Source organism: Apus apus, chromosome 7 (genome assembly GCF_020740795.1).
Source record: "Apus apus isolate bApuApu2 chromosome 7, bApuApu2.pri.cur, whole genome shotgun sequence".
In the NCBI taxonomy this organism is placed as follows: Eukaryota; Metazoa; Chordata; class Aves; order Apodiformes; family Apodidae; genus Apus; species Apus apus.
In genome coordinates, this window is record NC_067288.1 from 11,109,993 (window position 1) to 11,182,081 (window position 72,089).

Genomic DNA, 72,089 nt, shown 5'->3' on the forward strand with positions numbered 1-72,089 from the left:
ACACCATTGATGAGCTGTGAACGTGATGTCTCTCCTGCTTTTGGCAATCAAGGGGTTTTGCGTATATAAGCTAATGTCCATTTGAATACAGTAAAAAAGGACAGTAAGTTCAATGGGCAGCAGATCAGATTCTTAATCATTTACCATGAGAGATATTTTCATCATGGATTCTCATCTGCTTTCCTCAGTCAATAAACTACACACAGCACTATCTATAATATACTTCTTTGCTGAGGTCAAGTGTCTTCCATGTGTCATGAAGTTCATGACATGAATTGCTCAGAAGTGTTTTCTGGAGAAAGGCAGTGATCATTTGGATATAATTTAAAGAACTTTGAGGTTACAAGGGTAACACAAGGGTTTCTTTAGGAATTAATTTTTAAATTGATACTTATTAAATTCAGCAAAGTAAAACCAGACTGAATCACTGATCCATTTGTCTGTGCAGTGTGCATATTTACTTCAATTCTTCCTTTGAAAGCCAGGAAGATGCTATTTCTGTAGAACTGTCTGTAGTCATACACTGGAAAAGACTTGTGCAACTGTTGACATATAACTTGGGGCCTTAATCTATTGGTAGGATGCAGACTGAGTTTTCTAATTATTTGATATTGATGCAGAATTCAACGTATGAACACTGTGGATCACTCACCATGTGCCCAGTGACCTCAGTGGCATCAGTGGGTTTACCTCAACAACACAGAATGGTAAATGTAGCTCTTGACGTATCTTCAAAATGGTATTGCCTTTATGACTTAAGGTCTGCAGTTTTAGTGAGTAAAGAGAGGTTCTGTTGAATAACTGACAAGTTTTTCTGGCCAGGCTTTTGAGAGCCATACCGTGTTGGTCTCTGCTGGATGCCGTATTTTGCATACCTTACAATAGCAGCATTTTCTGTCAATGCCAGAACTGTTGTAGTCAGTCATCATTCATGGAAATGTAAAATCTTTGTAATGCCAAGTGGTAGGAGGACAATAATACCAGACTCTTTGAAATGCATGACACATGCATATCCTAAACATATGGAAATATCTGTGACTGCAGATGGCCACCTCCGGCTCCTTTTAAAGTAAGCATTTGATCATTTGCACATCAGAATGTGATTCACTAGACTGTAATGCTGTAAGGTGGTGCAATACAGTATTCTTTCTGGTTGACTATGAAAGCCCAGTGCTACCAACGAATTAGGAGGCAGAACAGACGCTGCCTTATGAAATGAGTGTTAAAATTGAGCAATATAGTTACCAAAGTAAGTGAGAGGGAATCATTTGCAGGTTAAGTAATATTGCAGTAATTTAGCAGTCACAATTACGTAAGTCACAAATTCAGCTTTTGGAGATATTTAAGTGAAATAACAGTGCAGTATTGCAGATAGCAGTTAAAACATCAATCTTGTTCTTGTGGTTAAGAGGAATATGTACAAAAACTGAAGCAGTAGCGTTATTCATATTTCTGTTTGAAACAGAAGCTTTTTTGTTCCAGGCAGAATATACAAAAAGAGATTACAAACTCAGAGCTGCAACAATCACCCTGGCGTCACTGCAAGATATACTTTATAGTATCAAACAGAACTCACATCTGGCTGCCCTACCAAAGGTCGCTTTGTTGTTTTTTTTTCCTTTGCTACATGAGATACTGGTATTGCTCATCTGTGAGATGGCTCTAACAGTTTTGTAGAGGACAGCGTTTTCATGCATTAGGACAATTTTCTGTTTGCCGGTTGTGAACAGACTTTCTGCTTTGTGATTTTTGGGTAAAGAACTCAAATAATGAAAAAAACTTTCCCAGAGTCTGCCTGTACATTTCTCTCGCAGTAGTTTTTCCTCAGGACTTCAATCTGTACTGACTACTGGTAACACAAAGTCAAATTTTGAAAGGTATTCTGTTGGCTAACACACAGATCGGTAGCCAGAGGGGCCTCCGAGTATGCCTGGGCACAAACTTGCATGGAAGCTTTGTTAGAAATAAGCTTTTGATTGTGATCTATCAAGAATTCCTTCAAAATAAGATATACATCCAGAGAGGGGCTTTAAATAATGTCACAAAGAAAAAAAAAAGATCAGCTGGTTTTCTTGCAGTACAGTGCTGTGAGCCAAACCATCGCTGGCACAGCTATATGTTGTCTCTATTAGCTGCTTTATCCTGGAAGAATGCTTTCATATTGACTGTTCATCTTTTAAACATCTGCTTCTTTCAGTCTTGTCTCATCATCTCTTTTTTTGCTCTCATCATTCCACTGTGAAAGGATTATTGTAGGTGAAAATTTTGAAACACATCCCATTCAGATTCAATTGAAACTCAATATTTCAGAACCCTTTAAGACTTAATGCCTTCAAATTATTATCAGCTCTATACTGATCACTCCTAGAGACCAGGTATATGATAAAAACTATGCACTGTGGTAAAAATTCATAATGCTACAGTGAAGCCAGCAGGGATGGTGCAGATAACAAACCTGTTTCCTTCTGTAAATTTTCAAGCCTTACTTGAACTCAACTTGGCTACTGCTATCAAAGACAAAAAAAAAAAAATCCTTCTATAAAAACTTTAATAATAAAAGGAGGACTAGGGAGAATCACCATCCTTTACTGGATGCAGGGGAAAACAGTGACAAAGGATGAGGTGCTAAATGCCTTCTTTGCCGCAGTCTTTAGCAATGGAACTGGTTGTTTCCTAGACACTCAGTCCCCTGAACTGGAAAACAGGGAGGTGGGGCAGAATGAGACCCTTGTAATCCAAGAGGAAATGGTCAGTGACCTGCTACACCACCTAAACCTCTGTAAATCTAGGGGGCCAGATGGGTTGCACCCAAGAGTACTGAAGGAGTTGGCAGATGCACTTGCCTCTTTCCATCATTTACCAGCAGTCCTGGCTAACTGGGGAGGTCCTAGTGGACCTTGTTTTCCTTCCTAACTGAGTTTAATCTGACTTTGCTAGTTGGGCTGAAAAAGAAAGGATACTAGTGGATCCTGTTTTCTATCATGGAGAGGTGGCAGGTAAAATGGATTGTTGTGTTTGGTTTTTTTTAACGTAGATTTTTGACTTCATAGTCCTCAAAGCCATGTTGTTGAAAACACTGGTCAAAGTAGATCAGTGAGATAATGGTTTTATGCAAAGCCAAACTTAAGCACTTCGTCTACAAAGATGAAGTTCTTCCAAAGGTGTACACCTTCATATGTGCCAGAGCTGTAATAAGGAGTTGTGGGTAGCACAGTCTCTCTGTCTGTAAATCATTATGCTTCGTATGTCCTGAATTTATTTATCTATGTTTTTCTCTGTTTTACAACCTGGTTCCAGATTTCATGAATATTTGAGGAAATCTGGAAAGAATTTTTTTTTTTGTCTTATTAACAATATTTACAGATTATTCAAACATCTTATGCATACTCTTTTTAATAGATATTTTTCTTCAGTAAAATACTTGTCTTTCCCCCGTCAAGAAAAAATGTCTACCCAAGTTCTTTCAGTAGTCAGTTTCTTTTGGAGACATATTTTTATTTGAATGGACTTTTGCATTATTTACTGCATATTAGTATTCTCCACAGATTATTAACAGTGAATCCTAGGCAATTCACTGATACTCATTAGTTCAGAAGTATGCTTCTATTAAAAATTAAGCCAGAAAAACTTTCTTGCTTACTTTCACTGGAAGATCAGGTAGATTAATTGAAATGCTCTTAACAGAACATCTGCCCTGAACAACTGGGCTGCAAAGGGATGCCATCTTCATGCAGAGACTACAGCTGGGTATGCTAATGCCAACTATTCTATGGGCCAGTAACATTTTTTGTAATCTAACGATTTTTCTTGGCAAGAAACTGTGATTGTGTAAAGGCAGACCTATCTAACAAGCTTCAAAAAAGACCCCACCTTCACCATGATTTTTGCTTATGTCATCGAGGCCCCCACCTATTTCTGTTATTCTTTTGGTATTCACACATACTGTGGCAGTGATAGCAGTGTGGAAGTGCTAAATCATGAAGATTTAAAAAGATTTTCTACTAGAAATTGCATCCTGCCCATGGCTGGCAAAAGCAAGGGTAAATCATGTTTGACTAACCTCATAGCCTTCTATGAGGAAATTACTAGGTGGATATATGATGGTAGAGCGGTAGATGTGGTATACCTTGATTTCAGTAAAGCATTTGACACCGTCTCCCACAGCATCCTTGTAGATAAGTTGATCAGGTATGGGTTTGGTGATCAGGTAGTGAGATGGATCAAGAACTGGTTGAAAGGAAGGAGTCAGAGAGTTGTAGTCAATGGGGCAGAATCTGGTTGGAGGTGTGTGACCAGTGGTCACACCCCAGTACCAGGGGTCGGTACTGGGACCGGTGTTGTTCAACATCTTCATCAACGACCTGGATGAGGGTATAGAATGTACCCTCAGCAAGTTTGCTGATGACACCAAGCTGGGAGGAGTGGCTGACACACCAGAAGGCTGTGCTGCCATTCAGAGAGACTTAGACAGGCTGGAGACTTGGGCGGGGAGAAACATGATGAAGTTCAACAAGGGCAAGTGTAGAGTTCTGCATTTGGGGAAGAAAAACACCATGCACCAGTACAAGTTGGGGGCTGACCTGCTGGAGAGCAGTGTAGGAGAAAGGGACCTGGGAATCCTGGTAGACAGGAGGATGACCATGAGCCAGCAATGTGCCCTTGTGGCCAAGAAGGCCAATGGCATCCTGGGGTGCATTAGAAAGGGTGTGGTTAGTAGGTCAAGAGAGGTTCTCCTACCTCTTTATTCTGCATTGGTGAGGCCGCATCTGGAGTATTGTGTCCAGTTCTGGGCCCCTCAGTTCAAGAAGGACAGGGATCTGCTTGAGAGAGTCCAGCGCAGAGCCACAAAGATGATTAAGGGAGTAGAACATCTCCCTTATGAGGAGAGGCTGAGGGAGCTGGGTCTCTTTAGCTTGGAGGAAAGGAGACTGAGGGGTGACCTCATTAATGTTTACAAATACGTAAGGGGTGAGTGTCAGGGAGATGGAGTTAGGCTTTTCTCAGTGATGACCAGTGATAGGACAAGGGGTAATGGGTGGAAATTGGAGCATAGGAGGTTCAAGGTGAATATACGAAAAAATTTTTTTACTGTGAGAGTGACAGAGCACTGGAACAGGCTGCCCAGGGGGGTTGTGGAGTCTCCTTCACTGGTGACATTCAAAACCCACCTGGATGCGTTCTTGTGTGATGTGCTCTAGGTGACCCTGCTCTAGCAGGGGGGGTTGGACTAGATGATCTTTCGAGGTCCCTTCCAACCCCTAGGATTCTATGATTCTATGATTCCTATGCAGTTGCCATAATATTCCAGATTCCACTAATATAATGAAATTAATTAATATTTACTCAACTTGCATAACTTTTTGCCTCTTTCCTTTTGACCTAATATTGAGGTGGAGTGTTTTAATTAAAATGGTTTATTATAAGTGAGTCCAAGCACAGGGACAGAAAGATTATGAAGGAGCAGGCAAGCAAGGAAGAACATAATAACCAGAAAGAGACTCAGGTTTTTAAGAGAAGACAGTACTGTGGCTACAGCCCTGAATTTTCCTATAGCAGCTTTCCACTGAATAGGAAAAGGGAGGTACAGTATAAAAGGCTACACCGGTCAAAATATGAGTTTCCTCTTAATTGGAAGATGGATAGCAGAGACTTTATAATCTTCTGCAAAGATTAAATTGCTTTTTCTGGATTAAAATCTATTATTAAAGGCAAGGAACACAAATCAAAGGGGGTTATCTAAATGGAAAAAATCATGCATCTGGATAAAAAAGGGGCTTTTGTAATTTTGAAAGTGGAATGGGATCATTAAACAAAGAAGATTTATAAATTCAGACATGAATTTAATATTAATTTGTTGTGTGAAACCAAGCTAGATTTTGAAACACAAAATAAGCCACTCCCATCAGCGGAATAAGCATTTTAAAAAGATGAAAGTTTTCATTCTTGCTCATGTTCTCTAAAATCTCTAGTAAATTAAGAGTTTTTCAATAGTCATATTAGTCATTAAATGTCAGTGGTCTTTGCCACAGGCATGTAAGAAAGAATCATAATTGGAAAATGATGGGTTTGCTTTCTTTTCCCCCCTCAGGTCTTATCCAGACACATTAGACAAATTAGACAATTTTTTTTTTAATGCGTCCACCCCCCCCATAATTTCTGGGTATTTGTATCAGAGTATTTGTATACTCTGATCACTCTTTGGAACATGGATAAAATGAATGTGTCTCCTATATATTTGCCAAGGGATATACCCTTGTGGGAGGATGCTGCATAGAGAGGTTATCTGACAGCGATTCTCATCCCTGACTTTGTATTTTCTTCCCAAACTTGCTGAGCTATGAGAGGGGATGAGGAGTGCTGGGAGTCACAACAGTGTGGGTCAGTGGTGCTTTACCTCAGCTTTCTGCTGCCCAAGAGATATGAGGCTGTTTGAGAGAATGTTCTCACTATTTCATCTCCCCTTGAGAAGGATTAGGTTGAACCTGAATCACTTTCTCAAACGCAGATGATGAGTCTGCTAATACACTTGAAACATGTTGCTCTATTACATAAGTGTGTAGAGTGTGACAGTAAAACCTTGATGCTTTTAAACACTCTGGAATGGAAGAGAATCTAAACCTTGCTGATACCTTAGCATTTGTACAAGTATAGACTTAATAAATTAGATTTTGTTGACTTATAATTTCTTGCTTTTCTTATGAATATTAATTCATATCAATTCTGGATTAGGCTGATAGTGAAAGCTGTGCTGACTTTCCTTAAAATAGTATTTTCTGGCATCATCAGGAGGAGTAAAATCACATTATGATGATGAAGAGAGACAAGTGTCAAGCCACTACATATTACTACACTATAAAAACGCTCTCATTTATCCATGCAAACATAGTCATTACAGCACTCCTCTACAGCAGAATTTCACTTTTCCTTTAAATAGCTTCCCAAACTTTTGACAACAATTTATTTTCCACATCAGTCATGTGCAGCAGCACACCTTTTCTCAGGTCTGGTATTACCTACTCAGTGGAAGAGGATACAATTTTCTCATCAATGGGACTACTATGAAGGTTGAGTGGGGCTGTGAATGCAATCACAGAGAAGGTTAATGTTCCACAATTTCACTAGAAGTCCCACTCATTTCTTCCTATTGACTTTTCACACACATTATTTTAAAAGGAGTAAGTGGAAATTATTGCTAACAAAAGCCTTCCTCTGAGAGCTCTCTGAAACATAAGCAAAGCTTGCAGTAGCCCATGATTGTCATAATCTGTGATTAATACAAGTTGTCCTGTAAAACCATGTCCTGTTTTACAACACACACTGATTTTATTTCCTCGATCTTCAAGCTTAGACTGAAACCCAAAATGTAGTTAATAGAATTTACTGGATTTATAAAATTGGTGTAGAGGTGACAACAGCCATAGAGTCTTAGAGAATTGCTGTGTGAAATCTTGAGATTAAAATATATTGATCCAAATGTACACAAAGTAATTCAAACAAATCCTACAGTGCTGGACAAATTACAATATGAAACAGCCAAACCCTTGCATTGGCATGTCAGAAAAGTGATTTATGATCATGTCATTGCACGTGGGGAGGGAGAAAGAAGTATTTTCAGTGTTTCCGTAAGGGACGCTTCAATTAACACACAATGCTGACCACAGTAAGCTGTTTCTTTGAACTGCCTGCAACTCAAAGGCTTTGAAAAACCACTGTGTTTCCACATTAGCCACAATGAAGATCAGTCAACATACAATCTTCATGACATCAGAGCTGCTATTTGATAGAGAAAGCTGAATTCAATTTATTAAAGACCAATTTAGAACTACACTTTTTTCTTAACTGACTGTACATTGATTGATATTTCAGAAATGTAAATATTTTATAAGAATACTATATAGCAAATTGTGTTCACTAGCATATTTAGAAATTTCACTCAATTTGGCAGCTGAGATTAAAGATGTGGTGAAATTCACATCTTAATAAATATCAGTTGTTTATAAATATGCCTGATCTTTGTAGTTCTACCACGAGCCTTCAGGTGTCTCAGTGAAACACTTGAACTCTGTAGAACAGGCAATCTTAAACAGTATTCTGTTTACTTGCTGCAGATAAAATATTTGTATTGACCATATTTCAGCAGAGTTGCTGAGGGTATTTCTGGCTTCTGTGCCTGATCAATTTTGCTGCCCTGCTTTGGCCTGGAAAGAGCCAATAGTTACCATATAGACTACAATCTTGCAAATTCTTGGAGCTAGCAACACTTTATATACTGCTGAAAAGAGTGAAACCCAGTTTCCAGTGCTAATAGCTATTGGTTTCTTTTAATTTCCTGATTCGTGAGGGGCAACTCCCATTCCTGTGTAATTCAGACTGTACTTCTGCCTGCCTACTCTGGCCCATGGTTGTCCAGACTTCTGTCTGGTCTTGCATCAAATGAGAACTCAAGGGGAAATATTTCAAAAGTATTAATGTAGCTTAGATGACTGTGCCATTCCTATCTTTGTTCTTCTCTTTGGACTTAAAACATGCTAGCTAGGATGCCAAATAAGAGGATGTCACGTTATTAAAAAAAAAAAAAAAAAAAAGATTCATTCCCTTACAAGAGTCTTTCATTTTTCGTTGATGTCCAGGCTAAGACCCATGTTATATTCCTATAGAATGCAATCAAATAATTCTATTTCATTAGCTTCTGAGATTAAAATAGCAACATACTAGTATTCTTTTGGCTTCACAGCCAAATATGGGTATTTCTGAAGGCTCATTCTTTATTATTCTTCTAATAGCTGCTTTAAGGTTTGTGAGAAAAAGTAAAACCTACCATAGGGATAATCCCAAAGATGGTGAGCAGCTTTTGCCAAATGGTCTGCAGCAGCCCTGAATTATCTTATTACTTTATTTCTCTGAAGGGAAACATTTGTTTCTCAGGCTTGTGCTGTAAAAATTGTGAAACTCAAAAAAAAAAAAAAAAAAAAAAAATTACTTCAATTTTAAAGGTCTGATTTAACAGGAAAATTATATGCATTGCAAATGTTTCCTTGGCAATTTACTTGTCATAAATTTCTATTGTACTGAAAAACTCTACAGGGAATTGGATGTATTTATTCTGCATGTACTTAGGAATTTGTAAAAAGACACAATGCAATAAAAATAGAAATATTGTGACTTGCTGCAAACCCACAGATAGAGAGATTGGTTTCAACTCATATGAAGCTTTCTGAGAACTGAGCTTAAGCCAGGTTTCCTAGCAGGGATTAGGTTCACGTTATTGTAGTTTTTTTACAATGGAGAGCACCAAACCAAATATAAATGTTGCACAGTATCCAGAGGTGATGCAAATAAAATAATGCAACAAATAACACATGAGGCTCAAAACATGGCTGTCTGTGCCAACATTATTCTGAGTGCAAAGCTCAGCTTTGTTGCTGAAAAAGTAAGCCTGAAAGAGTTGCTATGGCCCAAGATCTGCTCAAATTCAAAGCCTGCAGCCAGTGAGAGGTCCTTGGAAAGGACCATTTTGCAGGGAAATGTGCCCAAGTGGCAGAGGCTGTAGTGGAAATACGAAATAACTTGATTTTCTTATTTTTGCCAAAGTGAGCCTGAATTCAGCCACTCTCATGAGTCAGTATTTGCAGTTGCTCAAGGGAAGCTAAACAGGCTTTGAAGTGGGAGAGTGTGTTTCCAAGTACTAAGAGGACAGAGATATTAATATTTTAATTCATATTGGTGAGAACTATTCCAGTGGAGGTCTTTTAGCAGCAGTCTGTGTTTCAAAGTCTCTTGATCTTTTGTTTTAAAAGTAGCTGATTGATTTTATTTAAATGCAGTTGCTTCTAACAACCTGTACTGCTCTGCAGTCAGATACAGTGTGGGAGATGATTGTGTGTGCACTCACAAGAGGCCCCTGTTTTCCGTTGTGCTTCATTTTCCAAATATTAAAATTTGGCTTTTTGTTCTGTCTCTAATCTTGGGAGCACTCATGGACTCAGGAGAAAACAAAGGCTCACAAATGGAGTTCAGAAGTGGTATTATTGTTGCTTGATTAGAAGCCTTAGGAATTTTTAGAAGAAAATTGCTAGAAACTATCAGTTTTCTAATAATTTTTCTTCAGAAAACAGTCTACTTGGAAGACTATTTTAAGAAATTATTTCTAATGTAAAATGTATCATTCTAATGTTTTCAATACAAAATGTGCTCAGAGGTTTATTTTTAAACTTTTAAGTTACAAAGCATTTTTGAGGTTTTTTTCTCTTCAGACTTTTTGGTGTTGGAGATTTCCTTATCCAACATCAAAATATCTAGGGAGGGAAGACATTTACCCCTCAGCCCCTATTTACTGCATATTGTTGGATGGGAGAATTTAATTCCTTCTCTAATAATTTTATGCCACCCAAACAGTGGAAGAAAGTTGTTATCATTAAAACTCTAGCAATGAGATGATTATGGTATGGCCAAAGTAGTTCAAGAAATCCCTGATAGGGCCAAAAAGTGTCTCCAGGTATTGCTGATATGTCAGAGCTGTCACACCATCTCTGGTGGGTCGTGCTCAGCAGGTGACTCTGGTTGGATCTGAGCTGTGCAGTTTCCCTGTGCTTCAGCATGACTGCTGGTGGGTTTATTGTATTTACAGTGGGGCATGGTCTAAGTAAAAGTAGTAAAATCAACAGACTTGTGCCTGTCTGCAGTGATGTGGGATTATACCTGGATTTTTTTATGTTAGGAGGGAATGCCCAACTGTACCAGGGAGTATGTTATTAACAGATTTACCATGAAAATCCAGCTAACGTAATCATACAGGACAGCTTCACTGAAGCTTCCACAGACTTCAAGAACTGCTGTTTTCCTGTTGAAATTCATGTTGGTGACACCGGTTTGGTCTGTAATGTTAACACTTGGCAGCTGAAGCCACTGCTCAACCCCTTTCTTGCTGAGTTCTAATGCTGTATTCAGAGCCCTGCAACAGAGACACAAAAATACTTGCCCCATTAGACAACGTAAGACTTAGCCCCTGTCCATTTGGCAGCCATGAAAAAACTGAGCTGGCAGTGAGCCTGCTCTGAACTCATCTCTGCAAAAATGAACTTGAGTGAAACAATACATGGATCTAACAAACCATGCAAATGTCACTCCTCCTGTGAAGGCTCTTTCCAGTAAAAAGAAGATGTGCAGTGCCATGTGGTGGGCTTGTGCCAAAGCCTCAGAGAGGAACCCCCGGTTAAATCACATCTCCAGAAATTGCTGTTCTCTAGATACCAATATGAAAAAAATCTATTTCTAAAGACAAATTTTCCCCACATCTCAGAAGTAGAGTACATCAAATGTTGCAAGAAGGAAAAAATAGTAGCTGTAGAGATGGTTTCAGAAATTTCAGTGAGGGCTGTTAGCATATTCTTTGCCATTTATGACAGCAAGTAAATGTTCTGTGGCAGACAGATCTGCAGGCAATAACATTTTATTATATGCTGTAGCCATACTGGTTATATATCTATACACTCCTGGCAGACTACCAAAAGGTGCATGTTTTCAGCATTTCTGAGTGAGTTGAAAGCAGCTTGACTTCTGTAATTGGAAATGCTGACAAGTGTGCTCTGCATAGGTGGACCAGTTGATGTCTCTTTCCGTATTAGCTTGGTAGTTTTGTACAATGGGGCCAGTGAGATCAAAATGAATTGAGAGGCAAAGGGTATTCTTTAGCATGCCTAAATATTGATTACAAACTAGTGGGTCTATAAAAGGAAACAGTCAAGCATAGGACTGTAACTCCTGTTTTCTGTCCTGTTAGGCCACTGTCTGAAATAGCAGTAAGCACTGCTGGCTATTATTTCTTTCCCATTCTACGCATATTAGTAGTCTGCAACCAAATTATCTTATTTATCCTAGGATAATCCTTAATGGAGGGGTACTACTGTATATGAAAGCAATGCTAGCTGATTGCAGATATGTATCTTCTGTGTATGTGTGCACATACTTCTATTTACAAAAGGAATTCTGATCAATCTATACTGTACATGTAAGTTAGATTCTTTCCCTCTCTCCAGGGCAGTACTGCCATACAGAAGTACATATCCGTGTGTAAACATACCTTTCAAAAACACCTCCCTTTTTCAATTGCTGTTCCTAACTACTAGAAATTATTCACATGGTTTCTAGCTCAGTTGAAAATCAGGAGCAATTTGTGATGTTATCCTGTCTTTATGGCAAGGCAGTACATCCAGGTAGAAATTACCATTCGAGTGCATGATAAAAAATCAAAACAAAGTATCCCAACTTAATGAAATCTGGTTGTATTTTTGACCTCTTTTCTTTTACAAAGGCAGTGCATTGATGTTCGTATTCGTAATTACCATACTAAAGAATGTAATTCAAGCAGGTAAAAGTAAATGTAAACACTTTGGCTCTACTGTTGTCCAGGCCTTTATCATTAGTGTCAAATGTCCTTGTTCTGGATGCCATCATCTAGTTTGATGAAAAGCTTTTCTCTTAGTGTCACATGCAAAATTTTCTTTGTATATTAACGCTGTCAGTCATTGATAAAGAGGTGAAAAGCAATACTAAGCTGGAAAATTAGTTACTACACTGAATACGTGATTGCTAATATACTAAGTGCAGGTACAGCAAAATGATATCCCCGAGGAAGAGACACAAAATACAGTAGTATGGGGTAAATTAAAAGAATATACAAAACTACACACAAGTTAATGGAAATAACCAGTCAACTGAAAGATTTGAGAGTAGTCCTTGGCTATGTTATTTTACTCTCAGGAATTTTGACTTTTATTTTTGTGTATGCTCTTTAGTCTGCTTCTAATGTAAAAATGTGTAAAGTATCACTTAACCACTTCTCTAATGGTGGCAAAGCAAGCAAAATTTCTAAGATGAAAGTACAGCTCTTCCTGGGTTGCTGTTGTCTAAATGCTCTCAGCTATAATATACTGCTCATGAACCAAAAAGAGTAATTTCACTAGAAGTGGGGGAAAGATTTGAGAAAATATGCATTTGTTACTTAAAAGTCAGCAAATAATGAATTATATGGAAAATAAGTAAATTTTTAATGCTCTGTTGCTGCTGACTTACAGAGTGCTTTCATGTAACTAGACGTTTAATAGTTTTAAAACTAACAAAAAAGGAGGGTATTTCGAAGGTTAGGAAAGACTAGATCTCATGACAATTTTAGAGAAATCAGAGCTATTAAGGTCAAAAAATAAATTTGCTCCAGAGCTCTTGAGGAACTAGCCAAGGCAGTCTTGAGAGATAAAAGGGGCAAAGTAGAGAAAAGCAAGCCTAACATTTATGTATAAAATAAAGAAACTAAGGTTTGGTAGTGTATAACTGTCATCATCTGACTTGTGTTTTGAAAAAAGAGATGAAAATATTAAATAACAGCATTGTAAGCACCAGCCAAATTACTAAATTACGGGGAAGCACTAGCATGATACTAGAATAAGCTTAGTCTAATTTGCAGGCTAACTGATTTAACGGTGGGAGCCCACAGATGAGATGTACCTTGATACTGCCCCAGATTTATCAGAAATAAACCAATAAAGAAAATACAAAGGAGATGTGTTCAGCTGTCATCTCCAAACAATGGTTCAAAACAATGTTTTCCCTTTTTGTCATTGTGCTGTAGCCCAGGTGTCATATAGTGGTCAGCATGATAAGAAAACAATGTGCTTTTTGAGAGTTTCTTTTCTCATCCCAGCAAGTGGTAATACTCAGAGTGACAGCACTGCAGCTTAGGTTCAGTGCAACACTGACTCCCAGAACACACAACAGCTGTTAACAGGTTTTGTGGGTTCATAATCCATTGACTCAGATTTCACCCCAGCTTCCTGATTCAGGGATCTCAGCTATGTCTGAGGTACTTATTTTGTTTGACATTGTCTTTTCTATCTGCCTGGGAAGTAAACATGTACAAGTCTTGGAATCACTGGGTCAGCCTGCCAGAGGCAGGAAGCTGCCTAACGCTACTCCAGCAGCAAAGTGGCACCCTAAACAACAGGAGGTTTCAGGCAGGAATGTTTTATGTTGCATCTTGATCTCTGAGCTAAAGGATCTGTCACTTTCTCTGTGATACTCCACATAGTGGCATGGGCAGGTTATACAGGCTCCTGTGGCTGTGGGAAGGAAGACTGTCCTGGTGAAAATCTTAATCTCCCTAGTGGGTATCTAGGGAAGGGCTTGTTGGGATCATTACCTGTAATTTCTCTGCTCCCAATACTGAAACCGGCTCAGTGAAATGAATACAATGCTTTTCAGAGAGAAGAATATCGAGCTCACCAAGACATTTAGTGTACCAATTTTCAGCATGCTTTCTGCATAATTAGCATGCTATTAGAGAAAATAACTAGAAGGCACCTTTAGAAATCTCTTTTTGCTCAGGGCTCTCCAGTATACAAAGCTGATAGTACCATGCCAGATTTTAAACAGCAACTGCTTTTTATGCTGATACTAAAAAACTCCTGAAGGTGAACTTTTCTTTAAGCTTCTCAGTTTAAACCTTAACTATACATTGATGCTGTGATCTACTTGTGGATGCCAAGCATTAGCTTGGGTCAGGAATGCTGTCTTTAGCCTTTTCTCAGAGTCAAGTCAAAATCTACTGTTAAAAACTCTGTGCAGTTGAATGCATTAGCATTCCATAGGTGAAGTCAGAATATACCTGTACAATGACCTCTATTTTGAATCAATTTTATAGCCTTAAATTATTAAGACTTGAAATAAATGATTGAATTTGCCTTGTGGGAAAATGTGTGAATAAAAAACATGACAGATACTTCATCTTGTGCTGAGACATGTAACAGATTTATCTTGTTTAAAAAAATTACTAGAGTGATTATGAGGTGATAATCTGAATTTTCATTTTCAATTAACAGAGATATTTGCTAAGACAGGGTTTTCCTGAAATGTTTAAAATCTCTTCTAGCTTAATGCTTCATTTTGAGCCTGCTGTCAGCTCCTTTTTATCTCTATAAAGTTGTACATGTACACTGGAGCTGTTCACTGTTAGCAAAAAGTTACGACAAATGTTTCCTGCTGAGAAAGGACTGCATTGATTTCCCTATGGCCAGCTCTCTTAAACTGTAAAATCATTGCCCTCACTTGACCTGTGATTTGAAAAGAGGACTAGGAAGAGATGTGAAATCCTTAGGAGTGCTATTAGATAATATATATGTTGCAGAAAAGATAGTAGCAACCACTCTAACCCAGCACTGATTTTAAACATGCGTTTCTTGTGAACTCCCAGCAGAGTGTATAATTAATGCATACAGTAATTTATCTTCTAACTCTGTGGGAAATTACACCCTTTAACTGAAAAGAGGAAGATCACCTTTTTAAACCTGAGGAGAGCATTATCTCCTGCCTCCTTTTGGACTGGAAAGTATTTCCACTTTTGTTTGTAACAGTCCTTATTTGTTTGGACTTAAATCATTCATATGATTAAGTATATTGCTGTAAAATCATGGGCCTTATGCTGTACTTGTGCAGAAGAACTTTAAAGTGTCCAATCACTTTATGGTGCCAGTTTGCTGCTGGAAGAGTGTTAGGCAGCTTTCTACCCCTGGCAGGCTGACCCAGTGATTCCAAGACTTGTGTGTGTTTACTTCCCAGGCAGACAGAAAAGGCAATGTCAAACAAAATAAGTAGGCAGAAACTTCTTAAAATAAACTCTTGATTAACAGTAGAACCGTATCACTTTCTGCAAAATTAGTATCCTAGTAAAGAAAACAACCCGAAGGCACCTCTATGAACCTTAGATTACCTTGGGTGTGGGCCTTTCTAAGATTTTTACCCGTTACGGATTCAGACCAGTGTAGTTCATTAAAAAAGGCAGCTGCTGTGGAGGGTGGATCTCCTTGGATTTAGCAGTATGCCAGCAAAAATTATGCTACTTCCACAGGCCTTCGTCACTGGTGCGCTGCTGACCCAGCCCCTGAAGTGCAGACCCTGCTGTGTTGTGCTTCCTACCCTACAGCAGAGTTGGGTCATCAGTAAACTCTGTATTTTTGTCAAAAACATAATATGCACTGGGCATATTCTGAAGGTATGCATCCTCAATTCAAGAGAGATATCAAGGTGCTGGCACGAGTACAGAGGAGGGCAACGAAGCTAGTGATGAAGGGCCTAGAGAATAAATCTTATGAAGAATGCTTGAAGGAGGTGGGAATGTTTAGTTTGAGGAAGAGGAGGCTGAGAGGAGACCTCATCAGTCTCTACAAGTACCTGAAAGGACACTGTAGAGAGAGGTTGGTGCTGGTCTCTTCTCATAGGTAATTGGCAATAGAACAAGAAGGAATGGCTTCAAGCTGCAAGAGGGGGAGGTTTAGACTGGACATTAGGAAATTTTTTTTCACAGAAAAGAGTGGTTAGACACTGGAATAGGCTGCTTAGGGAGGTGGTTGAGTCACCATCCCTGGATGTGTTTAAGGGTTGTTTGGATGTGGTGTTGGTGGATATGGTTTAGGGGAGGACTTTGTAAAGTAGGGTTGATGGTTGGACTCAGTGATCCCAAGGGTCTTTTCCAACCTGAATGGTCCTGATTCTATCCAAGGCCTAAGGAAATGGGGACACCAATGAAAGAAAAAGGTCTGACAAATGGCTCAAGCTGTAATCTTGAATGCAACGTTAAAACTTCCATCTGTAATTGTCCTTAAAAATCACACAGTTAAAGCTCATCCTCTATCCTTTTCTTACTAACATAGATATTTTGTGCAAAGCACAAGTTAGTTCACTCCTCATTAGTAATTTTTAGAAGACTTTGTCTTTTCCTGTAAAAGTAAATTCTATACTTTATCCACTTAAATTGTTATGATACTTACAGTCTTTACCATATGTTGGCAGCTGCTCATTTATCTTGCACAAGTCTTTTTAGCTGACCTGTGGTGACACTTTAGCAGAATATAATGCAAAACAGGAGCTGATAAAAGAGCATTTTTACATCTAAAGGTCTTAAATATTGAACAGATTCCCTGTCATGCTTGTAAAGAAGGGTGTCACATCTCTTTTGGTTTTGCAGTCAGTCTTTGAAAAGCTAAGGCCTAGCAAGGGTACTGAGGTATATATAGAATACTTCTTCACACTTCTAAAGGAGTACAGACTCACTTATAGAAATTTAATAATAAATACAAATAGTCTGAGCTTCAAAATGCTACATTAATGCAGCGCTAGCACTGTAATATCATGCACTCAAAAATCAGAATATTTTAGAAGACTGGGCTGTTCTAAGTGTAATGTGGTGAAGCTGCATATCCCACATTACATATGGCATATTTTAATAGTAAGAATATATTAAACCTCACATTTTAAAAACCACTTTCTTGTCCAGTATGTGATGCTTCTGTTAATAAAGAGTGAGACAGTCAGATTTAAGGGTTATGGGTTCAATGCTAATGGATTTTCAAACTCCGAAGTTTCACATCTACTGTTTTGGCCACTGGGTTTTTAATTTTAAAAAAACACTAAGTGTGTTAGATGAAATAGCCAGTGCTCTCCTCAGAGTTAATCAGTTTGCTATTTAAATAATGTCAGAAACTCTGAACTGCAGTTTTTCATTTTTCCAAATGAGGATTGATATATAGGTCTTACACATTTTTTAAAAAAAAATATAGGGATTTTTGAGAGTATCGGCCAAATTTGAGATGCTCATCCATAGCCTTCCTATTCAAGGTGTACACTGGGAAATAGAAATGGCTGAGGGATATTTCACACTTTTTGTTTGAAAATCGTATATGAGTTTATGAGAGTCATAGGGGTGGATGTTTTCTTGATGTCACACTTTCTTTCCTGGATGTTTCAGGTTTTACCAGTTTGTAGTTTGTTATCTGGAGTTATTAAAATGTGTTAAGATATCTTTTCTTTGTCTAGATAGACATAAAACAGTATTACTGAGTATTTCAATTTAACTCTAGAGCCCCATTTTGAAGAGGTATGCATCAGACATTTCATGAGCTTTCTATGGTCTTTGAAAGAAATAATATGTTATGGTGATTAACCTTGACACTTGATTTTGGGAACCTGTATCAGCTGAAGTCTTCACACTGACTCAGTGTGGGCTGGCATTCTGGCTCCAGTTGGAGGAAGCCAGCTGGGAATATGTAGACATGGGTGAGACCTGACTGAGTACAGACATTTTGTCCCCACGTATCCACTGGGATCCAACAGTCCCAGCCCCCTGGAGAATTCCCTTGAGCCCAGAATGTAAAGACTGCAATAGGGAATGGGACATCTCTGCTGTACATCTCACCCTCAGGTTCTATCTGCCATAACTCACTTAAGCCTTTATTTTAATCTGTAAGTATAACTTGTATCTCTTGGTAAGCTGAATGCAACCTGACTTTAAAAATACAAGCAGTATTAACTGCTATGTACCGTGTCACCTCAATAAGGACAGCACATTTAGATTTTACTCTTTTAGAAGTGCATACTTTATTGTTATGGAAAGAAAAGTGGAAACATTAGGGACTGCTCGCATTCCTCTCTGTTTCATCTGCTAAGGGGTTGTTTGTTTTTTTTAATTAAAATAACAATATCATTAGCAGAGACATTGATTTATATTGTTTCATTTCTTAAAGCATAACAAACTACCATGTAACATGCTGATGTCCAAACAGTTAATAAAAACAGTCTGTGGTCTGACAGGTTAAGTTTTTAAAGAGTTTTAAAAAGTCCTGGACATTAAAAAAAAACTCATCTGTGTTAGAAAGAGTAACATTCTTCCCTATTAGAATGACATTTTCCCCAATGGCAATGATTGAAGACAGGGAGCCTATTCCAGATAGAAAATAATCCCAATCATAACCTGAATCTAAATAAGATACTGAAGTTGTATGTCTTTCCCCACTCTGCTCAGGTGAAACAAAGTGATAGTCCACAGTCATGAAAGCTGGCTTACTATGTTTGTCAGAGCTGTAGCACACTCTGCATCAGTACCTTTTCTGTTCTTCAATTTTCTACAGCTACTTTGCAGTTGGTGTTGCAATTGAGCATCACATCCATTTAACAGCAATTAAAGATATCTCACATCTTTACAAAGGTGTGCTAGGTCTTGGCCTTAGCTTGTTTATCAGTTAGTTCTCTCCTACCGAGCATGTCGTAAGTTACTCTCCCAGAATTACCAACCATCCAGGCAAAACTGGATTTTTTCATTGTTGAAGGCTCCAGAAGAAGGAAGTAATGGAAATATACCTGAACTGTAAAAGTGCATTTTTTTTTCCTATCAAGAGCAAATTCAAGAAGACGAACAGATTATAAATTAAGACATCTTTTGCCAATAAGTGAGAAACATACTTGGATTTATATTTCTGCACAAGCCTGCTTCAGTTAAATTATTTTTTTCTTTTCTTGCACATCCTGTCAAAGGTCATCTAAGCCTCTGGGAGCTAGCTAAAGGTGAGAGCCGTTCACCCTTTATTTGCAGAACAGTATGATACCAACCAAAGCCATGAGCAGTTGTGTCCTCCTAAGACAAATTAAGAGTACTTGAAGCTCCTGAAACAAAAGGAAAATTGGAGCACTAATGATGTGGTTTGTCTTGACGAGTCATGATGACCTGGTGAGAACTCTTAGAGACAGAACTTTAGGAAGGCTCCTCCTCAGCTGGCAAGATAAATAGGGCTTGTCAGCAAGGATATGTCAATATAGCCACAGATTTCTTGTCAGAAACTCCTGAACAGAGCTCTGCACAGTGTCTTCTCGTGTTCTGGGACCATGACTGACCCCTTGAAGGCCTTGCGTCCTGTTGGCTTCAGCAGGTGGAGGAAGATGGTCCTCTAACCTTTTGTGTCTGAGTGCCAGCCATGAAAGGGCAAACACATAACAAGACATTAGGTCCAGCCTGAAAGGTTCATTCAACTGTTGCTGCAAGAACAAAACTGTGCCTTAATATTTTTAAAGGGGGCTAAGAGGGAGGTAAAACTTGATCTTTCAGTAAAGTGAAGCAGCTGAACAGTTTAAGCTGCAACTTGCTAAAACCATTTTCCCCTGGGCTGACACGAAGTAGGAAAGTATCACCAGAGGGGAAATATTTTAAAAAGTTATCTATGTTAAACAAACAGAAGGTTGTATTGATGCTCCTGACATAACCTTAATAAGCAGTGTTATGTGGAGCTCGCTATAATAATGTATCTTATCTGACCCAAATCCAGCAACAAATTGTACTGTTCCTCCATGTTTTGCTGCTGGCTACAGATAAAATTAAGCATGTTTCATTCAAAGAATATGAGTATCTAGACACCAATTACTGATCCGCTCATAGGTACAAAAGGAGTAGTGAAGGGTATTTACTTCAACATAATGACTTCATTAAGCAAATGGGAACACATATAGCTCAGTATTGTAGAAACAAAGAGTTTTCATAAATGAAGAACACAGAAGGGGTGACTGCTCCAATTTCATGGAACAAAACCAGTGAGTCCTTTGATAAGCAGCATCACAAAACCAGGCTGGGTATAATTAAAATGTGTCTTGACTTTGTGTAATTGTGAAGACAGTGTGAATCCTTGGAGCCATTTTGCTTATATCTATCAAAATAAAAGGACTCTTAATTCATAATTTATAAGCATAGCCACTCCAGTGAGTGTTCCTGCAGGCTACTATGACTACCTTTGCAACCACCAGAGAATGCTAAGCAGGAACAGCAGTTACCCTTTTGGACATAAATACTTTTTTATCCGTATCACTTTATAAATATTTTTTAAAAAAACCACCACAAAAAAACCAAACTCCAAACTGTGGATTGTTAAGCCCCTTGCCCTTTGCTACACAGGATATTAGCTGGTCATCTCCACATTGTTGTGCAGATGAAAAGACTGGTAATAAAACCTAGACATCTTCAGTACTCCATGCTGACAGGGCAGAGGCAGCCTGTATTGATCGTCACTTCTAACTAGTAATAAGAATGTAAACTCAGCCTTGTGCTGCTTTCCATCAAAGCAATGCCTGCTTTCCTTTTGCACAAGCTTGCATTCATTTCTCCAGTTGTCAATATGTCCTGATAGAGCTTTTAGACACTTATCAATATTTAATTGCGCTCCTATCGATTTGGCAATTACACAGTAATTGATTTAAGATTGATTATCATCATGTTAACATTTTAATGGTCAAAGACTAATATAATTAACTGAATATAAAATTAGTTTAGGTTTTTATTACCTTTGTGCACGCATATTACTGTCCCTTGCTATAAGATTTTAAATTTTATTGAATGCTGTATTATTCACCAAAAATAGTTGAAGATATTGTTTAGACTTACTCTTTGCCAGAATTAAACCCTGTTTTTATAGCACAAGTTTACTGCAACCAAACATTCAAATGGACCCCTTCAGACTACCTTGTTACTGGTTAAAACATGTGAAAAGGGTGGATACTGGCAAGTAGTTAATTCATTCACTGTGACAAACATAAAAGGCAGTTAGCTAAAGGATAAGACAACAAAGTTATTTTAGCAACTGCAGTGTTGTGTCTAAGAGCTAGGTTTGATGAATGATGCTTTTCATGAATCAGGTTTTATTGATTTCATACATGGAGAGGTCTGAGATGCAGTCAGAGCTATGACATGTTTGCTCTCTGCCAGCTATGGTGGATATAAATATAGCCAAGTAAAATATCCAATCAAACAAGCAAAGAATGTGGAAAGATGGAATCTATTTCCAGTACGACAGTGATTAACTTGGTCCTATTGATTTTATTAACTTTTCAGTGATCTCAGTGTGTGTGGTGGAGTCTGAGGTTGTGTGTGATCTGTTGGGTACCAGAGCAGTGTTACAGTAGATAGAAGCCCAACAGAAACCTGAAAAGAGAAAGGAGCGGATTACAGGTGTTCAGAAAATGCCAGTTTTCACTATTTACTGCCCAGTCTTTTATGCAACAATCAGAGATTAATTTAAAGCCTTACACTATTTTTATTTTTAGCTTTGTCTTTTGTAAATACTTATCTTGTTGGGGCACTTTTCAAGAATCCACTTCTGAAATTTTTCTCAAGATAGAGGTCAATTTTTCTCACAAATAGACCTTGGTAGGCTGAGTGCTAGATCTGGGCATTAATCAAAGGAATATAGTCAAAGAAACTTCAAAGGATTCGTCACTATGCAAACGAAGAGGTCGGTGAGCTGTATTTCACTGCAGAGCTAAGTTTTTCACTGGTTATAACTGGAAAAGGATACTTTCAGCAATAAAGTGCAAAGGCTTGAAAAGTTTTTGGAAGTTTGGGAATGTTGCTTAAAAAAGCTATCAAAACACCGACACTTCCTGGGCTGCTATGGCTAAGATGGCAAATCTTGTTCTTCAGCACTCTCATTGTAGGTTTTAGTCAGATCTGTGACTATTTGAGCCCTTGATGGTGGCGTGACTGGCTGGGAGCAGTGGATGTTGTCTACCTCGACTTCAGCTAGGCTTTTAACAATGTCTCCCATAACATCCTCATGGTAAGCTTAGGAAGTGTGGGTTAGATGAGTGGATAGTGAGGTGGATTGAATTTTGAATCTCCCTGATTGGGCTAGTGGCTCGGGACATACTCTTCAGCAAGTCTGTTGATACAAAACAGCGAAGAGTGCCTGATACACCAGAACGCTGTTCTGCCATTCAGTGTGACCTGAGCAGGCCAGTTGGACAGAGAGGAATCTAATGAAGTTCAACAAAGGGAAGCATAGGGTCCTACACTTAGGGAGAAATGACCCCATGCACCAGGTGAGGTGATGATGACATGCTGGACAATAGCTCTGCAGAACAGGGCCTGGGAGTCCTGGTAGAAAAGAAGTTAACCATGAGCCAGAAATGTTCCCTTGTGGCAAAGAAGGCCAGTGGCATCCTGGGGTGCATTAAGAAAAGTGTGGCCAGCAGATGGAGAGAGGGACATTCTCCTCCCCTGCTATTCTGCCCTGTTGCAGCTGGTGTGAGACATGAAGGTATCATAAAATACAACATTTGGCTAATATGAACGGGATCTGATTCAAATAGAATCTGGTGAATTTTGTGATCTTATCTACCTTAAAGGACAGTAGAACTGCACCTTAACTTGAGCCAAATGATAAAATTACATTGTTATCAAATAATCTGAGATGTTGCATGAGTGAGGGAAACCTTGAAAGGCAACAGAGACTTTTCTCAAATAGTTTTTTACCTAAATATTTGTTGAATCACTCCAGAAAGTGCTTGAAACTAAAGATGTGTTTTATAAAAAAAAATACATTAAAATATATGTCAAGTCTATAAGAAAAGAGGTATTTTAAGTATAAAATTGACTCAAACATCCTTGTTATTACTAATACAATAATTCAGAACAGTTTTCTCCTGTGAAAAACCCAGACATTCCTACAGCACTGAAAAAAGTAGAGCCTCCTCCACCAGTAATAATCTCTTTCAAGAAGCTGTTTTAGAAGTGCATTTCTGTCTTGCATCTGTAACAGGTATTAGGTGTGCTTAAAACATCCAGGAAACACCTTCTGTTCTGACCTTGTACTTTTCAATTACTTTGCACTGTTTGTACATGACTAAACCATGTCTGGAGCCTGGAGTGAACCATTTGAGTCCTCTTGTTCACTGGAACTAATTCAGGACAGTCAGGAAAAGTCAGTCTCCTGAAAAAAAAAATATAAAAAATCCTGCCTAGGAAAGAGTGGGGCCTTTCTGTGTTAGGACATCCTTTGTATTCAGTCAATTTGAATTCGGAATTACACTTTTGGATAGTTATCAGTGCAAAGCTGATAGAGGTTGGACCATTGCTAATTCTTGGGTTTTTTCCAGTTTTTAAATTAAGTTTGCAGTAGGCACAGATCTGTGTATATCAGGTGAAAACGTTGATTCCTACTCAGCCAGATTAATGATGGTAAATAAATATAACATATTAAAATTACCAACCAGTCCATGTGTCTACAGTTAATTCCAGCACTTCGTATTGTATTTAAAACTTTTATCCATAGGTAGAAAACACTTCATGTTGAAGGTTTAATTTTAATTAAAACTCAACAGCAGGGAAAAAATTTAAACAATCCCCCCCCAAGCCCCCCAACACCACAGAATTGTAGCACAATTCTTGGAGCCTCCCTTTCTAGCTGTGCTGGTTGAAACTGTGGTGAACTGAATTTTTAGAGCCATTAAGTGTCAGTTTTATTTGAACGCAGCAGAGGCTGCAGCTGCCTCTTACTTCTCAAAGCTATGTCCAGGGTATCTCAAAACACATCTGGGTTAACTTGTCTCTGAGAAAAAGCGGTACTTAGTTCTGGATTTCTGGATCCTCTGGATCTCGACTGGATCCTCGACTGCTATATGCATCCATAGGCTGTTTTCTTCTCCTTTACCAGGTACAGCAGGCCACGAGCGAGGTGTTCTATTTCTTTGTTTGTTTGTTTCTAAAGAGCTTTGAGTGAAATTTAGATACGGATATGCTCCCCCTGGTTGTTGGCCAGAGCTAGAATGAAAGATGCTGAGCTGCCACAGCTCTTGTTGTCTTCAAGGTGTGTCCTGTGGCATGTCCCTCTGACACTTGCAAAGCCTGGGCAGTGATGCTGTCCAGCCTGTTATCTTCCTTCATTTCTCATGCTGCTGCTTCCTATCTTTGTGTAAAATCTAGGTGGAGTCCTAAATTGACTCTGTGATGATTAACTGCTGCCAGAAATTGTGATACTTTCCTTTCAGAAAATATTTTAATGAGGTCAGTGTTTGAACAACTCTGAATGATGTGATATATAGTACATCTCTTACTGGTGTTATGATCCTGCACACTATTTTATTTTTTTTAAAATGATCTGTGCTCTGTTTCTATTTAGCTTCCTTAGAACAATTATTAAATTAAAAAATTCCTTAAATCTAAATTTAACACTGCAAAAAGGTTTTCTGTTCAAAGTGGTCAAAAGAAACTTGAACCTGCTGCTAAAAGAACACCTAAACCAAACGACACTAGCTATAACAGAGCTCTGCAGAGCCATCAATATTAAAAAAGCCAGAGAGTGAAGGCAGAAAAGGCAGTACTGAAAAGAACTTTTACAAAGATACTTCTACTCTGGCTTCATCTCTCTTAAGCCCATATTAAAAACAAAAAAACCCAAAAAAAACAACAAACAACACCACCCTCAGATTGCAATTTACTACGTGTCAACATTCTCTGGCTTCAGATGTACCCCCAACCCACTTATTTGACTTCAGTGTAACACAAGATCCAGAACCAGCTGTTTTGCATGACAGATTGCCCTGTTACAGCCACTCTTGTAATTATGATGGAAGGTAGGTATGTTAGATCCGCATTTCAGAAAAAAGCTACAAAACATTAATTATAGTCTATTCTAACTCTAACTTCATAATCACTGGAAATTGGCTTTACTTTATGCCAGAGTGGAAGGAGTCCAATGCATTTCTGAAATGAATTCAGTATGTGCTGATCTGCAATTCTGACCTCATTCAAGCTTGAGGGTCCAAATATATTATAAAGCATAATTACTTGAGCTAAAATCTTTAGCAAGACTTTGAGGACCATGTCTGTAAAACACAAATTGGAATTGCCATGGTTCATGTATAAATAGAAAACTTAATCAAGTAGAACCCATAAAAGCAAGGCCTTCTCAAATTGGCCATCAAAACATTAAAAAGTGTTATTAGAATGTCCACATTTTATAGTGTTTTCAACACTGCTCCTTTTAAATTTGATTTAAAGATCTACAATGTAGTGAAGATTTCCATATTATTTAAATTATGCATTTTTTATTTATTTTATATTGGCTAGCAATTGCCTCAGTAGTGTATTTGTACCTTTTAAAAAAACCACCACCATTAGGCATGCAAACATCTTTTCTGTTAGGGCTGTTAATCTAACTTAAGTTCACTTGTATCATAGAATACAAAAGATTTTTAGTAAGATGTTGTCAGTCGCTGAAGTGTCATAGAAGGGGAGATGAGATACTCTTTCTTCCTTAGTCCTTTTTCAGAATAGCAGTGTAGCTTCTGAGAATATCATTCAGTACATCTTTTTTTTAATTTAAGGTAACCACAGAAGTCTTCTTTTGAAAAGTAACCTGATGAAGGTAAGTGGGGTCAAAGCTGACAAATTATTCTTTCTACTAAGAAACACATTTGGTAACAAAATGTTCAGATTAAACCAGGATTTCTGTTCTGAGCTTTGGAAAACTTGTACTTGCTCACTACAATTGAACAGAAAAACAAAACAAATCTCTTCTGTCTTTCTTGTCTGACTGCACCATATTAAAGAAATAAAACAAAAAACAAACAGAAGAAAACCAACCCCAAACCCCTCCCCCCCCAAAAAAAAACCCACAATAAAACAAACCAACAGAAAATCCCTGGCACTAGCACTTCATTACTTTTGTGTAATATCCATGGTTTAATTTATCTTGAAATGTTTGTAGCTTGATGATCAGCTAATTAGGAACACTTATCATAATTTTCATTGGCTGTTTGCAAAATATTACATCTGGGCAATTTAATGCAAGTTACTTCATGAACACTTGCTTAAAATAAAACACACACGTACACTATAAGCAGAAGAGATGTCTCATTTCATGACAGCACTAGTAACAACATTTTGTAATGAACTATGAAACTGCTTGTAGGAATAAACTAAAATCATAGGAAATGCATAATGTGCATAATGTCTTAATGTGCAAAAACATTTATTTTTGTTTCTGTGTAAATGTTCTCCCAGTAGATTTTTGCTTCACATTTTTCCCTGCTCAGATGGATGACTGTTTAAATATTTTATTTCATATGTATGAAATTACATGATGAGGAACAACATAAGCTTGCTGTTAGTGTTCATGACTGATGACCTAATGGGCCTTACATGTGCCTAAGAAATTAATGGAAACTATTCAATGTCCTGAAATCATTAGAATGGCTTTGCTATTTCAGTGAAGATGTTGTCCAGTCACCTCATAATTATGACAAACATTTTAGCCGTGAAATAGCTAAAAAATATACAGTCTTTTTCTATTGCTCAGGAAGTGACTCTCATCCTTTCTAGGACCACAGAAAGCAGTTTGATACTTAGCTTTCATAGCTGGCCTCATTCATTAGGGCATAACATTTCTTTCCTTCTAATGCTATTCCTTCTACCTCAATTCTGGATTAGATTTTGTTCCTCCAACTCTGCTTCTCTGATGTCCTGAACCCTGTCTCCACCAATCTCTTGATCTCTTAGAACACGTAGAACAACAGGACCTGCTCATGTTCCCTTAAACTTATAGACATTCATTGCTCACATTCCCCTTCATCTGCCCCTGTAAGCCCTTTTGTTCCCATCACAAGGCTGCAATGGCCCAAGGGATGGCCTCTGGACATAGGGCTCCTTGTTAAACTGGTGGTGACTGGAGATGAGTGGAAGGGGATCTTAGTGCTGGACCTTAGTTCTTCCCAGCATGTTCATGTAAATTAAATCTGGAAGAGCATCACTAGGAAGGTTTTTTAGGAATAGATTTTAATCTCAGTTTTCCTTCTCACAGCAGACAAAGGATTTGCTGCTGGGAAGGCTATTCAACAGACCACTCTGCCTTGGAGAGGCCATAACCAAACCAATGAAGAGATCTGTTGACTGCTGCTTTCTGCCTACTCTGGAGAAGTGAGTAGAGATTTATTTCCTATGCCTGTGAGACTGCAGTGAAAAAAAAAAAAAAAAGATGGTTTTCCTTCAAAGGTTAGTAAGAAACAAAATATTTTTCCAAGCAAATTTGAAAGGCTCTTTCTGTCATCACTGCTGACACTTCCATTCAAAACCCTGTATTTGCACTCCATTCTTGCATTGTCTACACACATTGTGGTGGAGCGAGACAGGTTCAAGGGAATTGAACTAAAACTAACATTTTGCTCTAGCTGCACAGTAGTATTTTGCATAAGAAAGTGTTGACCTGCCACATGGTTCTTCACATTTACATAGCAAAAATACAGAATATGTTAATTGATGGAAAATAACTCGTTTTTCTTGAACCCTTATAAATATAGTCTTGGAAAAGACTTGATTCAAAATTTAGTCTTTGAGGGGTTTTCTGTGATAATCCAATAAACCCTTAAACTTCCTTTCTAAATTATGCCTTATTGTAAAAGTTTCAGTATTTATACAGGAGCTGACTCCACAAGGTGGAGTGTCCAGGTATTTGTCCAGTGTTTGCATGGCTTTCGTAATTTTTAAGATACACAATACCTTTCCTAATGCAACGTTTATTTCCTTCAAGTATCTGTAGACTGTTGTCATGTACCAGTTCAGTTTCGGCTTAGTTCATCTCCTGTGAAAATTCTTCTCAATGTTTCTCAAGAGTCAAATACACCAGTTCCATTTTCTACTGTATTTAGCAGTGTTTTCTGGTGCCTGGTACTGAATGTAGTATTCTCAGTGTGACCTTGTAGGAATTACATAAAGACATTAAAAGCATTAAGATATTACTAAGAATGCTGCACAAATTTAGATATCATTTTGGGTAGTTCCATGGAAGTTTCAAGCTTAGTTCTGTAGTGCTTAGTGATGAGGTAACTTGTAGCTTCATCAGAGGCAGAGAGTAGCTCTCGCATGGAGAGACTGGAGCCAAAGGAGGGATGCCCCTGCCCTGCACACTAAGGAGGGCCTAGTAAGCATAGGAAAATAGGAAAGATTGAGGAGACTGTCATGATTTTGTCTCTACTCCTGGAAGAGAGAATTATGAACCTTTTTGTGGCATTGGTCAGTAAACTAAGCTGTGACATTCTCAAAAGAGGCTGATGACAGTAGTTCTGCTCGTTTCCTTTAGCCCTTAATCCAATGGTTAGAGCATTCAGCACACCTTTCTCCAACAGACTGGATTTCATTATTTCCTATTATAGTCACCTGAGCACAATGCTTCTAAACTCTTAGGGAATCTAGCACTTGCAGTCAAGTGCAACTGGAGCATGAGTTTATAACTCTTGTAAGAATAGACTTTGATTGTCTGGAAGAAAAAAATACACATTTTTTAATTCCTTTTCCTTGCTGTTCTTCACTTTATATTTGCTACAAATAGTGAACTGCAGATATGATAACGTTCTCCTCTTCAGAAAATAAGTGTTATAATCACAGAAGCAGGGTTATGGCTGCTCTTTAAATTCTCCCCTTAGGATAGAGGAAAAAGTTGGGCTGACTCAGAACTTGTCAGTTTTAGTGGGTTTCATCTTTATCTCAAAGGGGAGTTCTTGTTAAATTATAAGGTCACATACAAGAACCGGAAACCTGTGAATACAATTTGAGCATTAAAAGTAGATGCTAAAAGTCTGAAGACAGAAGGAAATTACAGAGAGGCCTTAAAATGAAACAAAATGATTGCTAAACATTGATATATATTCTAACAGTGAGTAAAAAGTATTTACAACAGTAAATGTTGATTTGCCTGTTTGGTTGTCCTGCAGCCCAGGTGTACTGTGCACAGATGATGTCCAGGTTTGTGCTGGAAGCCATGGGAACTCCTGCTTTAACTGCACCATGGTGCCTGGCTCTGTTTTTCCTTAATTCCAAAATACTTTTTTCCAGAAATTTGTCTTTAGGAAAAATATAAAATGGCAGAAATGTTCAAATACAAACCTGCACATGGAGAATGGTTAGTTCCATTTGGTGGTTGAAAATGCTTTTTTTCCATGTTAATCTAGGACAGCTTTTAAGAAAGGGCCAGAGTCTACCTTTCTGTAGAGTATTAAAAACAATTACTTTCTATAGCTGTTTGGATTTTAGGTCAATCTATTGTCCAAAAACCTGCTATATGCTTCAATGTATTTTTTTTCAAATACAGTATTTTAAAACACAAAAATTCCCTTTTTGCTGGTCAGTGCAGAATGCACCAAGAATCTGCCAATTTCCTTTCGTGTTTGATCTTTGCTTCCTTGATCATTTCCGTAATCTTTATCACTTCAGCTGTCTGTGCCTCCACTTGTAGCATTGACCTTGACGTTTTGTAATAGATGTCTCACATGGCCTTTGCTCTTTCCTGTTCTCTCCCTTAATTTCCTTGGTTATCCACACTAGTGGTTTTCTTCTTTTATAGCCTATTTCCCGGTGATGTGTTCTTTCCTTGGACTCCCATTTAATTAAAGCTGTACTGTCAACTTGAAAATCACTTTTCCATCTGAAAATGTTGTGACCTTTCTTGTTGTAAGAATCCCTTGAGATTACTGTAGCTAAAAGACAGAGCAGACTGGGGAGGGGGTTGCCTTCATTTTTTTCATTTTGCTTAACAACTTGCGTAACATTCCAGCATTATTTGAGTGTCTGGTGGTTTTGGCACCTCAGAGGGTTCTGCCACTGTCTGTTTGTGGAAGGAGGTGAGAAATGACCCCTATGTCCTCCCTTCATTTCCCCTGTGGCTTTTCAGGAACATGTGATTTCAGATCTAGTCAGTACTGAATGAATTAAGCTGTGTTACAAGGCTGCTTTAAAGGAAAATTAAACTCAAGACCTCTTGCTCCCCCAGTCATTAGGGAAGGACCAGGATGTGGGTGGGAATTCTGAGGTGTTTTTATTAAAGCTTTCATGATTTCTTAAAATAGAACTATTTCTGTTTGTTCTCTTTTTTTTCCCTGCTCTGCACTTCTGTACTAATCACAGAGCAAATTACAGCCCAAGTGTTGAATGACAAAAAGTTCTGTTAGTTTCTAAGTATTCTCCATTAATAGTAGTATCTCTTACTTCAGCCAATGCACCTATACTCACATCATACAAAAGACAGTGTTTGATACTTCAAACCCATTTGAAAATAGATACTGAAAAGAGCAGCAATAGCCTATGTCTTATTATGAATATGGAGATATTTGTGGGTTAGTGTGAGACAGAGATATAAAATGCAGAACAGATTTAGGAAATGTGGAGATGATTTATATCTCCAGGTGAGTTATGGCCTTCACAAATTAGGAGGCAGGAAAGATGAACCACAGCTACATCACAATTTTAACATAATTGAACACGTAATTGATCCACTCAAATTCACAAGGCTCTTTATTATTTTTTTTAACAATACTGTATTGCTGGTGGTGAATACATATTGAGTTATAACACTTAAGATCACTTTGCAAGGGTTAAGACAGGGAAGAGGTTCGGAGTATGGGGTCATCTCTTTGTATGAAGGGAAAAATAAAATGTCCTTAATGGATTTTTAGGGGTTTTTTTAAGTTTTATATGGCTCATCAACATCTCGCTTACAAGACTCAGTTATGTATTTTCCTCTGTCTTCCTCAAAGCTAATGAATTTTAAAGGTTTTTACACAACAGGGTATAAGGGTTTGTGAGAACCTACTACATCAGAAAATCTGTGTTCCACAGACATTTTAGCCACTTGGTTATCACAGGAAAGGACAATTTCTCCACGCTAGTAGTATGATTTAAATTGCTTATGTTTTTCAGTGGGTATTTAGTCAATTTAAGTCATGTTTATCAATATTTTCTGATAGACTGCAATGACAGATTTTGGCAAAAAAACATTTATGACAGTACCTTACACACTTGCCCCCAGTATAGGTTTTATTCCTTATAATAGAAGAATAAATGCTGTCTGGCCACATCTCAGAGCTTCCTAAGTCTATTACACTGAAAAATACTACAGTAAATAGACATTAATTTACTAAGCTCTGGAAAGTAACGGCTTCCTCAGTGTGTGGGTGAATTCATTAATAAAGGTACTTGGTTAAGGTTAGATGTTTGTCTGCCAGAGAGATTTATCAGTGCTTTGCCTCATGCACTGTCATAGCCCTCGGCTATGATCAAGATGGTATTGCCTGGCAGTATTTGTTTTTAGTCTGAAAGTGCTATGTCAAACATTTAAAAATTTAAAAAAATAATTAAAAAAATGCAAGCTTATTTCATGTTTAGCTTAAACACATTTTCATATTTCCTATAAATCTGACACGCAGAATTCAATTAATATATTCATAAAAAATATTCCCGGAATCCAGCATCCAGATCAAATCAATAGTTCGGTAAAATTTTTATCCTGCTTTTAACTAAAACATTTTTAACAGAAAGCACAGAGCCTGTTGGACTCAGGGGAGTGTGAATACAGAGAGCTGGCATGTGAAAGGAAAAACTACCCAAAACCGAAGCTGTTCTGACGATATGCTCTGAAGGATGTTCAGTTCAGGTGACTTGCTTACATGCAAAATATACTTTCAGTGACAAACCTGTGATGGTTTCCACTGATGAGTTCTTATTACAGTTTTATTTTGCAAATTTGGTAACGTGTACTACCAAAAATACCTCTTACTACATGGAGTCCTTCTGTGGAGTCCTTCTGAAGTCTTCCACAATGCTCAAGATCTAATAATAAATGTCTATTAGACAGAACTCTAGCTGAACAGAATTTTCACTGGCTGCAGTGTAATGGGGGAATGGGCACTAGATGGAAGGAATAAGATGGAGTTTTCTTCCCTACGATGAATGGTAACATCGGATATCCTCATGACTAGGAAAAGGAGGCAAATTTTAGTCCTTCACAGAAGAATTTACACAAACATCGTATTTTAACATGTTCTCTTTTTTCACATAAACATTTAGCTGTTTCTCTCTGATTAAAATGAAATATATTAGCTTAGATAAGCTACTGAGAGAAACGGAGTAAGGTTTTTTTAAGCCTTAGAAAGAGCAACAGTTGCTGAAGAGCTTATTTAAGAAAACATCAAAAGTAGAATATACATCTTTACAGATTCTAAAAATCCCTACAATTTTCTTTTAAAGATTGAAAGAAAATTATTTTATTCCTGAGGAATTTCCAGAGCACTCTGATGTCCTCCACAGTCCTGACAGTATTTGACTATCTGCAGCATTTTGAAAGGATTTGCAGAGCAAAAGTTTCATTACCTGTTTCACAATCTCTGGCACAGATATTTGGTACCAGTATTTTCTGAGGCTAGTGGGGAACACTATTTTGATGTTGTTAAAGATTCTGATCAAGTTTGCAGTAAAGCACCATCAAACACTGGTGTTAAAATCCTGATTTTCTTTGCACTGCTGTTAAGATGTATTTATAGGAACTCGGACATATTGTAGATGTGAATAGAAACAACTAGGGAAAATGACGAGCAAGTTATTTGTCTCTTTAATGGAAAAACTATCTGAATTAACAGCGTACCATTTGCTTAATAAAGCTCATAGTCTAAGCATCTTGCTTGGATATTCATCTGCTTCTAGCTGCCCAGACAGCAGCCAAAGCAGTTTCTGCCTCTTCAGTTGCCAAAGAGCTTATGCCCTTTTCTGTTTGAGTCCCTCAAAATGGTATTCATGCTTTTTTGTTCCCAGGTTAAATTACACTGAGAATATTGTAAGGCTCATTTTCAGTTTTCAGTTCAGCAGCATTTTAAGAACAGCAATATTGTCACGTTAGAATGGAAGAACATAAATACCATTTCTGTATTCAATGCAGGTTTCTGGTTTTAGTCCCTCTTGTCTTTCAAATCTGCCTCGTCATGCTCTGCTGTTGTAACTGAGGTGAGCTGAGGCATTTGACATAACCCTTTACAGGTGTTTTAGCAGTTGGAAGACCAGCTCATTGGCAGGATGTAATTCAGCATTTTCTTTCTCTCTTGATCCTTGAAGATTACTAACCTGCACAACACAGAGCTCAGCCTCCTAAGTATCATTTAGTTGTATTCATGGTGCACTTAATACAGTGAGGTGTGAAGGCCATACTATGATTTTGCCTTCAGTCAAATTTAGTGAAATTTAAATCAGGGGAAACATCACAATGACAAATGGCTTGGGCAAGGGTCAGTTTTGTCCAAGTGCACTAATATGATTTTAATTTTTTATTAATTTGTCTTTTCATGCACCATATGAATAAAAAGTAACTTCAGTGAATTCACTGGATTGTCACAATTGCAAAAAAAACCCACAACAGCAACACAAACATTTTCTTACTAAGTACCTTAGCATTTTGAACACCACCCACTAGAAAACAAAATGCATATGCACATACCCAAGGGCACGCATTCAGTCTTTCCATTTCTAATGATAATGGAGGGAGTAAAAATATTCTAGCTATTGTAGAATGCCTGGAACCTTAATGTGTAAGGTATAACAAAGTAAAATGAGTCTTCTTCCCTGGTCGTTTTGCAAGTAAATTAATTTAGACTATTGCTTTATATGAATTAGCATGATGATAACTTAGGTTAAATAGACTTCCCAGCTTTTCTACCCAAAGTTATGACAGGAACAGTTCCTTGTAAATCTCATTGTCTTAATCAGATTCTACTGTAGTGTGCTCAGGTGGGGGAACAAACAACAGTAAAACAAGCATTTACATGCAGGTCTGGTTTAGTGATTGGCATCTTTATGATAACTTGGTGCTCTTTCTGCTTATCCGAATCAAATGAAATTACTTGGAAGTTCAAAGTAAATGTTTAAGATCTACTAGTCCTTGAAAAGCAGTAAGATGGAGATGTTGCAGTACTTGTTCGTGAAACTATTCAGGAACTGAATTACAGACACTTTCATGGCCACATCCCATCCGTATATAATTTACGGATGCAAGTTATCTCCCTGACTCTCCAACATCCTGTACAACTGCTTCCTTTTTTAACAAAAACAACTAGATCTTTTAACAGATTCCTGTAATAATTTAAATAGAGTCCTGATCTAGCAATAAAACTAAGATGGGAAACTGAAGACTAATTCTTCTAAGTTAACATATTATATTATATTAATCTGAAGTGTCTATTTTCTGCTATCTGATGTAGGTGGAAATTTGCAGCAAAATTATACTTTAATATAGGCTAATACAACCAATTAAAAAAATTTTGGGGATTACAGTTTGCTTCCCAGGGGAGAATGTTGATGCCACAAACAAAGTTTTGTAGAAAAAAAAATTATAAGCAATAAATCTCCTAAATAAATTATTAAAATATGAACTGGATTACAGCAAAATAATGTTTCATTAAACTGTAGTGGACTATACTCCTCATCTTTGAATTTGTTCCAACCTCCTTGATAGAGGGTTCATTATTTGAATTCCATCTTGACTGGTTCAGGCAAAAATACCAGAAAAATAAAACTGTATCAGAAAAGTTAAAACAGTGCTTGTGATGCATAGGTTACCTGAATCCTTCATAGCAAAATCTTCCAACATAGAAGTAATCCTTTTTATTTTCTATGTAAGTCTCAAGACTCGCTTTGTTAATGCTGTAATACAGATTTATCTGCTTTTTCTTACTTTTCTGAATCTCTTTACTAAATCTATTCTATTCTATGTTTTTAGGTAGTAAAGATGCTCCTTCAGCCTTACTGACAGCAAAGGCTTTGGTGAAGTATTTTTTTAATATAAAGATCATGATTTCCCAGGGTACACATGGGTTCATTACTAATGGCAAGAACAAGATCTTGAAACCTATGCTGGCTGAATGACAGGACAGCTCAGTGAAAGGAAACATAGGCTATTACAGAAAATGGGACAGGATAGTAACATTAAAATATATGTCACATAAATGCAAGTCTTTTAGATTTAGGAGCTGATTTCTTATTTAAATATCTGAATTTAATGAAATTCAATGAAATTTATTTATCATATTCTGTCAAATTATTTTTTTCATTTATATTTACTTCTTCCACAGTGATAACACTACTCACCTCACCACAGAATGGCAGCTAGTGATGAACCAACTCTGCATGCATCACTGTATTTGGCTAAGGAGCAACTGAGTAATGTTTATTGTGTTCAACAAGCTATGCAATTTCTAGCCCAGTGCTGTTGAGATTAAGTTGCTACAGTATCATAAACTATCCCAATAATGACAATATATAGGTGACAATAAGGGTAGATATTATGTCACTTTGCAAAATTACAATTTCGGAATATAACTCTAACTGTGAAAAATTGCATCATAATGTCTATTAGGGGCTCAACTCTGTACTGCCTCCTGAATTCTATATATGCGTGCAGAGCAGGTGTACAAATGCTACCAAATAAACATGAGTACAAGTACCTAACAGAAGAAATTCTAAATATAATCCATAGACTAAGTTCACACAGTTAATTCAGTCACTCCTTTGTGCTTGCATCCTGACTCACGGACCCCCCAAAGCCATTATTACTTACGAGTCCGTTTCCTAGTACCTGCTGTGGTCTGCTTGGAAGCTTTCCTGAGAGGAAAAGCCAGTGAAAGCTGAGCCTTTCTTGCTGACGGTGAGCTCCATGTCTGGATTCCAAGCACTGCTGTCTGGACAAAGGTGACCTGTGCTAAGATCATGCAGATCACGCAATCATAGAACTATTCAGGTTGGAAAAGACCCTTGGGATCACCGAGTCCAACCATCATCCTTACTGAACAAAGTTCTCCCCTAAAACATATCCACCAACACCACATCCAAATGACCCCTAAACATATACAGGAATGGCGATTCAGCCACCTCCCTGGGCAATCTATTCCAGTGTTTAACCACTTTTTCTGTGAAAAAAATGTTCCTAATGTCCAGACTAAACCTCCCCTGTTGCAGCTTGAAGCCATTCCTTCTTGTTCTATTGCTAATTACATGTGAGAAGAGACCAGCACGAACCTCTCTATGATGTCCTTTCAGATAGTGAACAACAGTATTAGTTTTTACTTGCACTGACTTTGTACTGGAATAGATTAGTAGCACCTTCATGGTCAATTACTGTAGACAAGTAGTTCCAGAAGTTCTTCCTAGCTGAGGCAAAGTACCCAGTTTGTACTTCCATAATAAATTATTCAGTGGACAGGACATCTAATTCTGCTGTAAAATTTTGACAATTGCAGCTGTGCAAGGACTGTCTGAAGTAGGGCTATTGCTTAAGCTGAGTGGACATACATTTAGGAGGCCTCTGGAATAATCTTGGAAACAATATGAAATTGAGGTATTTCCCCCTAGATTCCCCAAGAGCTCTTTAGGATCAGTATACTTAAGAAACAAAAATCAAAAAACTTATTATCAATGTCCATAAGTACAGGTAGACTTCAAAATGGGTAAGGAAACAATTTTGCTAAGAAAGTGTGGCCCACTTTGGTATTACAGTGCACTGTTAGTTTTCTGAGATTTAGCCGGATTTCTACTGTTTCCTGCAACTAGTCCCTTTGGAAATACCGTAAGAAACTTCCTTTAGTGACTGTTTAGGATGATGATAACCAAATGCCACAGGCTACAATTTAGCTGCAGTTGATTTTGCCTTTCAATATAATGTAGCCAATCCAAACTGACTCAGCCCCAGGAAATCTCTGTATTCTAATTACCTACTTCAGATGTGTTTGAATTCCAGGATTCACTTCTTCCTTGTTTTTGATGCAAGATCTAGTCTGAGTTTTTCTCAGTGCAAGATGCAACAGAGGAAGAATAATGGTCACTTACACAATGTATTTCCATCTTCTGATTCCAGCATTACCCAGTCTCTCTCAGTGACTTAGGAGAGCACGTTACAAGAACACAGTTGGGCAAATTAGAATATACTTTGTTCTCTATGAATTCTGATCTCCAAATACTTATAATCTTAAGTTCGAGCCACATTTAACGTGAAGAAATTATACAGCATCACTTACACTTCACATTTGGAAGTTTTCCAAGAACTCTTTCTTGCAAATTTAATTTAAAAAAATATTTTTCTGTTTTGGTTTTGAAAATACCAAGTTTCATTACAAGTTCTATCTTCCATATCCTTTTCCTCTGAAAATTATTTTAAATCTGTTCTCACAGAGAAATCATCAAATACCCTTTTGATTTTCTTCACAATGTATTCTTTCTTGCTTTAAGTCTTATGCACTATCTGGTCAAAGCAATGGACAAGCAATGCTGGGCAAATTCCACTTAGCCTGAGACTATTTGTCTTATCTTCAAACTGGCTCAAAAAATGCAAGGCTTTGAAGTGCCATAGCAGTAAAACTGCGAAATCAGTACAAAGCCTAAACTAGATTGTAATATCTTGTTACTATGTAGTGTGAAGAAGAAATTATATCAGAAATAATTTAATCAGCTAAGTAAGAATTATTGAAAATTAGGACACTTTGCTTAATTTACAAAGTTTCTGATTCATTTATTACAAGAAGTTCATAAAAATACCTCAAGTGGACATTACTGAAATAATATGCATATAAGATCTGATTTTCTCCAAGTAACTGTATCTGAAAAGTCCTGTACAACTTTTTATTTGCAGATAATAGAAAAATCACACTTGGTGGGACTGAAATATTGTCTCATTATCTTCTATGTGGAAGGTCAGTGTAGCATTCCCATGTCATCGGTGCGATTTAAATTATGTTTTCATATCAACCTATTGACCCTTTCCTGTTTTCTAACGTATTAGTTATTCCGAAATTTAAAAACTAGTAATGTAAGGTTTATTCAGTCACATGGATTTTTAAAAAGCTAGTTAACATATTTATGAGAATTATCTAGAAAAATTCCATCAGCATTGAAAAAGCAGGGAGTAAGACTCTCTTGTGGGTAAGCCACTAATTGGATGGAACTTTCTAAATCTGACTGCAATTTCTGCTGCCATCAGCAGCATCCTGAGCGTAGGCCTATGTTTTTATTTAGGGAATTAGATGTATGAATGACTTAGGTCTGGGTCTACACACTGACATTCCTCATTTTGTTTATCTGTAAAATGGTGCTGTTGCTTGTTTTGCTTTCTACATAAAGATTTAAAACCAAAGTTTATCAGACTTCCAATGCAGTTAGATGCCAGGTGATGGAGATAGTGCCTGGACTCCTGAAACTTTATTACTAATACTTTAATTCCACCATGGGCTGGACTGTAATACAATTTTTTAAAATTATGAGATCATACACGTATGCAGAAAAATGGTTGTGCAATAGTTATCTGTGCTTTAATCTGATTTCATAAAAATACATAAAGCAATATAATATACTCTCACATACTTTGACTAGAGATTATTTTAATGTTTTAACTGTTTGGTGGTTATCATCCCTTTTACTCCTTCCTCTCTAATTCCATGTGAAACAGTATTTTAAGTATAGTGTTGATTTTCCAGCACAGATCCAAATGTTTTTTTTCCAGAACTGTATCAAAATCACCCTAAAGATGGGGAAAAATATATTTTACACATTATATATATAAAAACCCCTATACATTCTTCCTTCTCCCCTATAAAAAGAATGAGATTAAGAAGCATTTTGTATGTTCACAAAACACCTGTAAAGAATGCATGTTTTAAAGGGGAGTAAATTAAAATTCACAATTTTCAGTTTACTGTATCTTTGGGATAATCTAATTCAGGTGAGGAGAAATCACCAATAAATTGGAGCTTATGCCATAAATGTTTCTGTCATTCACATCTACTTCACATTGTCACTACTATGAGTTGAATATATAGGTAGGTTAAGAGAAATACTCTACAGTGCATGAGGATCCTTTATTAGTGCTTTGCATGCATTCAGGTAGACACGGGAACTCTCTTTTTATATATGCATTTGCTAAGAGTTTAAGTGATGAACAAAAATGAGGTAGAGCTAATACAATTATCTGTTTTATTACTTGGGGTTAGCCAGCTGGAAAACAGGCTATACTGCCTTAATCTGTTTTGCTATTTAAGTGTATCAGCACAATGTTCTCAAAGTTCTCTGTGGATTATAGCTTTTATGTAACAGAAAATGCATCAGATAGCTGGTAGCTGAGTGAGAGATGGCATGCTGATTAGCAATTAAGTCTTCTGAGGTGCTCAGCAGTTTCAAAGTTCACTGACAGCAAAAGATAGGTTCTGGGCCAAAAAAAAAAGGAAGTACTGGAGGTTGGAGCTGCCTGCTGTGAAATCCTGGTAACTTTGGAAGATGAAGAGTGATGGAGGAGGGGAGAACTTAGGAGTGATTTTTCTCAGGAGCAAATACCACTGCCTTTGAGACACTGGACTAAGTAAGTACTAACAGATGTACATGATAGCTGAGGTGAATTTATGATTAGCAGAGGGTGCTTTAGGAGGTGGTTCAATCTATACTAATGCCTGGTGTCTCAGTTTCTGTCATTGGCTGGAAAAAAACAGCAACCCCAGGAAAGCAGCTGAGTTTAATATTATGGTAATGGTGGAGATTATATTTGATGAGGAACACAAGGATGGATGCAATCATCAACCTCAGAGTCTTTTCTCAACAACTACAAGTCTCCGTAGCAGAGAAAAAAGGTTGTAAATTCACTGGCTTGTGTCACACAGGGGCACAGGAGATGGGATCTGCCTCCTTTCTCAGACTTTATGACAAAGTGTAGCTTTAACTGCTCTGAAACTGAGGGACTGTTTTTCATAGTAACTGCAAAGGCATATACTGATGTAAATCCATTTGGCTTGATTCCATCCTCGACCTAAATGAAAGTACACTGCAGTCAAGTAACTTACCTCTGGATAAAAAAGTAGAGTTAGATCATAGTCAAGTCCCTGGCCTGCTATTACTGTTCTTTTTTCTCCCTTTTGATTTTGGATGGTTAAAAAGAGAGGAAATTGGCCTGCTTTCCCACGGTGTTGTCTCCTATGCAGTCAAATGGACTTGTGCAGAGGTATTGCACAAAATTCCAACAAATAATCACTTTGTACTTGGAAAATATCTAATAGGCATCTCAGGATTCATATTTAACTGGCAAAAAAAATATTTTTTATCTGCAGTAGAAATTCTGTAGTGCATGCCTTTATCCTAGGATTAAAAATCTCTGCAGGAAGATGAAACAAGATTTTCCTCCTTCAGTTTAATTTGTTGAAACCCCATTACTTCATATCGCATAAGGCCTGTTGACCCACTCTGAGGGTCCTCAAAGTCTTTTTACATTACTTCTTAAAAAGACTGTAGGTCCATCCTGAGCAGTGCTGCATTTCATCCTAGTGATGCAGTGTTCCGCCTTCTTTGCTCTGTGGCTTATTTTGCAGCAAGAGTAATATAAAATATGATTGGGTAATAAGAATATTACCAACAGCTACTTCAAGAGATCAGCTACATTATTCATGAGACTTTGTGCATAAAGTAGGATCCTATACCAGAAATAAAATAGTGAAATATGAGATAGGAAAACCCAAGTTACTCGTTTTTTTTCTTTTCTGGCAGGAATAAGGAAAAATAAAGCAGGAAAGGAAAAAAAACCACCAAACACCACAAAAAAAACCCCAAACACCACAAAACAACACAAACCCCACCAAACAACAACAACAACAAAAACCAACACAAAAAAAACCCACCACAAAACAAAAAAAAAACCCTAGATCCAGTGTCTTTCCTTTAAACCTACTTGTGTATGGTATCTTTTCAAGAAAATGTTTCTTTCCATCCAGCTCAAATACTGCAGGTTGCACATCTGACTGCAGCATTTCTGCTCTACTCCTATCCATACATTGTCCTTTAAAGAAAGGAATGTATCTTGAGGCAGTCTTTTTTAACAACAAAAGTCTCCTTGATCTGTCATTGCAGGTGGGGTTGAGAAAAGGCTCAGCTATATTAAGTGTGGTGAGAAAACCTTTATGTCCCTCACAAGATTTAGATTTAGTGCTTGTGCAATTCCTTTGCATGTTTTAAAATGTATTAAAAGGGAAATAAAAGAGAAATTTTAATGCTAACCTTCAGATCATTTTTCCCCACACTAAAAAAAAAAAAAAAAAAAAAAGGCACGTTAAATTAATACAAGATTGTCTGTGTTGGTGAGACAAATGCTGATATGAAATAAATATAAAATAAATATAATCATACATTTTCACTGAAAGAATGAAGTGTGTATGATAGATGTCTATTAACAGATATTTTAAGCTGACTCCAGAAAATGCTTAGATTCTGAATTCTGTTGATATCTTCTTTTACTGGCAGTTTTGCCTGCATTTTCATTGCTGGCAATGGCCATTTAAGTGGAGAAATGCAACTGCCAGCATGAAAGGATTATTTTTCTAATCTTCCTTAAAGCTTCCCCCCAGGCATTCTAGCAGTATGAGGTTGTTGGTAGGAGACAAGTTAAATAAACATAAATCCTGTTTTCTGGAGCTGTGATTTGGCATTGCATGGCATTCTACATTCATATGGAAGGGTATTTACTAGAACAGTTTTTATTCATTCTCTCATTCTGTCCCTTAAATCTAAGACCCAAAAGAAATAATGTTTTCCTGCCACTGCCCTGGTAAATATGGCTTTTATTACAGGAGATTCACACAGCTTTCAAATACAATTAGACTCATGCCATCCTGCTGTGGCATACATTAAAATTTAGAAAATCAATCTTACAGAATTACCTGCTTCTTCTGCCATCAAATTTCTTCCTTTTATTAAAGATTTCTCCAACCTAATTTTTTTTCTGTTTTCCTACAGGGTTGTTTTTTTTGGGGGAAAGGGAAAATCTGGAAACACAGAAAATATATTCAGAGGCAGTGCTGTAAATAGTACAGTATGTTCCATCTGAGATAACAGAGATTAGCCACTGGTTAATAAATGATAAAATAATTTCCAGGGCCCTGAACTAAGTGGCAAAAGAACCCACAAGGCAAATACTTTTTTGTGTAGACATTTTAGAAAAACAAAACAAAATTCCACATCCCTACAGCCCCACTTTAGCTATTCTGCATGTGCTTTGGAGATATATGTTTCATTAAGTAGATGAAGCCACTGTCCCAAAGAGACATGGGTGCTACCTCTCTAGATCCCTAACTCATTAACCAGAGGAGACCTTTTCTAGCTGCCTTAGGAAAAGACTAGACATATTGGAGAACAAAAGGACACAGTGATTCCTGAGGGCTGGTGTTGGGGTGAGATATAAACTCTGTGTCTTCACAGTGGTATGACTGGGACTGACCTGTTCATATGCCAACTCTGGGATGAGGGAGCTTAGCATCTACCTTTGCCTCTGCTTTTCCACATTTCAGCATGGGTGCCATGTACCCTGAGGCTTGTACCTGGCTGCTTTGTTCTTCAGATGATCCAGGCTTGCAAAATGAAATCCCACCAAATCTGAGAAAAGCAAAAGGTATTTGATGATTCAACACTTTTCTATTTGTAACAAAACTTTCCAAATGGTACAGAAGTTTAGCTTTGGTTGTCTATTATGTTGTTTTCTCTTCTGCATTTTGAATGCTTAATTCATTTTAACTTGTGTTGTTGAGACATTCTTGTATTGAGACCATCCTGTTTACACATACACTTAATTTGTCCCTGCAGCTATAGCCCTAAAATCTTTTTTAGCTCTGGCTGTATTTCAGGAGCAGGTTGCATACACTTGCTCACCAACATTTAGTGTCATATTTGCTTTAAAGAATTATCTGTTTTAAGAGTGTACAGAAACTATTTATATATTTTGTGTTATTTTTTTCAGCATACGGAGTCTTAACTGAATGTATTGGGTTGGAATTGTGTTAATTTTTCTCTTCTGCCTTGTTATCTTATGATGCTGTGGTTTGTATTACATCTTCACCAGTTCTTCATCCAGTTTATTCAATTTCCAAGAAGAGTGCACCTGGAAATAATCATCCTTTTTCCCCTCTTTGATACCTGTGCTTTTTTGCCAGTGACTCACTCAGCCACTCTTCCTTTTCTGAACACGTAGTTTTGATGGAAATGCTAAGGTAGTGAGTCTGCTTTAATGACTAATGCATTAAAAATCACAGACTGGATGCATTAGAAAGGAGTTGAGAGCTTGCCCCCCAAAAGCTTTTGAAACACCACCTGATATATAGTTTAGCCTTTAAGACTGTGACTGTGGTGTCATGTATTAGGAACCCCTTTCATACCCTGAGGGAGCTAGTTTGTGTCCCTTTTCCAGAGGTACAACAATATCACAGAATTTGGCTGCTTACACACTCTACAAGGCAAGTGGGTGGGCAGGTAAGAATAGGCAGGAAAAAGACTGCAGCCTTATTTTCTTCTTCTTCCCTCCAAAATGGTCTTTTGTTTCTGGTTTGGAAGGATGATTATTTACTGTTTTATTTTGCTCAGGTATGGATAGACAGTCAAAATGGACCTTTTGCCAGAATTTTGAACTGGTTGTTTTTTAAGTCATTTACTCGTCAATGGTGCTTTTTTCCAGCTGAACTCATGGTACTCCATCTAACGGTTCTCCAGTTTTTGTTTATGCTTTATTTATACCAGGTCCTCTCCAGAGCCTGTGGGAGCAATCCTTACCAAGGGATTATTTTCCTGTTTCAGGTTGGAAAAGCTCAAGGCTGTTACAAAGGTGTAAGAACCAGCAGGGTGTGCACAGCAGGGCTCCAGACTTGCTTTGCACAGGGCAGTCCCTCTGGTAGCAAGGCTTTCTGTGTGAAATGCTCCTCCTAGAGTTACTCCCATAAAGAGGAAGGATCTGACCCATGTATATTAGAGTTGGAAGGACCTCTGGAGTCATCAACTTAACCTCTACAATGTAAGTAGATGTGATCCTCAAGGATGAACATTTGCCTTGAAACCAGTAACCCTTTCTTCCATATCACCTCTCTCTTCTCTCATTTTGTACATTTAACCTACATTTTTCCCTTCAGTAACTCTGAGCTACTACTATACCTCACCTGCTTTGCCTATGCTGCCAACAGTCCCCCCACAGGATCCCCACCTTCTTTTTATTAATTCCACTTAAATACTCACAGCCTGTTATCATGCCATCTTTTTTCTCTAGACAGGGCAAATTCAACAGTTGTATTTCTTGCCTAACCACTCTTCTACAGTAGTTCTCTTCTGAACTTTGAGGAGGTTTTGTTTTTTTGGTTTTTTTTGTTTGTTTGTTTGCTGGCTGCCCTAATTGAGCCTTCTTTTTTCTTTAAAATTACCATGTTTTCCTAGTAGGGAGTGCTCAGAGCAGTGCAGATGCAGCCTTACCAGCCAGGACTGTGTAAAACACGGTTTCAATTCCATGTATAATACCTTTCTTCATGTAGCCACAAGGACAGTAATCAATGAGATAGCAGAAAACACTGAATTTTACAGAAGTAAAAATCCCTGAGCACTGTGGAAGCTGGTGAAAAAATATTTAGGACAGAAAGATTAAGAATTTCATAGAATTATGTAGTATCTTCTCAGTAATCCAAAGGTAGATATCCACCTATAGAACTGTACTTCTTTTTTAGAAAAAAAAATATAAAATCTTTTTTTAACAAACAAACAAACAAACAAACATAGAAGCTATGTTTAAAGTTCTTTTTTTCTTGTGTTCTCCACAAACCACTGTGGGCCAAGATCTATTACTGATTATCAGCCCATCTTGAGTACATGCAATGCTTTGCCCCCTGGTGTGCAGGGCACCCAGCTCATGCCACCATGCAGTTCAATACCCAGAATGTGCCTCATCTTACCTGGTTCACGCATCACCTTCTAAGTCACAGCATTTACTGAGTGCAGGTGAAAAAACAGTGTCACAACAAGGTGTGGTTTGAGAGAATCAGCACCAATTTTGGTTTTGAGCTAAGGGCATATTGGTAGTAATATAGAGCAACATATAGCCTTTTCTTAATTGCTTTTAAATGGAGGAGATGGAAGGGCTGGCTTATGTATATATTATGTGTTTGCTCCCACTTTAATTGCAAATAATTTTTAAGAACATGTACTCAAGATTGTCTGAAACACGTATATGATACCCCATCATATTTCTCTCTCAATACATTGTCAAAAAATATTCACTTAAAAACAAAACTTTAATTAAAGGTATCTATCTATAAGCATCTTTGTTCATATCATTACTCCATGTTGCCACCTTCAGGCCAAAGTGTGTCAAAGCATTTAAGGAGATGATTTCCACACAGACTTAAAATTTTTAAAACCATGCTGGTGCTTTTTTTCTGATAGTTGGGAGAGGGAGGGCAGGCAGTGGTGGCACTGTGAATTTTGGGAAATTAAATTCCTTGAGCTTAAGGAAAGAAAAGTAGAGAGGAAGAAAGCACCAGTTAGTTAACCCACAGTGTCTGGTATAACAGTTTATCTGAGAGAATTAGAATTATGCTTGTTGGGTCTTCTGCAGTTTACTTTTCTGTTGCCTTGTCTCTTGCAAAAGTTATCCCATGCTTTCTCCTTTATTCTCTGGAAGGATAAAGATTCTTTCTAAAATGAATGGATTTGGCTTGGTTGAAATTCAGATCAAATTGAAACCTGAATTTATAAGAAATTCACTAAATTAAGGAGAGAGAATCAATTCTGCTCGAAAAGGAACTTATGTGATAGTAATCTACAGCCAAAGTGTGAAAGCTATGCTGTTGTACCAAACATTTGAGTCTCTCTTTAAGGGTTCAGTGAAAAAAACTGATAAATAAAAGTAATCTTTCTAGGTAGGTACTTGCATTACAGAACATTCACTTTGTCCATGGTCCTGCCTCTGCTGGTTTCTTCCAGTGCTAAGTGGGGAGACTGCTCCGTGGCAGTGAGTTATTGATTAACTGATGGCAGGATCCCATTTCCTGTGTATTGAAAGCCAAATCTTTTTGAAATATTGCATTTCACAAGCAGTGCCTTCCACCCAGAGAAAAATGTCATGCTGTTCAGTAAAAATAATGGCAAACAATCCATTTGGACTGAGGCATAACACTTCACTTCCTGCTTAAATGGCTTTGCACTGTTGCACTGAAGAGCTGGCACATTGCTCCCCACAGGTGGCTGCATTTCAGCGCTGGGTGAAGTCACTATTTCATCTTTTGGACACAGTGAGTACTGAACATAACATAGGGTGTCTCTATTTCCACAGGCCATTAACCTTCCAAAACATATTCCTCTGAGGCTAAACTGTGCAGTACTTCGATTCTCAGAAATGTCTCTATTCAGAAACAACACACTGAGAATGAATTAAGTCCACCTGCAACAAATGGTAAGCAAATGTTGGAGCTAACCAAGGGCTTAAACAGCTTTCTGAACTTAGTCCTTCTCAAAAGTAACATTTTTACTTTAGCAACCTTGAGCAAAACCTCTTCATCCATTTTTTAATAAGGAGACAATGGCAATAAAATACATAACCTTACTGAACTTCTGTCTGTAAAAGCATTTTAAAATATGGCATTCCGTCAGTAGAATTGTCAGAGGACTTAAAAAACCCAGCACAAGTTCAAGAGAATTGAAAGCTGAGATCTCCAAAAGAACACGGCAGGTCTGCCAAGACTTACCAGCATCCCTGACATAAAAACCTTAGCTTGCTTCTGGGGAAATACAGACCTCATCCAGCTGACGACAGAGCCACCTAAACAAATCTTTTAAATTCTCTGTTGTCTGAAGGTAGTATTTGCTTAACAGGGCAGATGGAAAGGACTGTTCTCAATGAGTAGCCAGGCTGCTTCTTTAACCACAGGCACTTCAGCAGGCACTTCAGGCACTTCAAGAGTGAGTACAATCTCAAGTGAACTTGGAGGTAGAAGCTTTATCAAGGAAAGGAGGAGTTATGTGGGTATGTTACAGGTGGACTAAACAAGATTCTATATATGCCATGCCTATAAAGTATTGCACAAATCTTGCAGAGAAAGGTAATAGCTAAGCATTCGGTACCTCATTTTCATTCCCCCTGTCATTTAGAAAATCTGGCTGGAGATATTCTGTGCATTTGTAAAATAGAGAATTGTAAGAAAAAAGGGAAGGCTGCAGAAGTGGGTGGTTAGTCAGAAATACTTTCTACAGTGGAAGGAAGAAAAAAAAGTGAAATTAGATACTAAAGGGAGGAAAGTACATCCAACAATAATTCAGCTTTCAGTCACTGGCAAAGGGAGTTTAGCAGTCCAAACAACTGATTCTGAAATATTTAATCTGTAGGATCTGTGGAATTACATATAGGAAGACATGTCTTGACTGTTTTCTCAAATTAATTTGATTGAAATCTGTGCATTGTATTACATGGATTTATTCTGATTAGGCTTAAATCTAAATGTCTTTCTGCCCAAGCAAGATTCAGAAACATAATAGCATTTATTTTTTTTCTTTTTTTAATGCCATGGGTAAGTATGCAAGTTGCAAAGTAAGGACAAAGAAGCGTATTTTCCTAGATCCTTGGGTAGTTCAGTCAAAGATGGCTGAGTTCAGAGGCACTGCCTGTGGGTAGGAGCAGAGTCGGCATTGCAGCAGATCACTTTTGGTGGTGGCACTGTCAAGCCCACTGGCAGTGGCAATTCTTGCTTGGCATTTCTGTAGCTCAGAGCAGGGGAGTATGCCCTGCATAAAGAGGTGCACACCACATACTGAGTCACTCTGTCCACTTACGGGTCTGACCACTCCAAAGCAACCCAACATGTGTGGTGCACTTTCTTCCCAGGTTTCCCCAATGGAAGACATCAGAGCTTTTGCAGGGTACGAGGAGCATTTTACTCTCTTCAACAAGCTGTCTTGCATTTAACTTCCTCCTTGCCATCTTCAAGCATACTTGGGCCTCAGTTGACCTTCTCATGTTAATCTGGTAATTCTTCTGGGACTGTGGCTCAGTGAACTGCAAAGCAGGAGTTCTGCTAAATTAAACTACAGTCTGTGGGTGAGTTAACTCAAGTTTTAGTGTTGAGAGGTACTGTGGCTTCACGGAGTTGTCACATACTGGAAGTGCTATTGCTTTGTCTTCTCAGCCTTAAACCCTTCATTGTAATCTAACAGTATATGAGTCCAGACTTCTTCCATAATGTTGATTTTCTATTACCCAAGAATCAAATAGCATCTTCTCAGGAAAGAAACACAAAGTCTTTGATTTCTCTAGTAAGAAGATAATCATGCTAGGAAATGCTGCAAATTATTGTAAGCCTCATATTGGGGTATTAAACTGAAAAGCCCACAGATATTCCTCAGTTATTTCACCCTTGCTGGTTAAACACCACAGGCTATTTTATTTTGCTGTAGAACCAAAGAGAATTTACCATGTTTCTCTTGTATGGATAAACCATGAAGATACTGGTAAGTCATTTCTAAGTAAAAATTTGTAAAGTCACCCTGAAACCAATTGGTGATCTCAGAATTATTTAAGCATTCTTTTCAAAATTAGTATTTGGTATCAAAAGTATTGTTTCCCACATGATAAATCCTTTTAAATATCCTGTGCAGTGTATATGGTAACTGCTGGAAGCTGTCTCTTTTTATAGTTGCTTGAAATACACATTGTAAAATTAAAAATAATTCAAAGCGTATTCTGCTTCTGAGTTCACAGAGTTTCTGTAAGACTGCAGGGTTTCTGTGGTTTTCTTCTCATACTCTCAGTAATTTCTGGACTCTGGAAAACTTTGCATTTTCATCTTATCCTTAACAGAAAGACATCATAACAGCTGAGTGAACCCTGTTATATTCTTCAGTTCTAACCTGGACTCAAAACTTATTGTCAATAAGCTGTGACGCCTTGTATGCTGTATTTCATGTATTTCATGAAACCTCAGCTGCTGAAATGACATGCAGAATTAAACTCATCTAACTTACACTGCCTGTAAATGAAAGCATCTGTTTTAAGCTGCTTTCCTAATGGCCTGTTTGGTGGAGTTCCAGGACAAGGTAAGGTGCAAGTCTCTTTCTGGAGATGCTTGTCTCTCTTTTACCACTAACAGAAAGGGACTTTGGCTGGCATGCTCAGCCTAAACATTATTTCTGCCCTTTCTGAAACTCAAATCTCTGGGTTCTTTATGTTGGGCTTCTGTATCTCTTTGCATAATTTCTGTTGCCTCTAAGCAGAATAGGGCATTGCTTGTTGTTTCTCTTTGCAGTTTCTTTTAAGACTAGCATTATGTTTAATGTCTTCTATTCCCTCTGTTTCCTACCTACTTCACATTTAAGTGAAGGTGAGGCTGTGAAGGTACAGACCTTCACCCATTTTGAGTTCCAGTGCTCTGCACCCCATTGGTACTGGGGCTCTCACCTGCCTCCCAGGTGAGCAAGTACAATCCATTTGTTCAGTGCAGAGGTTTCTCTGGAGCCACCTGACTGCTTTTTCTGAGACCAAGAAAAAGTAACAGGTACCTTCTCAAGGAAATTGTCAGCAGAGCTCACAGGAAAGGCCCAAGAAGTATTTCAGATACAAATATTCTATAATCCAGACAAGTACCTCTTGATTTAAGAGATATGGAGAAAGAAAAAAAAAAAAAGTAGCCCTATTAACTTAGCTGTTTCTAGGCTGTGGAATGTCAGTTATTAATAGTTTGGCCCTGGATAGTTAGACAACAAAATTCTCGTTAACTCCTGGTAGGAATCCATTCTTTGCATGGTCTCAATTTCCTGTATTTCACAGAGAAGGTGAATCAAACTTGTGATTAATTTTATTGTCTGTAAGCCCTTGCAAGTCATAGGGATAAAATAAAATTACAACCAAGTCTAATGATGGATGTGGATCAAGATGTTTTTCTCTCTGTCATTATATGGAGTGTTATGAAAAGGTTTTCTTCTATTGCTAGTTTAGGAAAGAATAGGCAAGTTGAAAAATAGAACAGAAAATAAAGGCAAAGTTATAGTCTGCGGCAGGGGGAGAGAGACCATTTCAGCTCTTCCCAAGTTGCTAGAAAATATCTTTGGTTTTCTCATAATCAACTTTCATTCCCCCTACTCCCAGCTAATGTTAAAATATTTGCTGAGGCTGTTGCCTAAAACCACAGCAGCTAAACTGCTTTAGCATGGGGGGAATTTGCAACAGTATTCTTATTATTTGTGGCCAGGGACTGGAAAGGACTGTGCAGACTTATGCAAGAGGCATATGTAACAGGCTAAATGGTGAAACAAAAAGGAAAAGAAAGGATATCACTCATGGACATGCCTGAGAATTAACACAATCATTTCCTCTGAAGAAATTCTGTCATATTGTGAAAATACATGTTTGGACCATTTTAAACTTTCTATTATTTACTCAATAGACTATAACAGCTCTGAAGCTTACTGCAGTTTTCATTAAATAGGCCAGCTCTTTATTTTTGTTCTATCATGTAAATATGCATTTGAGCAATTCTAAAAAGGCATATTTTACTCAATGGATCATAGTGGCTCCTCTGGAGCCTGTTACGTTTTATGGTACTTTGCAGTATGTTGCAGTTCCAGTGTTAATATGGGCATACCCTCTCCATGGCATGCTCTTTCAGTATGTTCTAAGGACTGATTCCCTTCTAACCACTCAGGTGCCTGCATGGAAAGGGACATTGCTCCAAGCAGTATTATATTGTGCCAAGCTTGTGTCTCTCTCTAAAAAAAGAGATCTGCCTTCTGGAGGTGAGCAGGTCAGTGAGAACAAATGCCACTGTCCAAATTTTAAAGGAGGATCATATAGTTGAACTAACACGAAAAAAACCACAACTTCCTCCAATCCAGTCGTAGCCCCTGCATGCTTGCTTGAAAATCTTAGTTTCTGGGTAAACCTCTGAATGTCTCGATTACATGATCTTATGCACAAAGAATGAACTGTCTATTAAAAAGCACAGACACTTGTTTGCACTGATTCTTGTCAGCATCCCCCTGCAGAGGATCTGTGTGTTTCTAGTGATCCAAAAGGGAAAGTGGAGGAGCAAACTGGAGCATCCTATGAAAGCCTGAGAGGCAAGGGTTTACTTCTCAAACCTTAAGGATCTCTCCAGGTTCTATAAGGGAGGAGCTCTTCTGTAAACAGCAGTCACTCCAGACTACAAGGGTTTTCACCTATACTTGCCTTTCCCACAGAATGACAAAACCTGAGCTTGGATCATTTGCCTTAGACTCTGTAACAGGACAAGGATCCTTTATTAGCTATGAAAATACATTCTCTGTTAAAAGGGGAGCCAGAATCTCAGTGCATATTAGCTCTATGACTGAAAATACTGTATCTTGTCATCTCTGCTCCTTCCCTTAGTTTAATGAAATAAAATTGATTAATTATTGGATCTTTCAAAGCTGCTGGCATTGCTAAGACATTAACACCAGTAAGAGAGGAGTGTATATATGCAAATTTTACTCCCATAATTAAAATCAGGAGCTCTTGATTACACTGCTGAGCCCCAGAGCTTCAATATGTAAACAAAGGTTACATGCTTAGAAAGGGAAATTGAGCCCTAAGTCATGCCTTTGTGATAGAATTCTGTTACTTCTTAGTCTGCTGATAATGTGAAGCCCACTGCCAAATTAAATTCCATATTCCTAGATTCGAGTGCATGCTGTTTCAGGAGCACACTTTGTGGTAATTTTGTTTAGGTTTGGGATTGTCTTGTTTTAATTTTGTATTTGCTTCTCGGATTTGGCACTCTCTTGCTTTCTGGTTGATATGAATAAAGCAATTAAGAGCAGGTGTAGCTTGAAGAATATGATGGAGCATCTAGAAAAAGTGATTAACAGGAAAAATAAACTGTAGGTTATAATTTGTTTCTTAACTGTCTTCCAGTCTGTGGCCTTGGTCCTTTGAAATTCTGCTGCATCCAGAAGTCATGAGAATTTCACTGCTAAACCTGCGAATATGATTTGGTAAGACATTGTCTCTTGTAACCAGCTTTCTCAAAATGCTTGTTCCTGAGCTTGTACAGTAAGTTTCAGATCCCTGCCCTCCAGCTATGTTCATACACCCGTTCTTGATAAATTGGATCATTTAAATGATCTGGTCACAAGAAAAACAGAAAACTCAACAGAGCACCCCAGTATTGTGTGCTTTCTCTAAACCAGTTAATTTGAATTATCTCATTCATAGCACAGTTCCACCAACAGTGCTGGCCTGACTGGGAGCCCTCATGGGAGCCATGGAAAAAACAGCCAGGAAGGGGTAAGCTGAAAAGCAAGATTTTCTTTTACTAGATACAGCAATGCCATGAGCATATTTTGCAGATGGACTTTCTCTGATAAAGACAGTAGTGTTACATTTGTTTTTCTAAGCATAAAATAGTGCAGCAGTGCAGACAGACTTTCCTTACAAACATATCTTATTGAGCTGTCAAGTTTCCTTTTTGATCAGCCAGTTATCTCCCAGTCTTGGAATAGATATGGGAATTAAAAGGACACAAGATACTTATACTGGTATAGCTCCCACAAACCTACATCTTCCCTAAGCATTTCCTTAAAAAGCTGCGTGTATTGTGCAAAATAGGTGTGATACTTCTATGCTGTTATATTACACTTGCCTTGCAAAGCAGAAGTGAGTGTACATGGTATTAGCCAGTAGAGAAAAAGACTGTTCTTTTTGGTATGAAGCTCTGAGATTTTCTGTCTGTGGTGCGATGTGCCCTCTTCACGTTTTAAAAATTAATATTGCAGGGACATTTTTTCGACATGTATCTTAATTTTAACAGTTTGAGGTCTTTTCTGCATACTGTCTGACTATCGGCTTTTGCTGGTATGAAAGATATGTAGCAAAACTTAGTATCTGCACAGGTGATCCCCCAGAAATAGCAAAGGCTGATGCCAATACGCCACATTTTCAGCTTTTAAATTCCTCTAACTCATTTAACTTAGGGATGTAATTCAAGCTGATTCTCCACACATAATCAATTGGGAGCCACTAACTATAGAAGAACATTTGTAAAATGAATTGCCACAAACATCACAGGTCTGCCGAAGGCATAGCTGGCAGGACCTAAGTTCAAGGCAGATCACAGCTACCCAGGTGCCTATTAGAGTACAGCCTTGGGTTTGCCATTTATTGCCATTAAGACAATTTTGATCAAACCCCATAGAATCAAAGTGTGTCTTCACCAACTCCACACAGACCCCAGAGTCAATACACAAACTGCCATACTTTGATCCATGACACAGACTTCACATCGCCTGCAAAATCAATCTCTGCATTTTGTCTTAATTGTGCATGGCACTTAGTACATAGCTAAAGTAATTCCGCCGAAGTAATTCCCAAACGAGATTATTAATGGAAAGCAATGCATTTCCTAAAGATAAGCTAGAATCCAAACAAAAAGGGCAAGACTGTTATCAAGATAAAGTATATTCTTTTGTCAATTCCTGCACACGCTGCATTAACATTAATGACAGTTTCAGCCACACACGTGTATCTCTCATTAACACTAATGGGCAATACATGCACGTAGATCTCTGGTTAACACTGATGGGAATTACAAGTATGTGCAACACTCATTAGCATTAATGAGGGTTTTCTTGTGGATATCTAATGATCATTAATGGGAGTTACATGCATGTGTGTATCCTATTAACATTAGTGGCACGTGCATCTCATTAATATTGGTGGGAAATACAGGAAGTCATCTCTCTCATTAATATTAGTAGGAGTGATGCACACACTGCAAGGAGAAAGTTATTCCTGACATATCCTCCATGAGGAAAGTTTGAGCTGTCAATCATTATATTATCACGCAACTTCAGTTTGTACTGTTGATGAATTATCCAAAGTCATCATGACCTTGGTCATGAGCACAGGTTTCCCTCCCACCTGAATTAAGTATTTCTGAGAAAGCCAAAACATTCTTTAATTCTTTCATCTTCGTAATTTTTTAAGCGAAAGTATTTCTGAATTGCTGCTATTTCAAAGAAAAAGTCTGTATATGCTTTCACAGCATAGGGGTGGCACACAACAGCTGCGGAGTTACTGCACATAGGCACACAAAATTTATTACAAGTTCTTGTGATCTTATCTCCATTTTGCATCATGCACTAATGCAGTATTGTGTTAAACTCTGACATGGTTCCTGATGAATGTAGCAGAGACTAAAGGCCATAACTTCCCTTAGGAGTAAAAAAAAGGTATGAATTTATTACAGTACGGAACCTTTGTATCCTTCCAGAAAAAGGGATTAAACTTTAGTGCCCCTTTCAAAAACGCATTCTCAGGCCTGCCAAACTGTTTCCATGGGCTTTTCTACAGGACTGTATTTGAGATCTCCCTTTGAACTTTGCATTGTGTCAGCACAGTGCTTAGGGTTTCACATGGTGGGGCAGCTGAGTGGTCTGCTCCTGGAGATGACTTCCCTCTCTCTCCTCCATGGGGCATCACTGCTTGGGTGGGTGCTGAACAGCTAGGAAGAACCTGCATCTCAGTACCACAAGGACACATGGTGTCTGTGTGGTGTGAACAGGGATGAGAAGACAGGCCTAAGATATTGATCTCCCTATCAAGTTACATATATGAGGACAGGGCAATAAAGCTCTGGCCTGGGAATCAAGTGATTTGCAACCAGTTCTCACCTTCATATGTCATTGTAGGATAAATTCCTCTTTCTCTGGATACACCTACCACCTTGTACACAGGAATTATAACCTGAAATAGGCTCTCTAGACACCACTTAATGGCTTAGCTACTGTTAATACTAACAGTAATGGCCACATCAGATATAGGCTATTCAAAACAGAAAGCAATATATTTAGTTTTTTAAGTGCCCTTTGGTAAGATAGTCTTACTGTTTTTCTCATTACTGTTCAGAATCAGAATATCCATTGTCCATGCAAATTAGTAACAAAAAACAATGTTTGCAAATAACAGATGAAAATTAAAAGCTTGTGTTTGGCAAACACAACTGTACTTTTATCAGATTCTCAAAGGCTGGGGGAGGTATATATAGCACCTTCCTGTGCCAGTGAGTCCCCTACTGTACAAGAAGGCTTTCAGGGCAGGGAAAGGCAGGCTGTATGACTGCGATGGCTGTTCCATTTCAGGACCCTTCTGGGGAAATGGAGAGGGAGTGAGAGTGTGAGACCAGTTTAAGCTCCACAAGAGCTGTGAAGACAAACTGCTTCACAGGAGACTTTCCCATCTGCCCTAGCTCTGCCCCTTTGGCAGCATGTGTTGAGCACTCTTTTGTTGCATACTGGCTCCTCATCATTATGGTGGTGTAACAGATCTTGTTGCTGCATTCTTTACCAGCAGATGTTTTATTGCTGGGCTCCCCAGTCCCAGCAGGGTCTATACGGGTCCGGTATTTGATCTATTTCAATTTGCATGAAAATCAACAACAAATTTAGATACAGCAGGCATAAATGCATAACACTCCTTTGTAAGCACAAACATACAGACTCATGCTTGGATAAGACACGCATGCAATTCTCCACGCTCACATTCACCCATCCTAGAAAGTAATGAGGGGAAAGGTGATTCTAGTGCTAAAGTACAACAGATGTCAGAAGACATAAAGGAAAATCACAACAATAATGTTCTATCTGGCTACAACAGCATTAAAGATTCTAATCTGTAGCTACAGCTTTCACTTATGATTCAGTATTCAGCTGCTAAACAAACTAAATTATTTATCAAGTACAACATGTTCTAACTCTGAAGCTTGTGAGAGCTGCAGCCATACCTTTGTTTCAGATAGTCACCAAATGATGGAAATGTCAAGCTCTTCCTTAAAGTGCATCTTCCTCAATTCCCTTGGTAGGTGGCACTGATTTTTATTTTTTTTTTCTAAAGATGTTTTATTGTTTTTCTGCTTTTCATCAGGGTGGGGTTGCCATGGCAATAAAGTAGGATGTCTTGCTGGATTTCACCTTTACTGTCTTGCTTCATATGGTTCTCTCTCCTCAGAGCAAACATGGTAGATGCAATGCACATACAGATGTCTAATTTCAGATTTCTTTCTCAAGTGTGCTTGGCAGCTGCTCTCCTGAGACAAGCAAAGCAGCACTTCACAAGCAGCTTTCCACATTCATCCTCCCACTCTCTAATGGCCACCATCACACTTCCCTTGCTTTGTGAGCTCTCTTTTAAGATGGACAAAGCTTTTCATTAAAGACTTGCTTCTAGAGTAAACAGAAACTTTTGAGCATTTCTGTTAACTAAATGACCAAATCACTTCTCTCAAAGTTAGCTGAGGGTAAATGATGAAATATGCTGCAACAGAAGTTGGAAACATGAAACACCTGTTCCACATCTCAGCAGTATGCCCAGAGTTAAGCAGGTTGCTGGATTTAAAAGGCTGGGTTTAGGTTCTGAAGCTGCCATCATGACTGTGCTTCTAAACTGGGTCTCTCCCTTCAGTCGATGTTTATCATCATCCCAATTTTCTCAGACTTCTAGGACTTCTCCCGGGGGGGGGAAGTTTCAAAACTCAAATCACTCACTAGGATGAGGAGTTTTCATTTTACATCTCTCTCGCCTCTTTCAAAAATAGATTATAAATCTGTTATCTATATCTGAATTTCACAGTGGTAGCATCTTAGAAATCCAGATGAAAAGGATGGTAAATGCAAACTTGAGTCATAGTCCTTTAGTTTGAACCTTGCCGATCAACTCTTCTCTCCTTGTGGAGTGCCATCAGTGGAAATAGCTGATAATTCAGCATACACTAGTGAATAATGCATCCCATGGAAGTATCACTAATATCATCAGAATTTAAAACTCTATATCCCAGTAGCTATGTGTCACAAAATAATTTTTTAAATACATAACATTTTTAAAATAAAGTTAATGTTTTTTCCTTTAGTGTTTGGATTTCTCTTTGCAATTCAACCAAAGTAAAACAGTGATGTATTATGTGAAGTCCTGTGGATTAGCTATAATACCTTTGTCATTGTTAATACTCTACTGGCCAAGCTGAAAAAATGTTTCCTTATTTCCAGTTCAAGGTCTTATCCTCTGCCTTCCTTCTGCCCCACTCATCAGAGCTGCATTAAGTTTCCCTCTGATTTTACTAACAGTGCCCTGGCAGAAGATCAGTGACATTTTATAGTATCACTATAATATTTGTTCTTCTGACTACATTGGTCTGACTGCCAGTCCCACTTGTTCTCTTGAACAGATAGTACTAGTGTAATTATTATTCAAACATTATAGGACCCAAGAGACGTGAGAATTGTCTAGCTTTTCCATTTAGTTAATGCCTTAGAAAACTTAAAATCTGGGTAGAAGACAAAAAGTAACACATGGATATCAAGACAAAGGGGAAGAAGGGTGCAATGAGACTACATAACTCTGCATGCTAAGCAGAAATAGCAGCACTGTGATTTTATCTTTTGGGGTATTGTGATAAAAGAGAGATTAAAGGAACCTCCAGAGCTGCCAGATGGTTGTGTAGCTATTCCTTCAGGAGCTCCTTCATAGATCTGGTGGGGCAAAGAGCACTGAGTTATTTGCCTGAAAATCGTGCTGTTAATAAGAGGTTGGCTTGCCAGATGAACAGGTTTTAGGAATTGAGTTCTTAATAAAGAAGTCTCTCAGAATATTGAACAAACTTTTCTGTAATGTGAAAAAAATTAGTGGACATTATTTTGCTTCTATTGGAACGTTGTTTTCAGCCTTGTAGTAGCAGTCTGCAACTACAGGTTCACTGCTGCCATTGTGACAAGGACTCTGTACATCATAAGTCAGACTGTTTACTATTTCTGCCCCAAATGAGTACTTCTGAGCATGGTATGTCACAGCTACAGAGATAATCATGGCTGAAGAGCAAGCTGTGCTTTGGCTGCTTCCCTCCAGCTTGCTTCTCAGGGAGGCGGCCAAGCTTCCTTCTAGTTTTTTGGACATTATCATCCAGGCAATCCCATGCCTTTTAAACCAGATCTCAGCCCATTTTACTAGCACGCAAGGCCCAGCTTTGCCTGGCACTGGCAAGCCTTTCCTCAGAGCAGTTTTGACAGTGCCTGATTATAGTGATTCAAAAGCAGGTTCTGCACAAAAAAAAAAAACCCAAACCCACACACACAAACACACAAAAAACAACCACCACACACACACAAAAAACCCCACAATCAAAAAAACCCACACCAAAACAAAAAAAACCCAATCAACCAGTTTTCATTCTGTCACCTGAAATGTGCTGTGTGTGTAGCTCCCATGTCCTAGAAAGCTGAGCTGCGGCTGCTGACTTGCTACTATTTTACAAACGCACCAAACCTCAAGTAACAAGCGAGAAGAAAATCAGAGTATTTTCAAAAGTAGTTACATTGCTTATTATTTGTAATAGGAATATTTCAAAATATTTTGTGTGTATATTACTTTTGTCCTCAGGTTGGACAAAATGGTGGCCTTGAGACCAAATACAGATCAGCTACTTCCTTAAATCCCCATGAAAGTTAAGTGATGAAATCAGGAACAGGACCCACTTTGGCTTTCCGTTAAGTGGTGGCAGAGCCCCATGCCGTGGATGTTTCTGGTATGTACGATTCTAACTCAGCTGCACTCCCTGCCATGTAATTCAATGACAATATATGCATCTTGAGGAAAAGAAAGGCTTGGTTTTTTGGGCAAGCCACATGTGCTTCTCATAGTCTAACATGCATTTAGAGTGAAAATCTGATGGCTCTTGAAACTATCTTCCTGGACATTTTCCTGAGCCTGCCAAGAACACTGATACTTAAGAGTCTTTTATGACAGAAACAAACAAGATGACCACGTGTTGTTCATAGTCCTATACCATTTCTCTAAAGGAAAAAAAGGAACTTCAACTTGCATTAAAAGTATCAGATTTGAAAACATGGTTCGTTACTTGCTTACACTGAATAAAAATAGAATTTAGCTTTTATGTTAAACTGCATTATTAGAAATATCTACTACTATTTGATTAACAAATTGTTATAGGCTTGAGGACAGCTGGATGAGCTGAGGTTCTGAAGCATATTGTAGTGCAGTGTTTCCCATGTGTCAGCATGTGAGCTCTATCCATAGTTGATCTAAGTGGGAAAACCCATAAGCCACATATCAGCTGTGTCAAAAAAAAAAAAAAATAGGCTGCCTCAGATTGCCTTATTCTGGGGGAAAAAATCAACATCTGCAGCTGAAAATGAGTCCTTGCTGCTGCTGAGAGAAAAATTCTTATGGGCTTCACTGCTGTAGAATAAAGCCAACAAAATGCAGCAGTGCAAGTGCAAAAATGATGGACTACATAAAATCGTTTAACATGTAAGCATGTGAACACACTTATGTAAAATATTGTATTGTAGTGCTTAAAAAATATTTTTGCAGGCCAGATAGTGGAATGTCTTAGATTTTTCATATTTCTGTGTGTTAAGACAGTAAAGTTATTTACCACTTTCATCTAAAGAGCAGTTTTCTTTAAGCACTATATAAATGCACTGTGTATTTCTTTGGCAACTATGTAAACAGGAGTATTAACAACTCTTGTCTAGAGTATGGGAATGACTCTTCCTAAGGTGATAAATACTCAGTCACCCTTTAATTCACTTTCTAGCCCTTCTGCTGAGTTGCCAGAAGTCTGGTAATTGATAGTGGTCACTCATGACAGGAGCAACAGTAGCCTGGGAAGAAGAGCAAGACCTGTGACCTCCTCCTTCTAAGCAGCTGTTTAGGAGAATAATTCCAGTTCCTTTCTGCTGACCTGTGCTGGACTCATCTTACCGTCCTAAGAGGAAAAAAGCTTGTGCAAGGGCCATGCCAAACTTTAAATGAATTTATTTTAGGGTACTTAAGCAGAAGACAAGCAGAGATGACTAAGTCTCTGAACCCAAGAAATCACTGCTCTTCAAACAGTGAATATCTGACCTATAATTGAGGATCAATTATGCTATCTTACTTCTTGTGGGTATTAGAGTACTCACAGGTAGTCAAAGAGGCAGAGAATTTGTGATATTAACACAACTCTCATGCTGATGAGCCAGAGCTCTTTAACGTTTTTAACTGGGTTGCACAGTTTGTCTGTGCAAATGGATGAGAACCATTTCAGTACACATTATCCTGTTCCTTCTTCAGCCATCTGATGTCTTTAATAATAACCATTATCTTTATTTCTGTATCTGAGTAATTCCCTGAAAAGGAGTACTAATAATCCTAATAGTTTAGAAATGTGTTGATATGTACTTGCAAATGCTTTGATCACCTTACTACACAGAACCAGTAAGCAAATATCTGTTGCCTAGAAAATGGTTCCGTTAAATATACAGAGTATCTGCATGTGTTTCTTACTGCAACAGTACCAAAGAAATCAGGTGTGAATATTCTTGTTTTCAGAGACTTGATGCAATAAAGCAAGAAAAAAAACACCTCCATTCTGATGTAAGAATACTGGGAAGGGTAGGTCAGCCACTGATTTTGATGCTCATTTAAGACACACTTGATGTAAATACAACACTAATCCAAATCCAAAGTATTAAAATCTTATTTAGAGTGGACCAAACCCACAGTTCTTGCCAATCACACTGCTCAACCTGAGAAAGAGCAGGACATTATTCCCACTTTCAGAAACCTAGAAGCTTGCTCTCTGAAAACAGAAACCAGTTTGTATCATCGTGACAAGACAGAGAGATGTCAGTGAGGACTGTAACTTCAGTCAAACATCTCAGAGCAACATCAGACAAACTCTTCAGTGGCAAAGATTTCAGCATTAGAGCAAGTGCCACTAGTTATAAAGTAGCGGGGGGGGGAAGACATATTGTATGGGTGAAATCTCAGACTGCTTCAATTTTTTCCATGAAGCATTAGCAAGGTTTTAAATAGCTGCAACCTGCATATTAAAAATGCCCATGTATATAATACATGAATAAGGGCACCTTGGCCGAATACATTATGAACAGAACTGTCATCTTTACCCCCTTCACCACCAGTACTTTTACTTGAATATGTGAATAGACAAAATAGTGAGAAGAACTTAGGAAAAGTTAACTTAGACAATGCATCAATGAATTAAGACCCTATCTTAAAAAAATGTGTCCCTCCACCACTTCCTTTATTTTAACCACTTTCTTAAATCAGACCATTTTTCTGCAGCTCTATATTTAGACACAAAGCCTGGTAAATTATCATGTTTTATCCACAGACTCACTGGGGCTTTTTTGTGATTCATTCACTTGCTGCTCCAGCAAAGACATAATCCCATCTGCATTTCTACACCTGAGAGACAATTTACATAGAGGAAAGAATGTATGCTACCAAAAGGAGGCTGCTACATCTGCTGTGCTTGATGTACGTGAAGCGTGGCAAGAATCTCTCTGCAGCTATTTATATTTAAGATGAGAGGATATAATAATGCACTTGCAGTGTCTCACTGAGTATTTCAACAAGATATGTAGATTTTATGCTGTGCTATTCAATAAAATATATATATTTATTTTGACAAGCCATATATTCCTGGCCCATGAATTAATTTCAAGAGACAGACACAGAGTCTGAATCAAAGTAGATGGGAATTTTTCCCCTTACGTATTGATTCCCTATGTAACAATTATTTTGCAGCTCTGTAGAAGAGTTAGCAATTCAGCTTGTTAATGATGCACTCTCTCTAATGATGGAAGGAAAAAAGAAAGAATGGCAAGTTTTCTGGTAGAGGTGGCTCTTGTCTATGACACTGTTTTTTAGCTCTTTTAGTGAGTGGAACAATGCATAGCTCCAAATGAGGAAGCTTATGAATTATCAGTGAGAGCTTGCTGAGAAAATGAAGTGCATGCCTACACTTCTATTTTATATTCCATAGAAATTAAAACCACCTTAGGCCCTGCATGCAGGCCATTACAGATATCTGATCTGTAATTTTTCCATCTGACTCATATTTCTGTGAGTCATTTATAGCACTTTCATATGCAGAGAGGGTTTTTTAGGCTGTTCATGTCAAGCTCTCCTTTTTAACAGGGGATGGGCACACAAGGGTTTCTTCTGGACAATACTTTGCAATGATATAAACTACAATGAGATTTACAAAATGGAAATCCCTTCCTATTCTAACAACAAACAATTTGTATGTAGGAGCAGGCTCTTACTTGTATTTACTGCATTTCATCCTAAGAAAGGAAATCTTGGCCACCCTGAGATTTCATGTGACCCCAGAGTTGAACAGAAGTCCCAGGCTTCACGCAGGGTGCGGCGGCTGCCTCGCAGGCTGTGCTCTGTGCCAGAGCAGTAGCTGGCAGTGAGGACAGAGGGACAGAGATCATTAGCAACCCTGTGAGAACAAACATCCCTGGGAATAAACATCGCTACTTCAGAGAAAAAGAAGACGTCAGATCACTAGAATGGCAGTTACTGTGTTTACTTCAAGGAAAAAAAAAAAAAAATCAGCAAAGGCACTGCCAAGTAAAGGGCTCAGGTTTGTTGTTACCTGTAGTGGAGGTTTCACTGTCCCGTTCTACACCATCCTATTACACTAAAGGTATTACATTAAATTTTCCTTCTTCTCCAATACTATTTGCAAGCTTTTCCTGAGTCCCATATCAACACAAACTTCTTGAGAACGGCTGCCAAATTGTGAAGAAAACAAAGTGATCAATTCCTGTTAAAAACGATCAAAAAATACTTAGCAAAAACATTTTTTTTCTGGCTGCCTTTTCAAACCCCTACTGAGATAAAAGGAGGATGTGTATGAAAAAATCTGAAACCTCCAAGACACAGCCCTTTTGTAGGAAGGTTGGAACACTCTTTTCAGGGCTTTATTTTGAAAATTTTTAGAAACATAGATTAGCTCAGACCAAAGAAAGGAATAAGACACCCTAAAAGGCAAGCATGTAACAATATTTAAATTATGTGGGACTTCATTCTTGCCTGAAGGCATGCTGAATTAATCAAGAGAGTCACTCAGGGTATTTCACAGTGTGGTAGTACACAGCCTGCTTCTCTGACAGGTCATTACTGCAGATCGTGCTGGGATCTGGTACACAGCACACTAGTAGCTGCTTTACCTGCCTTGCTCTCAATGTAGCCCTGTAAATACAAGTAGAGGAGACTGGCTTTGGAATCCCAAGCATCCAGCCAGACTCACCAGACAACAGGTGACTGATTTCCACTACAGAACAGGGCTGTCAGAAAAAGTTATCTTGAATTCAGTAGGCATATGGATAGACTTCTTGAAAAACTTAAGTGCATGGCATGGATGGCTGTGTGGGGTTGGCTTACTGAAATACTCCCCTCTTGATGCAAGTGACTGAAAGAAATTCTCTAACAAGGAGAGAACAGCAAATACAGAATAGGAGGGCTGAACTTAAAACATGTAATAGTGATGCATTAAGATGCATGAAACTGTGAGGAAAAAATACTTCATTAGTGGAATATGGTGGAGGCACATCTCACAGCTAGCAGAAAAAATGCCTTTCTGAGTCGTGTGGTGTTTCTCAGGTAAGAAAAGCTGTGGTTGGTATGAGTTTTGCACAGCCAGACTGAAACCTAGTCTGGCTCCTCTGGACGTGATGATCTTAAAGGTCTTTTCCAGCCTTGCTGATTCTGTGATTCTACGACTGGTGGGAGGTGTCAGTAGCACTGATAAAGAGGGGAAAGCTCATCCTCAGGCAGTCTTTAGCAAGAAATTATTGTCTAACTGTGGCCCACATTCTGCCCAGACAAGTAGCAAAGCAGGAATGCAGTAACAATCACAAGTACTTTGATGATCCAAGCCCTTCATCGACCTCAGGCCTTTGGGAGTTTGCATGGCTTCTGCAAACTAAGTATATGAAAGCTTTTTAATAGCACCTGATGCTTATACAAATTCTGAGAGCAAATCAGTCAGATACCCTACTTGAAAACTAGTGCAGCTGTGAATAGTTTTAGGGCTATGTGGATAATGGGAAGTATAATTTTACTTCTCTCCAGTAAAATATTCAGCCTTCTGGAGCCAGGCAAACCTTTAAGGCTTTTAGACATTCTGGTTAGTTAGACCTGTTTGGATTTAGAGTCAGAACATGAAAAATGAGTCCTAAAACTAAAATACCAGTTAGTTATAGTAACACAAACACTCCCAGTACACGTCCATGCAATGAGAAAAAGCTAAAGTACTCAGCTTTTATGCCAGATTAACAGAATATGACTTTTGGGCAGTTAAATTAATTCTTCAAATCCACTGAGGTCCTCCTGTAACTTTTGTAATTGGAAGCTGAAATCACTTTTTTAAACACATTAAGAAAAAACATCTACTAGATCTACTAGAGTGGGAAGTGTAATCTGTTATCTTATTGTTCTTCTTTTAAATCTGAATGAACGTTTAGAATAGAAAAATGTGGGAATCAAATGGTGCTTCAGCATTAGCAGAATTGAAGAAGTACAGCTGGGGATAAAAAACAGTGAGGCTGCCTTGTAGTTGTTACTAATCTACCTTGTGAAATCTTCACCTTTGTACTTTTTCTTTCTTCCTTTCTTTCTCAGGAACAGCCTCAGTCAGTTCATTCGTTTTTACCCCAGATTTTTAAAGTAGTACTAAAACTCTTGGTTTGACCAGATACCATCACCTTGACAGCACTTATAGGTTTGAATCACAGCTACCTGTGATGTCTGGAAAAGTCCTTAGGTTATGAAGGCCCTGCAAGATCATCAGGTGGAAATGTCAGAACCCAAGGCTATCTTACTGCACTTATCTGCTAACACAAAAGTATACATTAGGGGCTTTATGTGAGCTTTAATAATAGTTTCTTGTTTGAGTACTAGCGTTTTTAAGCCAACAGCATGGTAACCTCATAAAGAGAAGACAGAAGGTGTACAAGGCAACTATTTATCAATGTGGATTAAGGAACAAATGAAAGGGTCAATACACCTACATGACGATGTGGTTAATCAATGCATGCTCACTCTCTGTGTGATCTGCATTGCTGAGTTAAATCCTGCTCCTTCATGGGTGCAGAGGGCTCCTTTGCATTGCAGCCAGCCCGTTTTTTTTCTAAAGAAGGGCAGAAAATGGTGGATAGCCACATGGGAATAAAAGGCCAGTGGACTGCACAAAGCTAAATTTCTTCACTTGCTCACACGGTACTAATGACATGTAACATAATGGAAGTAAACAGATGAAGAACTAATAGTTCTAGAATAAATTTAATTCTACACACATTAAAAAATGGACAGACAAGCAAATGTGTGGTCATAGCGTGTTATGCAGGGAAAAAAGCTTCTTTGCCTCAGACTCCCCATCTATAAAGAGAGTTGGTCCACAAAGTTTCTTGGCATCTATCATTTTTTAAAACCACTCAATAGATCATTCACATTTTCTTTCAGGAGATTATTCCTAATTAAGATTTGTTCCTAGTTAGAACACTTTCCTTCATGCTCATTTGCTTCTGTAATACCTCATTATTTCTAATTTCTATATTCCATTATTCTCTCAGCCCACTCTCTTAAGTTCCTCTCCCAACATGGTGATAGCTACCTTACCACCTTTGGTCCATGTTCAGCTACCTTACATAATTCTTATAGATGTTGCTCATCAGTCAAATGGTTCTGGTGCTTAACCATTAGCGTTACTTTTTGGGTTTTTTTTTTCCCTTAAGCACAGTATCTCACCATCTATCATTGCCCTTCTTTTATAGCTTGTCAGCCCATTTTAAATCCATGAGACGGTGCTCATTTCCAGCCAAACTCAGATCAATTTGTCAAGTAGGATTTCTGAGGTATTGCATCTGATGCCTACTGATGCTGGAAACAAGATCCAAAATTGCTGTGTGTTATGAATTTGTGACCCCCACTGTAGTCATCCTGTATTCCAGCATGTATGTCTAGGCTCATAATTTAACTCACTGCTGTGTGTTGCTCGTGTTTCTGCTGTTGGCTGCTTACTTTCCTTTAAAAAAAAACAAAAACAAAACAACCAGCTCCCTTCCATTATTTTCCTAGGGATTGTAATGTGATTTACCAGATGATAATTTCCACAATTACTCTTTATTCATCTTCTAAAGTTCAGTGCCATCCAGCCATCTGGTGTCTCATTAGTTCTGCAAAAGCCCTTGCCTACAAAGAAAAAAACATTACTCACATGGCTAATTTTAAGTATGTGAATCCTAACGATGCAAAAGAGACTGCTCGTAATTTTCTGAGCCAGGCATATAGATAACTCTTGCAGGACCAGGCCATAAAATACTTCCAAAAGATTTCTTTGCTTAATCACATAAAGTGACTAGCATGAACACCAGTCACACAGAAGTGCAAAAAGTGTATTAAGGTTTTCCATGCATTTCTTTACTAGTTTTTTCTTGATCACCAAGACACTGGATTTTTGACAATACGAAAAGCAGCGTAAGTCAATGTAAAACTGAAGCATTTAGTGGATGTATGCTTTGAGGGCATTTGGAATCAGATGCAAAGTATTCACAATTTCCTATTTAGCCATTTGTCTTTCTTTCTCCCTGGTTGTGCTGCAGACCCACATTCCACCATAGTCTGTTTTCAATCAGCATCTTCTTCCTCAAACAGCACATTTCTTCTTGTAAATTAACTGTCCTCAGTGATATACATATAAAACTCCATCTTATCTGGCTTATATTCTGCAACCAGAATTCATTTTTATCTGTGTAGAAAGGTGTTACTGCAAAGGAGCAGCTCCTTTCCATGTCTCCCTTTTCTGACTACATCTGAGAAACACCTTTCAATTTGTTATAAAAGCATCTACCCGGTACCAATTTTAGAGTGCCATTAAGGTGTGAACAATTTTGTGAAAGGCAGTTTGTTGTTGCTGTATATCATAAGTGTCCTTCCAACACCCACTTGTGACCTATCAGTCTGGCATCTCAAATCCCCTTCTGCTAATTACAAAATACTCATCTTGCTCATTACCACCATAACAGTAACACCTTGTTAGGAGAGAATTCTTCTGGCAAACTGCAATGTCTTGTGTTTCATTGCTTTCTGCCACTTAGTTTTTTTAATCAGTTGGCACATAGCCAGTTTCCCACATGCCTCTGCAAAATCTTGAGTGTTCTTTTGTAGGCTTCTGAATTCAGACTGGGCGATACAGAGTATGAAGGATGAATGTCACTTGCTATCATTAAGTTATGGAGCCTACCCCAGCTCAGCAATGCATTTAGCCCTGCATTTTGTTAAGTGATGTAGGAGATGATGTATTTATATATCATTAGTATGGATCAGTTAAACAAAGATAAAGCAGGTATGTTTTCTCAGGAATTGTAGTTAGTCTGCAAATGCGTTTCCTGAAAACTAGCAAGCGTCTTAACTGCAAAAATGTTTTTCCTGAAAAGGTAAGGTCTGTAAGCCAGTCATTAACCACTAGAAAATACTAATCAAAAAAGGTAGAGGCAAATTCACCTAGGCACCCTGAAACTAAACCAAACCACAACAAATCCCTAGTGAGCTATTTCAAATTAAGCCATTTAAACTCAATTGTTAGTCTTATTTAATCACAGTCCAGATGAGAAATTATTAATGATAAGGAAGTGTTTGGTCTAAATACCAAATACCAATAAATCCACTCTGCTGAGTTGGAAGTTTACATAGTTGACTGGCTGCAAAATGAATGCTAGAACAAAGAACTTCCACAGCACAAGAAAGAATTCGCATGTAAACATCCTGACAAAAGAAGAAAGCCACTTTCAGACAGCCTCCAGATTAAAAGCACTGTGAATTCATTTCAGGATTAGCCTAACAGCTCTGACAGACTAGCATTCTGTCTGGTATGAGAAAATATATCATCTCTGGAAAAAAAGAGACTTCAGTGGAGTCAGGTAAGTTCAGGACGATTTAACTCAAAATATCCACTTAATTTTCTTGTATTTAAAACCATTATTAAGAAATACCCTTCAGCTATATCACATGTGAAGCATAAGCTTCCTTTGGTATTAACATTGACACTTGAAGGATCATATTAATTTAGGTGATAGTACCTGTTAGTGAGCATTTGATTGCCTTCAATGCAGAAGGATTTACTCTTGTTATTGACTTGTTGGCAAATATATTGAGTGGAAATCCCCTGGTATTGCTGGGAGCTGCAGATTCCAAATTTTATTGGATTTGTGAGCAATCTTCCTCTGTGTTTAAACTTGTGATCACTTTATAAAAAGTAGAGCCCAAGAGTAAGGTGAAAAACAAATGTTGGGGTTTTTTTTGCTAGAAAGAAAAGCTGCCTTGTTTTGCTTTGCTTCTAGCTGTTGATTGCATTAGTCTGGCTTTTGTCATGGTTACTCTTGAGACAGGCATAGAACTAAGAATACATTGCTAAGAAAGAATCCATTACCTTTAATGGGCAAAGGGTCATCAAGGCAAAATTGGGTTCATGCACAGGATAGAAATCAAACCATCCACCCTTTAGTTGCCACAAATAAAGTGTATAGGAGGATGTGACTTCTTTTATAGCATTACTTTCTCCCTAAATAATTTTCCTCAGTCCTTTAATCAAGACTTCACAGAAGCCAGGACTAAACCAGACTGACCTCTTGCCATCCCAAACATTGAGGCCAGGGTCATGGGCATCCAGGAGGCTCCTCCCCACTCACACACCCCATGTTGGGCAGGCCCTGGGGCAGAACAGGCCATATGGAGGGCTGCCCCTTGCCTAAGGGTAGGACACAGCCAGGGAACTGGTCCAGGCATCCCTTGGAGTATGGGATAATGACACCGAGTGCCTGGTTTCTCCATTCCCATGCTGTGCCTTGGTCCATGCTCCCGCAACCAGTATATTCTTAGTCCTTGTTATCAGGTTCCCAGGAGATGTAAATTAATTTATCTGTTCTTTGCCAAGGAGCAACCTCTCTGTCCTTACATGATGAAATTTCTCGTAGACTACCATAGAAGTGTCATAAACAATAAATGCAGGATTTGGCCTCTGCAACACAAAATGTCTCCTCTGTAGCTTTTCTTTAAGACTGACCCATAAAACTTGATCTGAATTAACAACAAAAGGGAGTTTAATTAAACCCACATTGGGAAATGTCTGAATAAAGTGTTTCATTATGTTCTCTTATTATATCCTACAATATTCATCCAATTAAAGTTAACACTCAAGTTATTTTTAAGATGTGGCATGAATAACATAACCTAAGATACCATATGATTGCTCCAGCTGAGACATAATAGTTGAAAGTCATTTTTCCAATAAAAATAACAGTGAACAGTGCTATTAATTCATGGTAATGATGCTACTGGGAGAAGTATATGACTTCCACTGCTGAATAATCAACAAAAGTAAATTAGCTTTGAGCAACAGAATATGTGTGTATGTTTATGTCTGTAAGACTAAGCGACCTTGAGAAGAAAAATTTGAGAAAAGCAAATTAAATACAGTTTTAAGCATCGTAAGAATGGTTTCTTAATTATGTATTTTAAAATGTAGTCCATGTGAATTCAAGACTCTGCAAGGCAAAAGTAATTATCCTTCTCTTCTTACATATTCAAGTGAAGTGCACAGATGTATACTTCTACCTGAAACCTTTCCAAATTTCAGCTTTATCGCATAAAGAAATATGGTCCCTGGCACATTTCATTTGTACTTCTAACTCAACAAAATCAGAAGAAAACCATTAAATTTAATAAATCTGCAGTTTCTTTTGTCTCTCAGACCCCACTGTCTTTTTCAAGTGGACTGCCTTTAAAGAGAAAGCATTTATCTACATTGAAGACATTATCAATCAGCCCTCTCAAGCTGATTTAAAACATTCAACTTCTTAACTTAGGAAATTCTTTTTTAGCTGAATTTATGTATTACGTTGATTTTTATTATTTTTATTTTTCTTTCCTGCTCTTCCTGCCTCTCAGAAGGTACACATTTTCCTAAAACTACCTGCTTTTCATTTCTACGACATTCTTTCCTATTTAATAATGTATGTGCAGTTTGCACTTCTAGATGTTCAGAGTTAATGTGTTAGTTCAAAGCTCTCTCATCGCCTTTCAAAAAAATATATTGTCTTTTTTGCAGTCCATTTTTTACATGTTTTCGTATACAGATATTCCACTCACCTCCACTTATCCAACACCTCTCAGTAGCTGACTGCCACCCAAGGTGATACCTAAGTCATTCAGGTACAAAGATCTTTATTTCATTTTCATGTATCTTCCAGCTAGGAAAATAAAAAATTTCCACTAGCAGAAAGTGATAAAACAGTCTTTGCAAGTTGGGATTTGCCCAGGGGAAGTTTTCAGCTGTATGACAACTACAGTTATTTCAAAGTCTTGCAGGTAGTTTGCCAGGGCAATGGGTATTTCAAACAGAAAGAATACCCTGTTATGCTAGATTCCTAACATGGCTATGGATTTTTATTCCTGTTCTGAAAGAGTTTGGATCTGATGCTGAGTAACCTCTGTGTCTTAAGTGTGTAGTTTTCAAAGCTTTCTGTGCACACAAGACATACTTGGAAGAAAATGGACTTTGGTTTAGTCGTACCTGAAATTGTGTCTTAAATTCAAGAAGAATATATACATTAAGTATTAGTCCTGTCAAACTTTTCAGCCCTTCAAAACAGAGTACAAAACCTCACAGCATTCTTTAAGCCAGTGGATATATGGAGGGCAAAAAGTAAGAATACCTTCTATGCTTTAAAGTATGTTTGTTTACAGACTGTCATACAGATTTTTTTATATATATATATTTTAGGTAGGTGGATTTACATATAAAGATACACATTTATATATATATTACATATACAGACAGAAATTTAAAGAGAGATACTTTAGTTACATAGGCTAGATGTTTAAATCTTTTTCAAGATCAGATCAATGATCTAGGGAATATTAACTGAGATCTGCTGGAACACGAAACATGGTGTGTTTCAAAATAAAAACACAAAAGCTCCTGATCTACTTCAGCTTTTTTGGAAAAAATACATCTATTAAAAATATGTGACTAAATAAGTAATATGGGAACAAATAGCCTTTGAAAGCATAAATTCACTTGCAGAACAGATATTCTGGCTTAATGGTAACTTTCTGCTTGTGAATATAAACATATTCCCAAATTGATTTAACTGATAAAATAAGCAGGCAAGTATTTCAAAACTGGATGTTAAAAGCTAGACTCCTAGTAACCAGGATGGGATTTGCAGTGTCAAAATTATTTGAGGATGTCTAAATAAGATTTTTAATATCTAGGAGAACTTAAGTGGTACTCCTAAATTTTGGAGAGATTCACTGTCCTAACTTTGAGATTGTTGATAAAATCAGACTACCTAAAATTGTGTTTGCATTTTCAAATAAATGTGTGAAGCACCACTTTATTAACTTTTTTGTTAACTTCATTGTTGCCCACAAAATTTACTTCTTTGGCTCTCCCTTCTATATCCAGACGAAAAAATCTCTCTTCAACTTAAGCTGACACAGAGATGCATTTAAGGCATTATTTGGTGTTTTGAGCAAATACCTGTACAGATATATATATTTTTTGTAACTACCATTCTATCAAGTAGTTCTCCTGATACTTCTGGAATAATACTATTTAGGAAGACAAGAAATATTTCATCTTTTCCCACAGATACTAATTTAATTTGTAAGGGAATGTGCAACGACCTGACTACCCCCAAATCCATAAGGAAACTATTTTATAGGTTATAAACCTATAATTTACTTTGCTTGGCATAGTTAATACATACCCTATTGCACAAAACATGCACCAGTGTATTCAACACCAAGTGATTTTAGCTTGTGAATTCCTCATTCAATTCAAACTGCTACAGTACATAGGAGTTCAAATGTTGTATCTGATGATGCAAGCAGGATTTTCATGTGCTTTCCACACAGCAAAAATAATAGATGAATGAAAATCTCTGTCATGCAAATTCTTTCCTGGAATGGAAAATGAGCTTGTAACCTAGTTAGTAAGTAGAGGTA

At 37.9% G+C, this 72,089-nt stretch overlaps 1 long non-coding RNA gene across 1 annotated transcript; it reads left to right on the forward strand.

The window, feature by feature from the left end:
- The first annotated feature begins 27,505 nt into the window (after window positions 1–27,505).
- Window positions 27,506–52,493, forward strand: LOC127387394 (uncharacterized). The gene is made up of 5 exons (XR_007890120.1): window positions 27,506–27,553; window positions 44,027–44,240; window positions 46,542–46,661; window positions 52,128–52,207; window positions 52,428–52,493. It is a non-coding gene; the product is annotated as an uncharacterized LOC127387394 (long non-coding RNA).
- The last annotated feature ends 19,596 nt before the right edge of the window (window positions 52,494–72,089 follow it).